The sequence below is a fragment of the Lactuca sativa genome, chromosome 8, assembly GCF_002870075.4.
Source record: "Lactuca sativa cultivar Salinas chromosome 8, Lsat_Salinas_v11, whole genome shotgun sequence".
Lineage (NCBI taxonomy): Eukaryota > Viridiplantae > Streptophyta > Magnoliopsida > Asterales > Asteraceae > Lactuca > Lactuca sativa.
The window spans coordinates 28,796,221-28,868,309 of NC_056630.2; the positions used below are offsets into that span (position 1 = coordinate 28,796,221).

The window sequence follows — 72,089 nt, forward strand, 5'->3', positions numbered from 1 at the left end:
TTCAAGACTCTCTCCCTGTATCCCTTCCGAGCCTCTTGGCTCTACACTTGCGGATTTCCCTCCGCGACCTCAGCAGACATTCCAAACCGGATGAGCTTCTATTCCACTGCCGCAAACACGCTGCTCAATAACCATACTCGAATTACTCTAATCATAACTCTGCTCTGCCGCTTTCACTTCCGTGAACTTGCACTCCCTCTCGGAGTTACACACCTCTTACCTCTCGCTCTTCCTTTACCAAGGAATCCACTCGGCCACAATGTCACTCCGACAAATGCCACGGTGCTCGCCCAACGCTACACCACCCTTTAGCGTTTCCGCTATCCATCCAACACACTTACTCTGACTCTCCTCGCAGGGACTCTCAAGCCCATGCACTACCTCAACTAAACAAGATCACTACCTGGGGCCAGACCTTCCAATGCAATCACACTGCAACATACACAATCCGCAATCTCAAACTGATCCAACAATACCAACAGAGTCTCCAGCATGACTGGACCGACTCACATAACACATATTAGCCACTCAAGGCTATAACTCTGCGGGTCCGTGCACCCAAACTCTGTGAACCCTCAGGTTCTAACTCTGGGAACCTTCCGGTTCCAACTCTATAAACATGCACAACATAAGTCACATAGAAATAATGCAGTACAACACATCACGTACATAAAACATACAAATACTCTGATCACATAACACCGGTTACCTACTCAAACTTGATCCCGGCCTGCTCCCAGGCCTCCACAATCAAATTCCCTAGGTCTGTATCCTGCCCCGCATGCCCGACATTCGCTCCTATCAGCCTATACTCTGGGCTGACAGAACACTGCTGAATCCCAGCAGCTAAGCACCCTCAAATACTCATCGAACTCCCAGAGAATTCTCCAATTCTCCCCCACTTAAAGCACTGACTAACAACCACCAGTCGCCATCAACGACCTTCTAGAACAACCCTGCACAAAGAAAACACTTACACATTGACTGCTTCCCACAAGCATAAACAACCCTCAACAAAACACCTCTCCTCACTGATCAATCCGCTCAAAAAGAATCCGATCTCCAATTATCCATTCTACGACTGCAGATGCTACCCGACATTCAACCCAAAGCCGCATCTCCACTAATAACCCTCACGAATGATAACCAACGATAGCACAAAACACCAAACTATAATCATACCAAACCCTCAGGGAACAACGGATACCAAGACGAAAACCCGAAACACGAATCCATAACCGAAACCTCAACCCACAGAACGACGAATACCTCATCGAAATCTACACAAAGATACCAGCACAAACAATACACCACAATAATCTCAAGATAACAAGACATCAAGAAAGAAACATACCCACAGCTGCCTCCGGCACTGCTCCGACCTCCTCTGCCGCAAGCTGATAAGCACGACGCTGAGCCCTTGGGGGCTCCGCTCCATCCTGACCTCCTCCTGAAATCCTCAAAGTGGCCGGTGCTGGAGCCTGCACCGGTCCTGCGGAAAGCTGTGGACAGTTGACCCTCATATGTCCAACCTGACAACAATGATAGCAAATCCTCAAATCCCGAACCGGCGCTGACCACCGACAATCCCTCGCATAGTGCCCCTCCTTTCCGCACTTGCGGCATGCACCACCGGACTTGCAAACTCCGGTGTGCCTCCTCCCACACTTCCCACAAGTGTGGCTGCTCAGATCCCCCACTCTGACATCAACGGTCTTGGACCGTTTCGGCGCCGGCTGCGACTGCACCGAAACCTGCCTCAGCTCACGCAACTGCAACTCAATCTCTAACTCACGCCGCCTGGCGGCCTCCTGCAACTCCAACAAGGTTTCGCACTTCTGCGCAGACACAAACTGTCTGATATCCCCCCTGAGCATACTCAGATATCGGGACATCTGAGCTTGCTACGAAATGAACTTAGGGCAAAACATCGCCCTCTCAGAGAACATCCCGGTGATCTCAGTCACCGACTCCGAATCCTGCTTTAGCTCAAGGAATTCCTGAGCCAATCTTTCCCTCTCATCCTGCGGAGCATAGCAAGTGCTGAACATCTCTCCGAACTGATCCCATGAAACCGCAGCCCTCTGTGCATCCGAGTATGACCCCGCGGTCACTCTCCACCAATCCTTCGCCCCGAGCCTCAACAGGTTCAGAGCACACCTCACCCTCAGATCAGCAGGGCATGAACACATGAAGAAACACCCCTCCACGTCTGATAACCACCTCATAGCAACAATCGGGTCCTGAACTCCATCGAATTTGGGAGGCTCCGTATTATCGAAGTCCCGATACTGAAAATCTCTATCAGCTCCTCCCCTTGCCGCTGCTACATCCACTGTAGCTGCCGCGGCAGCCGTCTCCGCGAGAGCCGCATAGCGCTCATCAAAATACTCCACCATGGCGGTCTTGATCGACCCAAACAGTTTTGGAAACTCAGCCCGGAATAATGTAGCAACCTCATCATGCAGGATCTCGCGAATCCTCACATCCAACTCGCACGAGCTCATCTGACCAATAACCTTGGGCGGCACAGACCCGCCCTGAACCCCTTCTCCTACTCCCGATCCTGACCCGGATCCGCTCCCAACATGCCTCGGGATCACCATACTGAAAAACACCACAAAAATCTCAGACACTTCCCACAAGCCTGGGATCCAACTCTCTCAACCCCACCCTAGAGATCATGGTTTCCCTGATACGCGTATGGGTCCTGTGCTTTCAGTAGTACGGGCCCATACTACCTTCCACACCTACCCATATTTGTATGAAGTACTACCACAACACCCTAGAGAAACATGCATAACAACGCTCAACCCTCACCACTAGAGGAACACAGAGAATCTCCCATAAGGAACCCTAGGCTACAGGCATCACAAATCAGGCAACATTATCATGAATTCCTGAAGATCCCTAGCCTATCACTAGCATGCTGCTCTATCAAAGCTCAAAAACAAATAACATGCATGGTATTTTGGGGGGTTACTTACTGGCTCCGGCTGATCGTACCTCCGCGTCCTCCCTTACTCATTTTTGAAAACCATTTTTTTTAATTACTCTTTTGAAAACTCTCCTCGATTTGAGACTAGAGTCACACGAATGTTCCTCCAATTCACTCAAACCAAGGCTCTGATACCAACTTGTAACGACCAAAATTTCAAAACAATTAAAACTTTTCAAAAACAACCCATTTTAATAACGTTGTCACAAAAAGGTTTTCAATACATTATTTAACAGAGTATTTCCCAGGTTCACTTCATAAAACACCAACGCGAGGAACGGTACGATCACGCCTTTGCCTTGCCACAGACTCCTGAGAACCTGAAAACATAAAACCACAACTGTAAGCCCGAAAGCTTAGTGAGATACCAGCCTGGCCGGTCACTAGCATAACATCACCCTACGAATCAGTCAACATACTAAATGCACACATACGCCTTTCCAGGCCATGACCTTCCGGTCCACATCGCAATGCCTTCCGGCCCACAACATATAATGCCTTCCGGCCCACAACATATAACGCCTTCCGGCCCATAACATAATGCCTTCCGGCCCATATCCCGCAATATCATAACAACAGACAACTACCCGGATTTCCATCCGATAAAAGGGTTGGCCTTGGTGCCATAAACCCTATCGATATAGTGAGGATAACTCACCTCGAAACTGCCGACTGAACAGATAACTCAAGCTGCTCCGATCACTAATACGATCTCCACCACTGGACAGTCACCAATGCACTGAACTCAAAACCATAAACAACAATTACCAAAATACCCCTGGAAACCACTGGTTAACCCTTGGTCAAAGACAAGGTCAAAGTCAACCCCTGACTGACCCTACTCGCCGAGTCAACCCTATGACTCGCCGAGTTCCCATACTCAAAACTTCACTCAATCCACGACCTTACTCGTCGAGTCACCCCGAGACTCGCCGAGTCCAACAACTCTGAGTCCAGTCGCACACAACTCACCGAGTCATCCCTTGACTCACCGATTCTCGACTCAACCAGAGAATATCGGGACTCTTTGACAAGACTCGCCGAGTCCATAACAGACTCGCCGAGCCTAAGGCTATCTTCAACCTACTCGCTGAGTTGTTCATACAACTCGCCGAGTCCCAGGCCATCTTCATCCGACTCGCCGAGTTGTTCTTCCAACTCGTCGAGTTCCAGATCATCTTCAAGCAACTCGTCGAGTACACCCATGTGACTCACCGAGTACCACCGGTCTGAATCCATTCAGAAGCATTCCAGGCCATGCAATTGATCCAAAACATAGATCTAGCCTCCTACAATCCATCCATCACGTAAAGTGGCAAACTTTACGTGAATCCAAAGAAATCTAGGCCTTATTCACTTTAGAGCTAGGGTTTGGGACATGATGGCTTCACTAAGCACTCAAACACAGGAACTTTAATGCACTCAAGGCCTGCAATATTCCAGATCTGAGGTAGCAACCTCAGATCTAACCTCCAAACTCCAAAACATACCAAGATATACTCCCCACAAACCCCAAAATGAAGAATCCATATGAGTGATAGCCCAAGAACGAGATATTACCTCAAAAGAACGCCCCAACTGCAATGAAACTCGAATCCAAGCAAAGCCCTTTGATTCAAGCCTCTTCTCCTTCAAGATTTCTTCAACAAACACCTCCCCAAACTCCAAATACACTCCAATCTTCTTCAATCACACTTTCTAGGGTTTCTGGACTTCAAGGGGAATCAAAGAGGCTGAGGAGAGGATATAATGTTCCTTATATAGGGCTCAACCCCGAGAATTAGGGTTTTCTCCACTCAGCGCCTACTCGCCGAGTCGGCTACTTAACGCGCGACCAAGTCGCGACTCTACTTGCCGAGTCACTCTTTCCCAATTAACACTTTAGCCCTTCAACTCTACTCTTGCTATTTCGGGATGTTACACCGAGTACTCCCGAGTACTCCCAAGTACTCGCTACTCCCCAGTCGGCCGAGCAGGTACCGAGTAGCGAGTTCTACAACCTTGATTGAAATCATTGAAGAATATATGTTGAGACAATCATTAATGTTGGCAAATATTTATTAGGCAAAACAACTTTTTTATGTCATGGAATGGCTAAATTTGTTTATATAACGGTAATTATATTCAACAGTGGTTGTTATTGTTTAATAAATAATATAACAAAATGGTATTGTGATAAATCAATATTGGATATATTTGTTGTGGTGGAAGAGATAACTTTACACAAGAAAGTGAAGGTGGCTACGAAGATACATCTAATGAAAATGAGAGTGAAAATGAATCAGGTCAAAGTCTTGATGATTGTGACGGTAATGAAATCTAGTTAATGTTTACAAAAATTATTATCTATATAAATATAATTTAATTGGAACTGTTTGGATCAGGTACGAGATCTGATGAAAATGAAAGTGTCAACAATAGCATTTTATATTCACCTGGTGGATCTAATAAGTTGTGGAAACCTAGTGTCGCGAAAGAATTTATGCCTGATGAGCAGGTTACATTCGAATCACTAACACATGCAATCAATATGTATAGAAAATATGCAGAACATGCTGGGTTTGATGTTCGGTTGAACACAACTACAAGGTTTCGGCATGACAAATCAATAATGAAGATAAAGTATGTTGTTTTCAATCGCGGTGGTAAAATACCAGATAGAAGCCTGGATACAATGGATACAAATAATGGTGGAAGGAAACATAGGAATTCAAACTTTATTGTAACGGATTGTAAAGCATTGATAAATTTCGAACGTTTTAGTATTGGAACAAATGAGTTTCAAATTAGAGTTTCAAGAGCTGCACAACCACCCTGTGTATACCACAGAAGAGTGCAAACATTCAAAAAAAGTTAGAAAATTAAATTATGTAGACAAGGAGTTTATTATACGCGCAACAACAACAAATGTGGGTGCAACAAAGGCGCATAAACTTCGTGCTGTGTTAAAAGGTGGATATGAGTGTGTTGGTCCCGAAGAGAGTGATTACAAAGATTGTAGGAAAAAATTGGGTAACATTATAGGCAACAAGGATGTGCAATTGGTAGTGAATAAAATGAATGAGAGGAAAACATATTATCCAGATTATTCCTTTGAGTATAAATGTGTCGATAGCGTGTTAAATGCTATGTTCTGGGCTGATGAAACAGATAAGGTATTCTACAAGGAGTTTGGAGATTTGATATCTTTTGACGCTACCTTGCGAACAAATAAGTAAGTGTTATGTTGCGTGTTATTTTGGTTGATGTGTTATTTTGGTTGATGTGTATTATGGATTAATATGTTTCAAGCAGCCAACAACAATAAGACTATATTCAAGAGAATGGGTATTTTGTGTCGACATATGTTTGCAGTTCTAAAGAATAATCACACTGAGGAGATACCAGAGCAATATATTTTGCGGAGGCGGAGAAGGGATATTATTTCTAGCCATTTGTTGGTCAGTAAGAATGGGCTTGCTGAAATGGAAGATGAAACTTTTAAATTGTTAACTGTTAGGTGCATTTCATGTACCCATTTTGTAGCTTTATTTCATAAAAGTACATTGCATATAGGCTTAAACTCATGCATTTTGCATGTTTTTCGGGATTTTTCATGAGGCAATTTCATTCAAATACTTTTGTGATATTTCAGGGACTTTTGGAGGTAGGATATTGTTGGAGGAGGTAAATAAAAGTTGCAGACAAAATTTCAGGACTTACGGAGCACCGAGGAGTAAGATATCAAAGAAATGAAGATTTTGGCTTTACAGAGATTTACACGGCCGTGTAAATGCAAGCCTTGCGTTTATGCGGGCCGTGTAAATGACAGTGTTAATTTATGCGGGCCGTGTAAACGTAAACGTGGGTTTTAAAACAGTTTTTCACCATTCTTAAAGGGGGGAACCGACTTTTTACTTAGGGGGTCGACTTTTGGAGTGGAGAAGGCGAATTTCTTGAGGATTTTGAAGTTGATTAACACTTGGGAACATTTGATTTCATTTTGTAAGAACTTTAATTTCATTTTCTAGATTTGTGATCTTGTTCTAGTCATGAGTGGCTAGAACCCTAGATTCTCCAACTTTATGTCTTGACTTCTAGTTGTGATTTCAATCATATGACTTGATGTTTTCTTTCAATTTTCTATCTAGTGAATTTGATTTTGTTTCAATTGAATGTTTGATTCTAATTGTGATTCTTATTGGCCATTTAAATTAGGGTTAGATCATTCAAGTTATCTAATTGCAAAATCCGTAATTGTTTTGTAAATTGGACTAGGTAACAAGCACTAAACTGATTTCTATTGAATGAATTTAATGTAAATCTTATTCACACATTCTTATGCACCCGAGCTTTTGTGGAGTATTGAGTGTTGTTGGGAACATTCACATAAAGTTTAATGCAATCTTTCAACCTAATTCTAAGAGCTTGTTTAGATTAGATTGGTAAGGTTAGGATTAATCAAAGAGCTTATATTGGTTAATCAATGTGGTGAATGGGAGGTGCTAGATTTTGTTAGCATTTCCATGTACCAATTTAGATAAAATTGAACAAATATCATTTCATCCTTGGAATCACATTGCTAATTTGTCTTGCATGGAGTTGGAGTCCTTACAAATCTTGAATCTACTTCATTAAATCAATCATTTACTTATTGCTTTATTCTATAGTTTAAATCATTGCTTATAAATTCCCCCCATTCTGTGACCATTTTTGTACCTTACGCAAAAATGTATAAACACTTGTCCCGTGTCTCTGTGGATCGACCCTACTTACCTTGTACTACATTATTAGTGCATAGTAGTAGTGTTTAAGGAGTCATTTGTACCCTTTATTTGTTGGTTTGACATGCCTAACAAATTGGCGCCGTTGTCGGGGACACGGTGTTACTAATTATTTATATCAAGCATTTTGTGAGCAGCTGCTTTCAAAAAAAAAAAGAAAAGAAAAGAAAAAAAAGTCAGGTAGAAGATAAATTTTCAATTGAAGGAAGTGGCGAGAAGGTTAATGTGTTGTAAAGGCCCACCTACTTAGAACAAAGCACATTCAGGGGCCAAGTCGAGCCAACAACTTAAAACAAGGGCAGCTAACCGGGAGGCAACCCGGGGTTATTTGTTTCCTTTCTTTTAAAACTTTTTGGTCTTTGGTAAATTTCAATTTTTTGTAATGTCCCAAATGGTTTTAAACTTATTTTTTATGCCTAGAAAATGAATCTCCGGCTCCAAAAATACTTCACGGATAGCTTGGGGAGGATGAAGAGGAGATTCTCACCATAATTGCAAGGCTCCAAGAAGGATTTGGTAAATTCTTTCCATATCTTTAGTCGTTCATATTTTGCTTAAAAATTCAATTGGTATGCATCTGTGACTGTTTTGGACCCATTCCCAACCCAGCTACCATCCTCCACCATCACTATGAATAGGAACAATTGATAATGGAAGAGGACTTGGACAATGGTCTTTTGGAGTTTTCATGATATCTTTCAGTGGTGAATTTCTAATGATATCAACAAACTCTTGTGTCATCCCGATGCTCCAGTTTGGAAAGGGTGAATTATGGAACGATTTAACAGAATGTTCAGCCATTTGACATGACCTGTTAATCTATTCTGCATTGTCTGACCACCATTGGGATAAAGGTCCAATGCTGCCTGCATTAGTAGAACTGCCACCTCCATATTTTATGGATGCTTCATTAAAGAAGATTCCGATCTTGGCTTTCCATTCATAGAAATCACAAATAAGAGGATGCCTTTTGATTGCTTCTACAAGTTTTGAGTCCAACAAATGATAATCCTCAACTAGCTTGTTGAACATACATTCAATGGTGGAAAGGTATTCCTGAAATTTTATTTGAATGATTAGTAATTTGTGATAAATATGAAAAAATGATGTGGAAATCTTCTAACCTCAACTGATCCATTCACCGAGTTGACATTTTCGGCATTGTCATCTTGTGGTATGTAAGGATCCTGAAGTTCACCAGAACCAATTCCACCATTTCTGATTTTATACTCCTCACGTAAGCGCATGGTTTCCACATCCCAGATATATAGCATGTATCCCACGATTGATCGTAACCGCATCACATGAAACATGCTCCAGGTATATAAGCTTTTATGTAAAAAAAGATGATTAAAGCATTAGTGATCAAGGAGTAGTCATTACTGATGTAGTATTGTAATCATTGGTGACTAAGTCAATAATAAATAAGTAGAATTAATGTAGTAAATTAGGTTTTAGGTGATGGGTTTCGGTCATAAGACATCCTATGTGCTCATACAAACCCTAATGCTTGGATCTAGGTTTCTCTATTGTACATGCTTTGTGATCCAAGACTATAAACCCTAATTCTAGCATATGGAAATCAATATTAACATATAATTAGGTTTAAGATGTTACCTTGATTGTTATGTAGTAATAACAATCCCAATTCCTCCTTGAATTGACTTTGGAAGGCTTAGAGTCACAAGTGTCACTCCTCTAATGGCTTACAAACACCAAAAGCAAGTGGAGAAGGTATAAAGAGAGAGGAGAGAGGTAGGAATTCGTCCTTAGATGCTCTAGGGATTAAGTGTATGAAATCCTAAGGCCTTAGGGGTCTTTATATAGGGTTGGGATTAGGGTTTCAGTCCTTATCCTTATCTAGTTACTTGCCCATCAAGCAACCATAAGATAAGCCTTGAAAAATTCATATCTCTTGGACGTTGGACGATTTTAAGGATATCCTTATCCTTGAATTCGTCCATCCTTTAACAAGGATAACCATTGCCCTATTTTGCAACTATCACATAATTACAATTCAGCCCCTCTAGTTTAATTAATTACACTTGATCACAAAATTAATTCTTAATTAATTATTGACCACTATTAATTAAACAAATATGATTTCTCCTTTAATATATTATTCTTATAACATATTAATAAATCATAATAACCTCTCTCTCTTTATTTATTTCTCCAATCAAGTTGCTTTGGTGAAGGCAACCCAAAAGGACCATGCACCATCGGGTCAAGTACATACCAAAATAGTTATGGACTTAGACACTAATCCAACAGTCTCCCACTTGGATAAGTCTAATAACTATTATGCGTATGACTTCAGATCCTGGTCTGCAATCATAGCTTTCCAAAGCCGCTGTCAACTCTGATCATATCAGATACGCGTGTCCTTAGATAAGGGATCATATATTCCTCCATTCTAGATATCATATGAGATATGATTTCAAATCATTATCTTTGTACTATCTCTCGATTCCCGATTTATGACGACTGACTAATTGAACAAATCAAATTAGCCCTAGCCCGGCCGAGCATTTACGTTTGTCATCATTAAACCATCGAGGGGCCCAAAGATATTGCTTTTATCCTACTTTGGATAAAAGGAACGGATAAACTTTGATATAATGCTTGCTTGCACTCACTAACCAAATCACACACAACAATATGTTTTATAACACCAAGTTACTAGTGCGTTTACACATTATCAATGTGCGACCGATTCGCAAGATACAACTCACACATCTCGGTTTCAAGAATATAAGATGTTATCGTCTCACCAATCACTCGTGATACAATTCATGGAGTGATCCAAGTAAGTGTGGGTTTGATCCAATGCTCAAATTCATATTCATAAGCACTCATGAACGTTGCAGCAAACATATGCTTATGTCTAATGCTCTTTAGGCAATCCACACACCAATTCACGACAGTCTTTATTCATACCTACTTCCAACGTATGAATGACTGTGGCCCGTTCGAATAATTCGATTATTCTTAATAAACTCAATTATTCTGGAAGTCAAAACATGCAAAGGTGAAACACAAGAATAATACTAATCCCATATGACCTCAAACCTTTGAGTATAAATAAAACACCTTTTATTTATCACCATATCTATTACTCATTATTTGTCGTTTCGGTTAATCAACGTCTTACTTGAATCACAACACTTGTCCCATGCTCCTAGCATGCACACAATGTTTACTCATGGTTCTTACTTTGTGAAATAGATCACATTGAACGCATTTCCAATCATTCTCATGTCACTGCACCAAAGTCACAAAGACTATTGCCAATGATATTATAAAGTCTTCTATCGGAGATTGTTGCAAGACATTCCTTCGAACATCCTTTTGCATAAAGGTTTCTAATCTAGTCATAGATTTTTCAATATTCAATTCCCAATATGGACACGCTTCCATATTTTCCATATGACAACTCATTCTTAATAGAATCTTATCTATTCGTAATGATGTCGATATGGTCCATCCAATATGGAAACATTTCCATATTTTCCAATACTATACTTCCAACTACTCACAAGCGACCAATCCTCGTCGAACTTTGGATTGTCCTTTGATAGTTGTTTAATCATTTTAGTCAAAACCGATTCTAGTCCTTTTTCCCTCTAAATGCGCTAGACATTTGGAAACTTTAGAATGGTCAAACATTAAGGCATTTGCAATCGATCCTATACCCGAAGCGTATGGGACACAATGCATAATGTTTTATTTGCTATGTTCTCAAAATTCGAATTGTGAAGAGGAATGCCGTAATCATAATCGAAATTTTCAGAACACACTATGTACCTTTGACTAAATTTATTAACATTTCTCAACCTAAGCCTTTAGATTTGAGATGAAGCATAATATTCTCTCCCTTAATTATAGCAAAACAACTTTATAACCCTTACTACTTTGCAAGGTATAACTCTTGTTTTCTATAATTAATATTGCCAACTTGCAATACGTGCCTTAATAATCATACGATCATAACATTTATGCTCCCACTATCATGATGATTATTATAAAACATAACACTTATGCTCCCACTAGCTTCGACATGTATTCATAAACATCTTAACTTCCAGAAAGAGAATACCTATTGAATTTCTTAAGTCCATGTTTCTAATATTTAGTGCTTTGATAATCTTTTATCAAGGCTTCTTGAACTTATACACATTTTCCTTCGATAGTTCATATGTGTGTAAACACTTAAGACTAATTGCCAAACCTCACAATTCAAATTATGGAAAGGGATACCGTGACCATAATTGAATTCGAGAATGCAATTTTACAATCTCTTCTTAAAATCTTTCTTAGTGAAAGCATTTCCTCACAATCATTTTCATGAAGGAGGAAATCTTATGACACCTAGATTTAAACGGTGTATTTGTTCCTATCCATGTGAATTTGTCAATACCAAAGTTTACGACGAATTCAAACTCATATGGATCGAACTTTATTAATCTTGATTTCTTGCCTTATGGTAGCACAACTACCCACCACGTCTTCCAAGTAGTTAAGCAGCTCACCTTTTCCTATCAATGTACCTTTCATTGATTAAGGTGCTTTGCCTTTTATGCGTTCAAAATGAGAACTCATAGGACTCACACACATAATTAACTCGATTGGATTGGCACAGAAACAAAATAATGTCAACACGATAGGTAGTAAACCTCAACTCGTGTGCTAGTGATGATCGATAAGGTTTATTTGATTTGTTCTTGAAACCTTTCAAGACCATTAAGACTCCCACTAACTCCTTGACATATAAAATTATCTTGTCAAAACATTTCTTGACAAATAAATATTCAAGAGTTAGTGTAGCTTTTATCAAGACAAAACACTTCATAACTTTGGTCCTATTTGGTCTTTGTCTTATTCAAGACATCACAACTTACCACATTTAATGAATGTTATAAACCTTCTTAATACTTTTTCACTCAATGTCACAATCTTAACTTTAAGACTTGTTTTGGAATGAAGTATGATTGACTTTTGATTTAACCATTTCTTCAATTCTTGATTCTTCTTCTTAAACATACAATTGTACTTAAAGGATCAATTGAAATATGGTTCTTAATCATTAAGACCTATCATAAAGCATAAAAGGTACTCTCCCTTCTTCTTAGAATGGAGAAACTTTTATCTTTCTGCCTACTTGATTCTTGTTATTCGTTCTACTATTGATTTAAACCTTTTTTTTTCAATCAATTCAGAATTACACTTAATCTTGCAAGTATAATCATATTTACTAAACCTTCAGTAAATCATGACGAATATCATTGTTACTCTTATGGTGGACTTGATCAATACGTAACTTTGTGTGCTCGAACTCCTTCACTTGACACTTTGTCAATGAATTAGTCTAATTTCCAAATACGAAATTTCTCATTCATCGTGCATCCACATTGCATGATTCCAAGTTTCTGTCCAATTGAAACTTGGGCGATGAGAAACTCTCCCTATTTAGTAAATTCTCAACTTTCCATAACACAATAAGAACCAAATCCATTATTGCTAATAATAGAAACATTTTAACATCAATTTTTCATACACGCCATTGTAAGGATAAATAAATAAAATTTAAAATCAAAATTTATTTTGTTGCGGAAAAACTTGTCCTCACAATGCAACTCATTGAAAAAACTTATGCTAATACATCTTTCTTAGCAATCTAATTCTAACTCTAAGTAGTAGCTCAAGAATCTAATCTTCGAGAAACGTGATCGAAATCCATTCCTTCACGGTTAGATTCTGCTCACTTCTTCCCTTAAGCTTCCTTTCTTTTCTTCGATCCTTCAAAACATCAATTGTAATCTTATCACATTATGTATTCAGAATCTAGAATGAAGCTTAAAAGAGTTAGTCAATGGATTTTACCTAAATTAGAGCCATACGTTTCGACTCTCCCATCTCTTAGGTAAATGGGGCAGCTTTGTCTCCAATGCCCTTTCTCTTGGCAATAAAAGCAAATTGACTCTTTTGGAACAGGACATGGAACTACTTCAGACATCGCCTTTCTCTTATGATCAAACTTTTCGATCATAGCATGTCTTTTGTTACCATTGTCTATATCCATAGAGGTCTCGAAGACAGATTCACCAATCAACTTTGCTTTTCTATTGCGCCAAATCATTGCAGATGCAGCAGCAATAAGCATATAGGTGAGATCTATAAGGGTCACATCGTAGTTCATCATATAGTACTCTCTTACGAACTCACTATATGAGTTGGGAAGTGACTGAAGAACCCAATCAACAACCATTTCCTCACAGACAACGGATCCCAACATTCTTAACCTATCAATGTGTGACTTCATCCCTAGGACGTGTGCACACACGGACTTTCCTTCTTTATGTTTACATGCCAAAAGGGCTTGAGTGATCTTGAACTTTTAAAGCCTTTGAACTTGTGGGTTAGGGAGAATAATTTGAGGAGGTAGAGGAAGTGAAGCATGATTTCTTGTTCCTCGATCGAATCGTGGAATATCATCTTCATGTGGAAAGCTTGTTCCACGGGATTTGGGAAGACCATAGTTGTCGAACTTTGACATCTACAAAACGGGAGAAAACGAATTCATGTTAGTTGATTAATTGAGTCCTTAGTAAATCACCCAAATGAGATACTAAGGCTAGGACCCAACACAATATTCCACAACTCGGGAGAGGGATGCTGTAACCCTAATTGCAGAACATTTGAAGGTAAGTGAATGACAATTCACTAATTTCCACCACGAAAAACGAAAAAGAAATTTAAGTTTTAAATCTATGAAAACTCCTAGATCCTTTGAGATTCATTTAACTTTCAATGGCATGTTTAAATCTCGATATGCCCCTCTCGTTTGTGACTGGGATGCCGAGGATCACAAAGCGGGTGTGAATAACCGTGCAAACTTACATGGTGCCCTCACATGTTACAGTCACCTATTCGATGTGTCGGTAAACCACACACGCTCCACCGAACTATGACAAACATTGAGTCACCCTTTGCTACCTTTGCTTAGAGCCAATTAGTGTGCCGGTAAACCACACACGCTCCACTAATGTCTTCGCAAGGGCACAAAGTGTAATTTCATGGAATTGTATCAATTCACTTTTGCCTAAGTAACTAAGATTGGGAATTTTATGAAAACATTTAGTTACTTTTATACTTTATTATACTTATAATGGAAGGTTTCGTCCTATCCTACCCGTTCGGCTAACGACCCTCCACTAGTCAAGAGTGCGGTGGGTAAGAGTGGATACCTATTCAATCGCCATTTTATAGGCAATTTCCTTAAACACTCCTTATAGACTAGCTTCGTGAATGAGGCCTACTAACGGTAAGACTGACTTTTACTCATATATAATGTTAGACTTTTAATGTTATATATAGTATAGGGTGTATTTTATACTTTCAAAATACTAGGTGGTCTAATTTAACAATTATACTTTTAATTCAATTAAATTGTAAACCTAAACTTTTATGGATTTATTAAACTTCTTTTAATTATACACCTTAATTAATTAACAAAACCATAAGGGTGTGATTTGAACTTTTTCAAAACTATACTAGAGTTTTAGAATTTAACATTCCTAATTAAACTTTTAATCAACTTTTAAATTCCAAAACTTGAGGGCAAGTTTTGAAACATTTCAACACATTAGGGTTTAGAATTTAAATATAAATCAAAATTAAACCATTTAATCAAAATTTAAATTCCAAAACTTGAGGGCAAGTTTTGAAACCTTTTTCAAAACATTAGGGTTTCAACTATTTAAATTTCAAAACAACAAAACTTCACTACAAGAAAAAGACCCTTTTACGACGCGCAAACGACGACACTCATTGATTTATGTTACGCAAAAGAGAGTGACATTAAAGAAGTGTCATCTCTTCAAAAAATTTAAGAATTTAGGTTGCGTATTATTACGTGCCCTTAAATTAGTGTCCAAAAAAAAACACAGAGGGCACCTATAATAAGATGCGTATCGTCTAAGGATGTCGCTTTATAAATTTAATTTGAACGCGCGTTCAATCCTTTAATAACCAGGGGGGAAAATGAAATCCTAAAAGATTAAAAACCTCGCCTTCCTTTTTTTCTTCTATCCCTCTTGCCCTAATTATTGACTCCTCATTTTTCTCTCAGATTTGGGTCTCCTCTTTCATTAAAAATAAGAGGTACCAAGGTAAATTTTCTGAGATTCAAAACTATATGACTCGAATTAGAGGTTGAAGATCAGAAATCGATGGTTACAAGTCAGATTTGGGATCGAAAGTCAGAGGTTCAAGGTATGATCGGAAACATCAAGAGACGGAAAGCAAAAGTGGAGGAGGCATCAGGTTCGAAGATTTTTCTCTTCTTCTTCATGTATATGCCCTAGATTTCTTTCTCTTACATTCAATCTCTAAAAATTCTTTTATTCCCTAAATCAGGTACGAAGATTATTCTCTTCTTCTCCATCTGTTTTTGGAATGATGACCTCTCATCTTAACCTAATTTGTATTTTCGACTTTTTTGTTTTTGTGTTTGCTAATGAATATTTGCTGTTGATTTGTGATTTGTTTGGTTTGTTGTGTTGATTTGTAGACGAAGCGAAGAGGCGACTGAAAGTTTCTTGATATGAGCAAATTTTTGAAAAAGGGGATTGGAATTTACAGCCTAGAAAGAAATATTTCTTCATAAGAAATTACTCCACTATTGTTGTGTTTGCCATTGGAAAGAAGTATGGGTTGATTTTTTTTCATATATGCTGACACTGTGATGGTTGTTAATGTTCATCTTGTTTTTTAGATACATTGCTGGAAATGGGTTCCACATAGTTGGTGCTCATACTGACAGTCCTTGTCTTAAATTGAAGCCTGTTTCAAAGGTAACCTTTCTTTGATTTTTACAAAAGTTATGGATCTTCTATGGGGATTGAACTGATATGATATGATATATCTTAATTAGGTATCAAAAGGTGGTTATTTGGAAGTTGGTGTTCAGACTTATGGAGGTGGCTTATGGTATACATGGTTTGATCGTGATTTAACTATTGCTAGAAGAATGATTATCAAAGAAGGAAAAGGCGATTCTGTATCTTACTCACACAAACTTGTTAGAATTGAAGAGCCTGCAATGCGAATTCCAACCCCTAGCAATTCACTTGGATCGAGGCGTTAATGATGGATTTAAAGTGAATGCACAAACTCATCTTGCTCCTGTGTTAGCAACTGCAGTTAAGGTAAGAATATCTTATCACGCTATTTAAATATAACATTAAAATTTCACCTTTTTACCACTAAGTTTTGGAGGTTTTGTCAGGCTGAACTCAATAAAAAAGCTGCTGAAAATGGCCCTGATGGGAAGCCTAATGAAAGTCTAAACAGTTCTAGTATCCAGAAGCATCATTCTCTTCTTCTGCAGGTATTTATTTATTTAAATTTGTATCAATGTTTTATATATATGTAGTGTAGTGATTGTTGGTTTTTGTTTTGGTAGATTCTTGTAGATAAGGCAGGGTGTAGACCAGATGAGATTTGTGATTTTGAGTTGCAAGCATGTGACACTCAACCAAGTATAGTTGCTGGTGCAATGCAGGAGTTTGTATTCTCTGGAAGGCTTGACAATCTTTGTATGTCTTTCTGCTCTTTGAAGGTAAGACTAACAGGGGATGTTTCTTTCTGACTTAATCTAGACATAATAGCTTAATGAGTTTCACATTTACGTTTACAAGTAATGTATGGACAAAAATACAATCTCGTAACAAATATTATGACATTCAAAAGATATGTTTTTTGGTTTAAAATCTTTTTTTGTTTTTCGGTTTAAGAAGGTTGTAATGAGCGTAGTGAAACCAGTGATAGCAATGAGCGTCGTAAAAGGCTGTTTTTCTAGTAGTGTGTATGAATTTGCAAATTTAGAAAGTTCCAGAATATGTAATCAAGTCGATAACTTTATGGATTTATCTAGTCAGATTCCTGCTAGATACTCTGCTCCGATTAATCACCTTGCTTCAGGTAATTTTTTAGACTTTATAAATCCATAAACTTAATCCTTTAACTGTTTACATTCTTTAATTTGTATTTTCAGCTTCAGCTTTAAACATAGCTGGAAAAGGGCAATTTTTGAGGCGATGTAACTACCCACCTATATCTAACTTTCATTCACCAATCATGGGTTCACGACATGGTCAACACACACTCAGCTAATCTTCCTTTGGGATGTAATAATTTTGTTGTTTCACATGGCCATGAAGATATGCAGGCTCTTCAAAAAGTGTATCTTGAAGCATTGCTTGCTCAACATGACCAACAATACAGTTCACCACTGTTTGGAAGATCTGGAAGCTTAAATCATCTATATGGGAATCCCACATATAATCATGGCATTCCATATCAAGGAAACTTACTTGAAAATTCTACACGTTCATCAGTTGGATCCAGACAGTTGTCACAACAATTTGCTCCTGCTTTTAGAAATTCAGTGGGTGGAGTTTCTGGATCTTGGAATTCGGAAGGTGATATGAGCTTAGATAAAAGATATGTTTCTTCATTGTTGGATGAGCTCAAGAACAACAAAAACAAGTCTTTTGAACTGTCTGATGTTGTTGATCATGTGATTGAGTTTAGGTATGCAAACTAAGCCTTACTCTTATTCATTCATATTCAGTTATGACTTATGCATCATTGACTATGTTCTTTTTCTTTTTTTCCCTTTTATGTTATAGTACCGATCAATATGGAAGCAGGTTTATTCAGCAGAAGCTTGAATCGGCCACAGTTGAAGAAAAGAATATAATATTTCCCGAAATTGTCCCTCATGCACGTAGTTTGATGACTGATGTGTTTTGGAAATTATGTCATACAAAAGGTACATTCATCATCCTTTCATGTCTAATTCTTTCACAGTGTTGTATACTTAAACATTTTGTACATACACTTTCAGTTCTTTGAGCATGGGACCAAAAGTCAAAGAAGGGAGTTAGCTGGTCAACTCATCGGTCATGTTTTGCCTCTTAGCCTTCAAATGTATGGTTTCAAAGTTATTCAGAAGGTAGATTTTTTTTTATTTGTCAAAAAGCACATAATCTTTCTTAAAGACCAGTCATCCCATATTGATGAATAATTCATAACATGGATTTATACTCAGGCATTGGAGGTTGTTGAAGTTGATCAACAGACAGAAATGGTGGCTGAGCTTGATGGTTCAATCATGAAATGTGTTCGTGATTAGAATGGTAATCATGTAATCCAGAAATGTATTGAATGTGTGCCTCAAGATCGTGTTCAGTTTATAGTTTCTTCTTTCTTTAGACAAGTTGTTTCTCTTTCATCACATCCTTATGGATGTCGAGTCATTCAGGTAAAACATATATTTTTTTAAAAAATAATAACTTTCATTATCTATTTTTTTCTTCTTCTTCTTATATGTGAAATGAACAGAGGGTATTGGAGCACTGTGATGATCGAAATACACAAGCTGTAATGGATGAAATCACGAACTCGGTTTGTACTCTAGCACAAGAGCAATATGGAAATTATGTTATTCAGGTACTCACTCACTCACCTTTTGAATATATATATATATATATATATATATATATATATATATATATATATATATATATGTGTGTTTTTATTTGTGATTTGAGATTGAATTAATTGATATAATATTATTGTTTGATTATAATTAGCATGTCCTACAACATGGTAAACCCCATGAGCGATCAGCTATCATCAACAAGATTTCAGGAGAAATAGTGAAGATGAGTCTGCAAAAGTTTGCTTCACATGTTGTTGTGAAATGCTTAACTTATGGAAGCCCAGATGAACGGCAACTTCTTGTAAACGAAATGCTTGGTTCCACTGATGAAAATGAGCCATTACAGGTCAGCAACTCTCTTTCTTTTTTTTTTTGTAAAAATAAAAAACACATTAATTTGTCTTTTTGGTAACTGAGTTTGTTGTAATGCAAAACAAAACTATAGGCAATGATGAAAGATCCTTTTGGAAATTACGTCGTCCAGAAGGTTCTAGAAACTTGTGATGACCAGACACGCGAACTTATCCTCTATATTCTTGATATTTTCCCACTTTTTAAATCTTTTATCAAATTCTCACTTTTGGATACAGAGCTTGATGAGAGAATGCATGACCTAAATCTTTTATCAAATTCTCACTTTTGGAGGTGGCCATAAGAAAAGGTAAGCAAAGGGTAATTTGGTATTTGTTGTTGTTATTGTGTATTACAATACTTCCATGTATATATGTATAAAGTTTGTTCTTATTCAGATTTGCCTTTTACCATTGATTTCCTTATTGAGGCATTGTACTTTGAAAATGTTAATTCTTACCTTTTGTCCATGTAGGATCCACCAGGAATAGGAAAAACACAAACAATTATTGGGCTTCTTAGTGTCATATTACATACCAACTTAGTCTCTTAACTTTGTAAGACATTGATTACTTGAGGGTATTTTTAGTAACATTGTAAGAGATTGATTACTTGAGGGTACTTATGGTATATAATGTTATATTCTTTTGTTAACATGGTCCTTAGTGCAATGAATTATCTTTATTGTTTATGGTATTTTATTTTGTATTATGAGACTTTTAATGTGTTATTTAATTTGAAAATTAGTAAATCTATCACAAAAGTATTTTATTTCTATTATGAGAAATTAAATGCAAATTTAATTTAAAAATTAAAAAATATATAATTTTTTTTAAACATTTAAATTTACGATACGCAAAAATGTGTGTCATCTTCATTTATGACATGGCCTTTCTTGACAGGGGCTTTCTTGATATGCATTGCGTGTCATTAACACGCGCGTCGTAAGGTTACGACACGCGAATGCGAGTCGTCTTCCTTTATGACAGGGCCTTCCTTGATACGCATTGCGTGTCGTAAACGCGCGTCGTAATTGTGCGTCGTAAATGAGCGTCGTCTCTCTTTATGACAGGGCCTTCCTTGACGCGTGTCGTCTCTCTTTATGACAGCGTCGTAAAAGGCTGTTTTTCTAGTAGTGCTTATGGGTTCAAATTTAAACTATAAAACCTAAAGGGAAAAATATGAAACATTTCATAACAACAATGATCAAATAACAAATAATTCAAATTAACATTTAATCACATAATTATCCATATTTGATTTATTTAATGATTTCTTGCAAAACAATTTATCAATTTATTCAAAATAATTAATCAATTATCTTATAAGGAAACAATTATCTTATTAATTGATAAATATCTTCAATTAGATCAAAAATATAGTCAAATATATCATATAATCGGATTAATATTGATCTAACATGATAAGGTAACTATCCCAATGCAAAAACAACAAGAAATCCCGAGATAAGCTCTATCTGACGAGTTGACTCGTCGAGTCAAGCCTGGACTCGTCGAGTCACCTTGGACTCGGCGAGTTCAACTATGGACTCGGCGAGTCCAGCCTCCAAAACACCAAAAAACGAATTTTTTAGATATATAATGCATCAATACAATTGAAACCAGGCTAGGCTCTGATACCACTGATGGGTTTTGGTCATAAGACATCCTATGTGCTCATACAAACCCTAATGCTTGGATCTAGGTTTCTCTATTGTACATGCTTTGTGATCCAAGACTATAAACCCTAATTCTAGCATATGGAAATAAATATTAACATATAATTAGGTTTAAGATGTTACCTTGATTGTTATGTAGTAATAACAATCCCAATTCCTCCTTGAATTGACTTTGGAAGGCTTAGAGTCACAAGTGTCACTCCTCTAATGGCTTACAAACACCAAAAGCAAGTGGAGAAGGTATAAAGAGAGAGGAGAGAGGTAGGAATTCGTCCTTAGATGCTCTAGGGATTAAGTGTACGAAATCCTAAGGCCTTAGGGGTCTTTATATAGGGTTGGGATTAGGGTTTCAGTCCTTATCCTTATCTAGTTACTTGCCCATCAAGCAACCATAAGATAAGCCTTGAAAATCCCTATCTCTTGGACCTTGAACGATTTTAAGGATATCCTTATCCTTGAATTCGTCCATCCTTTAACAAGGATAACCATTGCCCTATTTTGCAACTATCACATAATTACAATTCAGCCCCTCTAGTTTAATTAATTACACTTGATCACAAAATTAATTCTTAATTAATTATTGACCAATATTAATTAAACAAATATGATTTCTCCTTTAATATATTATTCTTATAACATATTAATAAATCATAATAACCTCTCTCTCTTTATTTATTTCTCCAATCAAGTTGCTTTGGTGAAGGCAACCCAAAAGGACCATGCACCATCGGGTCAAGTACATATCAAAATAGTTATGGACTTAGACACTAATCCAACAGTAGGATAGGTGCCATCAATAGGACAATAGGGCCAACATAGCAAGATGTATCGCTCATAAAATTCCATGGATGTTTTGTATTTTTCAAACACTCTAACACGTATGAACACCAATCTATGTCGCTTAAATCTAAATCCTCTGAAACCCTTGAAAGCATTGATACATCACATGTGCCCATGGTCTTGGATTGTCCAAGGGTGTTACAAATAAGAACCAAAAATTGAATTTAAACAATAACCCAACATCTTTTAATCTCTTAATCGTCCTTTGTACGCCTTTGGGCCTAATATCATTTTCTGAATTGAACTGTGCAGACCACAAATCAACAGTTTTGTGTTTAGTGGGTGTGAACTTTAGTGAATTGATATTGATATTTCCCAGAGGGAGACCAAACATATCATGTATCAATTGCCTTGTGATTGGTATCTCACCCCGCTCGACATTCAATACCATGCGTTCAGGGTCAAAGTTGTTAACCGCATAGTACCCAATTCGTGATGCCGACCCATCTACTTTTATATTTAAAAGGGGACCAAATCCAATGGATGATAAATAATCCTTCTGTCTATTCGTCGGACCGTGCATCGTGGAGAATAATATTTTTGGTGACGTACGAATATGTATTCGCCTTGGTTGTGTTGGAATACCCACATGAACTCCCTTCTTTGATTTTCTGTTCTCCAGTTTCTTGACTTTAACTTTTGTCTTAATTGCTTGAGGGTTGGCCACATCTGCTTTAGCTCTCTTTTCCTGATGTTGCACAATTTTGGCTGTTACAAGTGGAGGTGATTTCCTTTTATTTTGGCTGATAACTGGGTTTGGGTCTTTAAAATCTGATTTATCATGTGATGAATGCTGTTTCTCTTTAGACGTAAACAACAATTTTCTAATATCTGTGTATTTTTTTGGTGGAAAATACAATACAACAGTCAAACAACAGTAAATTAGATGAATGAATTGTACTAGCAATTTAAAAAAGACAGTGTTAATGAGCTACCTGATTTTGTATAACCATGCACAGGTGAATGGGAATTGGAATGTAGATCAAATTTCTGCTTTGAACGATTTTCATGAAGCACTTCAACAGAAACACTATCTCCGGAATGTTGACCTTGTATTGATACTGAGACATAATAAAAAATGAGGAAGAATATGCTTTTTAGTGTGATAACTAATTCAAAAAAAAAAAACTACCTTCTTTCTGAATTGGTTTGATAGTTGAAACAGGTTTGGATTTTGACCTTTGAGTCAGAACTCCAGCTTTAGCAATGGTTGGTATGGGGGTAATCTTGATAGAATCAGATGCATCTACATCGATACATATTATTATTGGGTTTGATGGATCATTCTTGTATTTCATTAGTGAGTATCTGTTATGGATACGCTCACTTTTCATGCGCCCTATTGTAGTTCATACATGATAAAAAAAATTATAAGTCTAATCTTACTGTTAACTACCCCCATAAACATAATGCAAATTGACACATATGAATAAAACAGAAATAACATACATTTATATGGAATCTATGGTGAATTAATGTAGGGCAAACAATTTAACATGTAACACATAAGCATGAAATTAGGGCAAATAAGATCATACATGATACCAAAGACATAAATCTAATCTTACTGTTAACTATACAAATTAACATAATGCAAATTGAAACATATTAATAAAACAGAAATAACATACATGTAAATGGAATCTATGGTTAATAAATATAATGCAAACACTTTAGCAGATAACACATAAGTGTGAAATAAGGGCTAATAAGACCCATGTCAATATTTACCTAATCAAACCATCTACATGCCAAACTCATCTCAAACGATGAGTTTTAGTTGAATTTAACAGCATAGTGATGCCAATACCATCATTCAAGCTTTTGCAAATCGAATTATATGATTAAAAAAAAGCTAACAATGAACATTTAGATGATAAAATAGGTCATAAGTCTTCCATAAACCGTTTGACAAAATCGAAAGTATACATTGCAAACTCATGTAAAACATTGTATAGAAAGTATACAAAATCGAGTTATATGATTAAAAAATAGGAAACGGAAAACAGTGAACGTAAAAGGAACTTACCTCTTGTGCGATTCCCGACTGCATAACCTCCTTCAAATTCGACCTCCATAAGCTTTTATATCGACGATCTTTGACGATAAAACGCAAGTAATCTTGAAGAATCCCAATGTTCCAGCTTCACATTGGTTGCATATCATCGAGTCACACAAACCACAAGATTATTGATAGGTAATGTGAAAGAAACTGATATAGAATGATCCCCTAATTTCAACTTAAAGATTCTTGCAAATCATCTGAAAATAAAAAAAACCCAAACTTGGAACTGTATTGTAACTAATGAAAGGTGAATGGAATAAGACGGATGAAGGAAATAAGTCGGATATTTACAAGACGAAGAAGGTATGTACGATTAATTGGGATATGTCTTATCAGTCTAATTAAAAGTAACAAATACCCTAATTTAATATTGCATAAATAAGAAATACCATAATTTAATATTACATAAATTAAGGAGATAAATGTATTTTAACCTTTTAAACCTTAAGGACATAATTTTGAATAATTAACAAAAATGGACTGTTCTCGCGTTCTCAAACTTTTACGTATTCTCAATATAACTTACCTATATATATATATATATATATATATATATATATATATATATATATATATATATATATATATATATATATATATATATGTGTGTGTGTGTGTGTGTGTGTGTGTTCAGGTTCATTTGAGACAATGCTAATTTTGTGAGACCATAAGACCAAATCTAAAAATAATTTTAAAATGCAAAATAAAAGAAAAAATCCAAAAATTCTTTTTTTAGTTATTATTTTCAGAACTTTACTTACCTAAAAAAATAAAATAAATAAATAAAGTTATAGTTTTTTTTTGAACCATTATTAATTAAGTAACCATGGAACCAATCCAAAATGTTGAAATTTAAAGCGATCAACGGCAAAAGAAAATGTTGTAGACTTTTACAATGGACGCACATACACCAGATTATAACAAAACTCACTTCCTTTTTTCGTTTAAATTTTTTTAGCCTATTTTTTTCGAAAAAAAAATCGAGTATACCGTTGTTCACGATTTTTCGTCCTCTTTCCAAAGAGATCCATGATGATATATAAAAAACAAATTTTTTTTCGAAAAAAATTGACTTCTTTTTCTTTGTTGAAAAGTTAAGGTCTCTTTTTTTATAGAAAAAAAATTAATAAATATATCAAAATTCATGCTTTTTTGTACTTTTTAAACATAGCTTCATATTCATGTAAAAAAACAATATTTCAGTTAGTTCAGATTCACATTGTAAACCTATTCAAATTCATATTTTGAACCTGTTCAGATTCACATTGTGAACCTTCTCAGATTTATAGCGTGCATAATAGTAAGTCGGATTTACAATGTGAATCTAAACTGATCGACCTTTTTCACATTGTGAATGTTAAAAATTAAAATATTTACAGTTTAGATTCACAGTATGAATCTACACTGATCGAGTTTTTTTTTTTTTTTTTTTTTTTTTTTTTTTTTTTTTTTTGTTTTTGTAAACCTTTTCAGATTCATAGTGCATAATAGCAAGTAAGATTCACAATGTATATCTGAACTGATCGAGCTTTTTCACATTGTGAATATTAAAAATTGAAGTATTTACAATTTAGATTCATAGTGTGGATCTACACTGATCGAGGCTTTTTTTTAGTCGGTGTTGATGTTTATTAATAGAGTACATAAAATTAATATTTTTTGGTATAATTACTTTTTTTTTATAAAAATAAACTTAAATATTGAAAAAATGAACAACATGAAGTGAGTTTTTTTCGAAAAAAAAAGTTCGTGTTTTATACATCATCATGGATCTTCATGGACAGAGTACGAAAAATCAAGAACAACGGTATATTTGTTTTTTTTTGATAAAAAAATATGGCTTAAAAAAATTTTAAACGAAAAAAATAGGTGGGTTTTTTGGTAAGGAGGTGGATTTTTTTATATAATCCGGCGTGTGTGCGTCCAATGTACTAGTGTACATCTATTTCCTTGGCCGTTGATCATTATGATTTCCGACGCTCATGATTGGTTCCTTGGTTCCTTGTTAATTACGATTCTCTATTGAATCTCACCTCTCTCTCTCTCTCTCTCTCTCTATATATATATATATATATATATATATATATATATATATATATATATATATATATATATATATATATATATATATATATATATATCTTAACTATCTTATTAAACATATTACATATTTTTTGAAATTTAAGAGGTATAATACCTATTACCTCATGTACAACTTATTATCCAATATAGCTACTCATGAATCATTCGTTTAGGGAATTAATTTGGGAATTAAACAAGAAACCCTAAGTCGTCAGCTACACCGCTTCTCCTCCTACCCAAAATACCATCGTACCAGCTGCATTTCTTTTATCTCTCGCCTTACTCTCTTTCCTCTCCGGTATCCCTATGTTACCACTTACCATAACCCTTCGTTACACACCATCCACTGGAAACACTAACCTTAAGTTACCTCCACCATCTCCCCCTATGTTGCCTCTCTTCTACCTTCTCTTATGACAAGAAACCCTAACAGTCTCCACAACCCTAACCGTCACCACCAGCGAAGAGGTGAGGACAAGGACAATGATAAGCCATCGATTTCTGATTCATCTCTCTCCTTCATTCCTTAGTTGTTATAGGCATTTACCTCGTAAGTTTTTCCAATCTTTTTTCTATTTGACTTGATTCTCACATCATCTCAACCAATCTTTTTTTTTCATCTCTCTCCTTCCTGTTTTGATTCAAATTTTTGGTTATAGGAGTTTTACTCTGATTTTTTATTATAGAAATTTTACTGGTTCACAGGATCAAATTTTGATATTTTACAACAACCTAATTTTTTTTCAGGTTACTGCCATCGAATTCACATACAATATAGGTAAACTCTCTCTCTCTCTCTCTCTCTCTCTCTCTCTCTCTCTCTCTCTCCCCCTGATTCCTCTCTTTTTATTGTTTAGAGAATTACAATAGGAGGTCCACACGGAGTGGTCTCAGTGGGGAGGCTGTAATGGGTTACGATTTTTAGTGATGGAGGATAGTGGTTGATGGTGATTAAGATGGGCTGTGACAATGGCGGTATAAGGTGGGTTTGGTGGTGGGTATCATGGCAATAACCATGGCACCACCACTCTTCCAAAACAAGTCATATGTAACACCGTAAAAATTAAAACAATTTTTCACATTTTCAAAACACAATTTTCATTTACAATTATTAATAAAATCTCATTGTATCATATCTCTGTTCCACAAAACATTTCCCAAGATCGAAATACATAAAACTCCATGCGTGTGTACGAATCATGCTGGCGCCTTCCCGCGATCCTCACTAGTACCTGAAACACATAACACAAAACACTGTAAGCACGAAGCTTAGTGAGTTCCCCGAAATACCACTCTAACACATATTACCCACTTAGGGCTATAACTCTGCTGACCCTCTCGTCAGTGCGTCTCATTGGGACCCTCTAGTCCCAACTCTCTGTGGGCCCTCTAGCCCTAACTCTATGGACCCACTGGTCCTATCTCTGAAAACTCTGAATCATGCATATCACATATCACAATAACACATAAATAGCATAAAAATACACTGGAACATAACTCAACAGTACACTAGCACATAACTCTGTTACCATTCTAGGTAAAGTATAGTGAGAAGACTCACCTCAGATGTCTCGGTAAATCTCTAACTCCGTAGAAATATGGTCTAGCCTCCGCCTAATCACATAAAGTAAAAACTCTCATAAATATAACTCTCGAGACTAGACTCAACCCTCTCGTGGCACCCTCAGAAGGGTAAAAGACCATTTTACCCCTCTCTTGACACAAAGACCCCATTGTTGACCAAACCCTCAAAGTCAACGGTCAAACTTGACCCGACTCGCCGAGTGCACTTGGGCGACTCGGCGAGTCTATGCGTGTCCACTATCCCTCTAGTCTCGCATGACGCGTCGAGTCTTTCCCCTGCTCGACGGGTTACACCTGGCATGAATCGCGGGGCCACCCCGACTCAACTCGCCGAGTCCCATTATGAACTCGGCGAGTTCCGCCTTGAGCTCCAGTCCTCTATTTCCCTCAGACTCACTGAGTCATTCCCCCAACTCGACAAGTTACTTACTGAGTGAACTATGGGAAACCCTAGCCCTACTCGTCGAGTCTGTTCTTGGGACTCGGCAAGTTCATTCCTTGCTCAAGCTCAAATGACCTCCTGAGGTCAGATCCGTTCCTCTAACCCATAGATATGGCCTCTTTAAGCAATATAAACACGTAAAGTCTGGATGTTAATGCCCATGGAAAGACCCAATGGCTCTATTTGAAGAAATGGCCTCGATATGTCACCCTAAGCTCATATTACCCAATGTCACCCCATAAAGATCAGTGAGATAAGGTCTCTAGACCTCTTTGGATCCAAATCCAAAGCCTCAACACAAGAAGGGACCAATTGCACGATCATTCACACTCTAAATGGGCTAGAAACCCTACCTATCAAGGATTAACACCCAAAACTGAAGAAGGATCGAATATATACCTCAATATGAAGTTCTTAGGCTCTGAAATCCATAAAATAGCACCCTCTCCAGCTCCCTCTTGCCTTGGTCACCTTGTTCTTGAAAAAACACCCACACAAGGATCAAAAATGGCTTCTCCTTCCTCACGAACGCTCTAGGTCGCTTAGGGTTTCACTCAGGGGTCTGGTAGCCACAATTGGTGGCTATAATCCCCTTTAAATAGGTCTCAAACCCCGGGGATTAGGGTTTCATTAAACAGCACGGACTCGCTGAGTCCACTAGTCGACTCGCCGAGTCCGGTCATTAAACCGGATAAAATTCGTGATCCTACTCGGTGAGTCTAAGCGTCAACTCGCCGAGTCCCTCCAAAATCTCCAAAATAAATGAATAATTAATGTACCTAGAAATCCGGATGTTACACCATAATTCCCAGTTCAAAGAAGAAATGAATCAGGTATGTGTTTCCTTTTAATTTTCCTCTCTTCACTATACATAAAAATTAGGTGTGTATTCATGATTTGTTTATGTGTGTGTTTGCGTTTAATAGTTTTTTTAAAAAATTCATTTGGGAAGTTTCTTTTTTGATTTGTCTGATTTGAAATCTATTGTCAATGTAGGTACATGTCTAATTTTTGTTTTTATTAGGATATAAAACCGTTGTTCTTCCAGGTGTTGCAATTTTCACTCCTAATACTCTCTTCATTTTGTTCTCGACAGAAATTTATTAGGAGGTTTAATTTTTCTTATTAATTATTTATTTATTATTTTCTATTCACAAATGTCCTTATAATCGATAGGAAAGAACAATCTCAACGGATTGTCTGTGACCAACTCTTTTTAATAATCAAAGAAACTTTTCATGCAATTCAAATGAGTCTATGCCTAATATTAGGTGAAAGCCTAAACCTGATCTTTTAAAATGTTATCTTTATATGTATATTGATTTTTGATGCTTCCAGGAACTAGAAATAGATGCAAGCACAATATGCTATTGTAACGACCCATTTTTCATGTCCAAAAATTTCATTTTTAAATCAATACTTTGCTAAAACATTTGTAAATAAACATTGTCTGATCAATTCGTTTCATAAACATATGTAGTGTCTGAAAACCAAAACATGAAATCTACCAAAAGGTCAGAGTATAAATCCCATAACAATCTCATAAATGCCGAAAACACTGCGTGTGTATGATGTGCCGCTACCGCGCCAGCTCCTTCCCCTTCGACAAAGAGGTACCTGAAACCAAAACTAAAAACCGTAAGCATGAAGCTTAGTGAGTTCCCCCATCGTGCCACATACCATACAATCACATAACATACATACTACCAGGCAATTCTGGGGTACCCGACCTGCCCCTGTCAAGCCATTCTGGGGTGCTGACTACCCGTGTCAAGCCGTTCTGGGGTGCTGACTACCCATGTCAAGCCATTCTGGGGTACTGACTACCCTTCGGTCCTAACGACCGAACCTTAGGGACTATTTCACCCCTACTACTAATACTAACACATATCATATCATAACAGATTATCAGACATATCTGGGGTGCCTGAACTACCCTTTGGTCCTAACAACCAAACTCGAGGACTAGTCCCCTCCTACTACCTTTATCACATATAACATAACAAGCTAGCATGCAAACATATCATCACATACTGTTAGACGTATCTGGGGTGTCTGACTACCCTTCGGTCCTAACAACCGAACTCTACTACTATCACATTCAACATATCATGCTAGCACATAACATATCAGGTAGTAGCAAACCTAGATGATATCACAAAGACAATCATCTATCATACGTCTCCTACTGGTGGGCCGACATTATGGCCTTAGACCCACCGCTACTGGAAGGTAACTCACCTCGAAGTAGCTGCAGATCCGTACGGGAACTGTCTGTCTGCTGCTGCTGTTGTTGTTCCAAAAGTCCTCCGGCTATAATTCCCACAAAAGACTCAGTCAAACACTGCTAACTGTCCTTAGGGTAAAATGACCATTTAACCCCTGACCAAGTCAAAAGTGAAGGTCAATAGTCAACTTCCAGTTGACCCGACTCACCGAGTTGGCTTGCTAACTCGTTGAGTCCCTATCAATTCGATTGTCCTCACTCCGTCCCTACTCGTCGAGTTAGGCATTGACTCGATGAGTTCTCTTTCTACACTGATATTCAATGGTCCTTCATCCGACTCGCCGAGTTGTATGAACAACTCGTCGAGTTCATCTTCATTTGATGAATACTCTAGTCTGTGACTCGCCGAGTTGTATGAACAACTCGTCGAGACTGTTCTTAAGGCAAGAAGATTGCCTTGGACTCACCGAGTCAGGGCATTGACTCACCGAGTCCCTCCATTAATGAGTATGGCTTTCGACTCACTGAGTCCACTTATGGCTCACTGTTCCTACTCATCATACTTGAAAAGGGGGAAAATTGGGGACTCGCGACTCGACTCGCCAAGTCAGAAGAACGACTCGCCGAGTCGCATACATGCACTCACTATATACTCGATTCTGCTTGAATCCAGTTCATTCCATTCATAGATCTAGGTTCTTAGGGCTTGATTAACACGTAAAGTTTCCAACTTTACGTGTAGGTAAACTCCAATGAGGGTTTTAGGGCTCAAAATGCACTAAAAGAGTAGATCTAAGGCTTTCATGCAATATGGCTCCATAAAGGCATTAGATCTGAGCTTCTAGAGCTCATTTATGGATAGATCCAGTGGCTATTCAATCCATTATACTACTATCAAGCTTGGAGGTGGATAAAGATGGCTTAAATGGGGTTTTGTGACATCCCCAAAATCACGGCCAGAAAAGACCGGTTTGTTTATGCTTTGTTTAAAAATCAGAGTTACATTTTAAATGAAAGTGTTGCGGAATTTGTCCCAAAACAAAAATATGATAAAGATTTATCAAAAGCATTTCCATAGAAATGTATTTCATTAAAAGACTCGGGATGTCATGTTCGTACAGATCAAAAGCATAAACAGTACAATATAAGCCTTACTACATTATTTCATATCTACAGGCCTATATCCGTAATCCCTCGTCCAAAACATCACACCTATGCTCATGCGCCACTACCTGTAATACATAAAACTGAGTGGGTCAGGCTTGGGAGCCTGGTGAGCACCAGGGGTTTTCAACCCACAATAAATAAGTTTATTAATTTCATCGATCAACAATAACCCGATTACCCGTTCCCGTTATCCTCACTTTACGTCCCTAAACACCTATCATAAGGGACCTAGCCTAAGGATCATCATCGGGACGGACACTACTACTAAGGGGATTCCTCAGCAATAAATGTCCTAAAGGCAACCATGTGGGGGATGGAGTACACCGGTGAACATATCGTTCACAAACACCTACAGGTTGCGAGCCTGCTAGTGTTCCACTGGACTATCTAGAAGAGTCCGTGGTCGTCATCCATACTCCGCTAGATGACAGAATCAACAACATCAACATCGAGGCCTCTCATCATTTTATCACACATCACCTATTGCATCTACCCATGTTTTACCCCAACATTTTCGTAGATATAAAATACATATACAGTTTAAATCATTGAAAACGTGTATAACAACGTTCATCTAGCATAGATAGCAAGTATTCAGATAATATGCACACATAGCACGTAATTTATATAAAATACTTCATATCTATGTGTAAGTTGAAAGTAACTATGCACTCACTTGTTAAGGTGATGATTCCAAAATCGGGCAGCGCTTGCTTCTAACGATTCTATTTTCCTTCGACGAAACCTAGCATTATTATCGTTAAATTTTAGTCTAATATTTACCGTGACCAACTATTAGTCTTAGTATTATTATTATTATATAAGCGTTAAACAATATTTTCCAACCACTATGTACAGACAGGGGCCAGACATAAAACACTGGAGGGCAGGACCATTTTGGCATATAGCACTTCTGAAATCCAACAACCCTATGCGGCCCTTTAAACCAGATTCCCCGTACCGCGAGTAGTTAAAAAAAATATTATAACGACACTTATATAAGTTATAATAATAGCTCAAATATTTATTATAAGTTCATAATAACAATACTAATTTTAAATATAAGCTATATTAAAATAAGGTAAGCATAACTTACTTACAAGGGGGTTTTAACTAGGAGTCGGGCTCTGCAGGGGCAGAACTTCGTCGCTGAATCTTTCTAAGAAAGATTCGTGCAGCGCTTCAGCGCTCACCTTACTATACTAAGCTGCAGAAAGAGAAGTCGAATCACGAGGAACCGAAATGCTCGGGGGATAAGGAGAGAAAGACTCTTGAATCAAGAGAATGGTGCAAGAAATATGAGAGCCCAAGGCTCTTATTTATACTAATTGAATTTTCAAAAACTACCCTCCATAATTACTTAATGACCTTTTAGTTATATAAACAACTAAACACCCCTCTATAATACTATTATAAATGGATTTAATGATATTTGTACTAAACTAATGTCGAAAGAACTCAACATTAGTCTTATAATGACCGCATCGTCGATACCTTTCTAATGATATATACATATGTATATATATGTGTACGTATACATGATTTATACTTTATTTTAATACGTAAATATGCTATTATAATTTGTAACTCGTTCATACGAACTCCGTTTTTGATGTTCTTTATATCCACGCGTAGGTGAAGACGTACTCTACAACTTTCGTTTAGACTCCGTCGGCTAATTTTGAATTTATTTTTAAAGTTATATTTTTAACAAGCCGGGACAAGATTGGTCTGTTTAAAATCTCATAACTTCTTCATACGAAGTCAGATTTGAGCGTTCTTTTTATCGATGTTCTTAGTTTAACATATTCTACGACTTTCGTTTAGATCACTAAGGCTAAATCTCGCTCTATCGTAAATTCACTATTCACGCTTCCCGGTATCGTGCCGGTTCTGTCGTGAAACTTCGACGGGTCATAACTTCTTCGTTATAACTCGGATTTCGGCGTTCCTTATATGCACGGAAACCTTGAGACATATTCTACAACTTTATGTAGAGATATTGGGATTATCTCACACTTTAGTTTTGACGCTCATTTTTATTCTTTATTAATTATACATTTATAATTAAATAATAAACACATATAATTCACATAATACTCAAATATTTCATCTTTATTACTTCAAAAAGAGTTACAAGGGTTGACCTAGACTATTACATTGACAAAAATGCTTAGCCCTGAAACCCGGGCGTTACAATTCTCTCCCCCTTAGGATGATTCCGTCCCGGAATCATGCATCAGCAAACAGATGTGGATAACGACTCATCATGTCATCCTCTGTTTCCCAAGTGAGATTCGGCCCATTCGAATGTTTCCATCGGACTAGCACCAAGTCGACCATCTTGCGTCGTAACTTCTTAGTCTTATGGTCAACAATTGCCTCAGGCTCTTCGATCAACCTTTTATTTTCATCCATCCTTAACTCTGAGATTGGAATTATGTCGGGAACATCTCCCATGAATTTCCTCAAATAACACACATGGAAGGTGTTATGAATACCATTGAGTTCTTCGGGCAATTCCAGCTTGTAAGCTTGGTTCCCTATCTTCTGAAGAACTTTGAACGGTCCAATAAACCTTGGACTCAACTTTCCTCGTTTCCCAAATCGTATATGTCCCTTCCACGGTGAGACTTTAAGCAAAACGGAATCCCCAACTTCGAAGGTTATCGGTCGTCTTTTCTTGTCGGCATAGCTCTTCTGATGATCCTGAGCTGCTAACATTCTTTCCCTAATCACCTTCAACTTCTCAGCAGTCTCATGGACTATCTCGGGGCCCATAAACTGCTTCTCTCCGGCTTCAAGCCAACAAGACGGCGTACGACACTTTTGTCCATACAAGGCTTGGTAAGGTGCCATCTTGATGCTCGAGTGAAAACTATTGTTGTAGGAGAATTCTACCAGAGGTAAGTGCTCGTCCCAATTCCCTTGGAACTCGAGGGTACATGCTCTCAGCATATCTTCCAGTGTCTGAATCGTTCTTTCGCTCTGACCATCGGTTTGCGGATGGTAAGCAGTACTCAAACATAACTTTGTACCCAACTCCTCTTGTAGACTCCTCCAAAACCTTGACGTGAAACGACTATCACGATCTGATACAATCGTAAGAGGAACACCGTGAAGTCTTACAATTTCCTTCACATAAGCATTTGCGAGCTTATTCATAGACCACTTCTCATTGGCTGTTATGAAGTGTGCACTCTTGGTGAAACGATCCACGACTACCCAAATCATGTCGTGACCGTTCTTCGTCCTGGGCAGTTTAGTCACAAAATCCATGGTGATGTCTTCCCATTTACCCATGGGTATAGGTAAAGGTTCTAAACTCCCATATGGTTTCTGATGTTGTGACTTAACCCTCGCACATGTTACGCACTCGGCCACATACTTCGCAACATCGAGCTTCATTGTCGGCCACCAGTAGTAGGGTTTTAGGTCCCTATACATTTTAGTGCTACCGGGATGAATCGAGTACATGGTCTTGTGTGCTTCTTCCATTAGAAGATCTCTTATTCTTCCCGTCTTAGGTACCCAAATTCGATCTTGGAATACCTTCAGTCCACGACTGTTTGTACCAAACACTAACGTTCTTCCCAAACGTTCTTCCTTTCGGTCATTTTTCTCTAAAGCTTCTTCTTGAGCATTCCTGATACTTTCCACAATCGTCGAGACGACTTCAATTCTTAACGCTCTTGGCCTTTTCCTTTCAAGATTGACTTTCCGACTGAGAGCATCAGCAACAATATTTGCTTTACCTGGGTGGTAAAGTATCTCACAGTCGTAGTCCTTGAGAAGTTCTAGCCAGCGTCGTTGCCTCATGTTCAACTCCTTCTGATTAAAGAGATACTGGAGACTCTTATGATCAGTGAAGAGCTTGCACTTCGTGCCGTAGAGGTAATGCCTCCATATCTTTAAGGAAAAAACTACCGCTGCCAACTCCAGATCATGAGTGGGGTAGTTCTTTTCGTGCTCTTTCAATTGTCGAGATGCGTATGCTATCACCTTTTCTCTTTGGGTCAGAACACAACCCAACCCGACTCCAGAAGCATCACTATAAACCGTGAAATCTTCGACTCCATCAGGTAGAGAAAGTATCGGTGCTTCACATAACTTCTTCTTTAGCTTCTCGAATGCCTCATCGTGTTTCTCACTCCACGTATACGTAGCTCCTTTATGAGTCAGAGCTTTTAATGGAGCAGCTATCGAAGAAAAGCCTTGGATAAATCGTCGATAATATCCGGCTAATCCTAGAAAGCTTCGAATCTCCATGGGACTTTTCGGACGTTCCCACTTCATCATAGCCTCGATTTTTGCGGGGTCAACCATTATTCCCTCCTGGTTAACAACATGACCCAAGAATTGGACTTCCCGTATCCAAAAGTCGCATTTGGAGAACTTTGCAAAAAGCTTCTCCTTCTTCAACACTTCTAATACTTCCCGTAGATGCTTGCCATGCTCCTCTTGGCTTTTCGAGTAGATGAGAATGTCGTCGATGAACACTATCACGGATTTATCGAGGAATGGTTTACAAACCCTATTCATCAAATCCATGAATGCTGCGGGAGCATTGGTTAGTCCAAATGACATAACCAAGAACTCATAGTGTCCATATCTAGTTCTGAATGCAGTCTTCTCAATATCCTGCTCTCTCACCTTCAGCTGATGATATCCTGACCTAAGATCGATCTTTGAGAAGTAGCTCGAACCTTGCAGCTGATCGAATAGGTCATCAATCCTCGGCAATGGATACTTGTTCTTCACCGTTGCCTTATTCAGCTCTCGATAGTCTATACACATTCTCATACTTCCGTCCTTCTTCTTCACGAATAACACCGGAGCTCCCCAGGGTGATGAACTAGGTCGAATAAAACCGTTGTCCAACAGCTCCTGAAGTTGCGTCATGAGCTCCTTCATCTCCGTCGGTGCTAATCGGTAAGGTGCTTTTGCTATCGGTGTCGTTCCTGGTAACAAGTCTATACGAAACTCCACTTGTCTATCAGGTGGTAATCCGGGAAGATCTTCGGGAAAGAATTCCAGATAATCACACACAACCGGTATATTCTGCACCTCTTTCTTCTCCTTCTTGGCATCGATTACGAATGCCAAGTATGATGCACATCCTTTGGACAAACATTTTCTGGCTTTCATCAAGGAGATGATTCCAGAATTTACTCTGCGTTTGTCCCCATACACCATAAATGATTCTTTTCCAGGTGGGTTTACCTTTACTATCTTCTTTCGGCATTGAATCTCAGCATCGTTGGCGCTAAGCCAATCCATACCCAAAACGATGTCGAAACCGTTTAACTCTATGGGTAATAGCTCTTCGTGGAATTCGTTTCCGTTTAGGTCAATGACGATGTTCCTAATATGATTACTAACAGGTACGAATTTGCCACTGGCAACTTCTACAATCAGGGCATTATCTAGTTTTTCTACAGGCAATGCTAATTTCCCACCAAATTTATGCGACACAAAGGAGTAGTTGGCTCCGGAATCAAATAGTATATTTGCAGGCAAACCATTTACAAGAAAGGTACCTGAAGCGACGTCTGCTGCCTCCTTTGCAGCCTCGAGCGTCATCTGGAAGGCTCTCGCCTTCGGCTTCGGTGGTATGTTGGGTCTTCCTGCCTCCTTCTTCTTCGGGCAGTCCTTCAAAATGTGCCCTTCTTCATTGCACCGATAACAGGCTTTCTGGTTGAGGGTGCATTCATTGGCGTAGTGCCCAGGCTTTCCGCACTTGTAACAAGTGACCCCTCCGTCACACTTCCCAAAGTGCTTCTTCTTGCACTTGTCACACCACTTCGCTTCTGATCCTCCTCCCCTCGAACCAGACTTCGAGAATCTACTCTTCTTGTTGGACTTCGAGGATCCATTGAACTTCCGTTTCTCACCAACCTCAGCCCTCTCCAGACCTCTTTCCTTTTGTTGGGTCTCCACGTTCTTAGCTGCTCGAACAACTGATTTCAGAGTGGTTGCCATCTTGACTGTTGGGCCAAAGTCAGCCGGCAGTCCACTTGCGAATTTCTCAATTTTGGAAAGTTCGGTTGGCACTAGGTATGGAAACAACTTCATCTTTTCCGTAAATGCAGTAGCATAGTCATCGATGCTCATTCTCCCCTTCTTCAAATTTTGGAACTCATTGTTCAGATCAATCAGGTCTATCTCTGAACAGTACTGCGCCTTCAGTTGTTCCAAGAACTCATCCCATGACATTTTCAGAGCTTCTCCCCGTGGCATTGTATCTGCCAATAGCTTTCACCAGCTCAAGACTACAGTTTTCAATTGTCTCACAGCGAAGACAGTCTTCTGCTTCTCGCTGCAGTCGCAGCTCTCAAACACCATCTCCATCTCGGAGATCCAATCCATAATCTCAACAGGCTTTGGGCTTCCTGAGAGACTTGGTGGTTTCGCACCCAAGAAATTTTTTGTACATCCGCCCATCCTTGTTGTTTCTCCCTTCTGGGCCATCCTTTTGCTCACCTTGAGTCCCTACTTGACTCACTTGGTGGCTATAGTTCCCTTCCTCAGATGGCTCGGGAACTGGCTCCGTCGGTTCAACATGTATGGTAGGTTCGTCCCTATTTTCGTGGAGCATCCGTCTCATTTCTTCCCTTTGTTCAGCTAGCATAGCCTGAATCATGGCTTGAACTCCAGCCATGGTGACTGGCTCAGGTGCAACTTCTTCAACAACAGGTATTTGCTGAACCACTGGGGGTTGGTTCCTACCTCCATTTGCATTCACGTTTCCGCTACGGGTCCTTGCCATCTTGATCTATACACCGAATAAGGTGAATTTAGATCTTTATTTAGGATAGACGTTTTAAATCGTCCTTATCACTCCGAAACGTTTACATGCTAGTTCTAATATCGTAGTCGTACGTTTAGAATCCTAAACACATAAGGTTTCCAGATCCGGTCGGCAACAGACCATAGATCCGAACAATTAACAGCATATTATGCACAAAGCATTTAGCACATAAAAGCATTTTCAGCACAATTCCTAAAATAAGCTAGTGCTCACACCTCACAATCATCGCTTAGCATTCTAAGTTTAAGTCTAGAAATCCTACAAATTCCTAGTTCGCTTAAACTAATGCTCTGATACCAACTGTGACATCCCCAAAATCACGGCCAGAAAAGACCGGTTTGTTTATGCTTTGTTTAAAAATCAGAGTTACATTTTAAATGAAAGTGTTGCGGAATTTGTCCCAAAACAAAAATATGATAAAGATTTATCAAAAGCATTTCCATAGAAATGTATTTCATTAAAAGACTCGGGATGTCATGTTCGTACAGATCAAAAGCATAAACAGTACAATATAAGCCTTACTACATTATTTCATATCTACAAGCCAATATCCGTAATCCCTCGTCCAAAACATCACACCTATGCTCATGCACCACTACCTGTAATACATAAAACTGAGTGGGTCAGGCTTGGGAGCCTGGTGAGCACATAGGGTTTTCAACCCACAATAAATAAGTTTATTAATTTCATCGATCAACAATAACCCGATTACCCGTTCCCGTTATCCTCACTTTACGTCCCTAAACACCTATCATAAGGGACCTAGCCTAAGGATCATCATCGGGACGGACACTACTGCTAAGGGGATTCCTCAGCAATAAATGTCCTAAAGGCAACCATGTGGGGGATGGAGTACACCGGTGAACATATCGTTCACAAACACCTACAGGTTGCGAGCCTGCTAGTGTTCCACTGGACTGTCTAGAAGAGTCTGTGGTCGTCATCCATACTCCGCTAGATGACAAAATCAACAACATCAACATCGAGGCCTCTCATCATTTTATCACACATCACCTATTGCATCTACCCATGTTTTACCCCAACATTTTCGTAGATATAAAATACATATACAGTTTAAATCATTGAAAACGTGTATAACAACGTTCATCTAGCATAGATAGCAAGTATTCAGATAATATGCACACATAGCACGTAATTTATATAAAATACTTCATATCTATGTGTAAGTTGAAAGTAACTATACACTCACTTGTTAAGGTGATGATTCCAAAATCGGGCAGCGCTTGCTTCTAACGATTCTATTTTCCTTCGACGAAACCTAGCATTATTATCGCTAAATTTTAGTCTAATATTTACCGTGACCAACTATTAGTCTTAGTATTATTATTATTATATAAGCGTTAAACAATATTTTCCAACCACTATGTACAGACAGGGGCCAGACATAAAACACCGGAGGGCAGGACCATTTTGGCATATAGCACTTCTGAAATCCAACAACCCTATGCGGCCCTTTAAACCAGATTCCCCGTACCGCGAGTAGTTAAAAAAAAATATTATAACGACACTTCTATAAGTTATAATAATAGCTCAAATATTTATTATAAGTTCATAATAACAATACTAATTTTAAATATAAGCTATATTAAAATAAGGTAAGCATAACTTACTTACAAGAGGGTTTTAGCTAGGAGTCGGGCTCTGCAGGGGCAGAACTTCGTCGCTGAATCTTTCTAAGAAAGATTCGTGCAGCGCTTCAGCGCTCACCTTACTATACTAAGCTACAGAAAGAGAAGTCGAATCACGAGGGACCGAAATGCTCGGGGAATAAGGAGAGAAAGACTCTTGAATCAAGAGAATGGTGCAAGAAATATGAGAGCCCAAGGCTCTTATTTATACTAATTGAATTTTCAAAAACTACCCTCCATAATTACTTAATGACCTTTTAGTTATATAAACAACTAAACACCCCTCTATAATACTATTATAAATGGATTTAATGATATTTGTACTAAACTAATATCGAAAGAACTCAACATTAGTCTTATAATGACCGCATCGTCGATACCTTTCTAATGATATATACATATGTATATATATGTGTACGTATACATGATTTATACTTTATTTTAATACGTAAATATGCTATTATAATTTGTAACTCGTTCATACGAACTCCGTTTTTGACGTTCTTTATATCCACGCGTAGGTGAAGACGTACTCTACAACTTTCGTTTAGACTCCGTCGGCTAATTTTGACTTTATTTTTAAAGTTATATTTTTAACAAGCCGGGACAGGATTGGTTTGTTTAAAATCTCATAACTTCTTCATACGAAGTCAGATTTGGGCGTTCTTTTTATCGATGTTCTTAGTTTAACATATTCTACGACTTTCGTTTAGATCACTAAGGCTAAATCTCGCTCTATCGTAAATTCACTATTCATGCTTCCCGGTACATGCTGGTTCTGTCGTGAAACTTCGACGGGTCATAACTTCTTCGTTATAACTCGGATTTCGGTGTTCCTTATATGCACGGAAACCTTGAGACATATTCTACAACTTTATGTAGAGATATTGGGATTATCTCACACTTTAATTTTGACGCTCATTTTTATTCTTTATTAATTATACATTTATAATTAAATAATAAACACATATAATTCACATAATACTCAAATATTTCATCTTTATTACTTCAAAAAGAGTTATAAGAGTTGACCTAGACTATTACATTGACAAAAATGCTTAGCCCTGAAACCCGGGCGTTACAGGTTTCTAATAGAAAATCATCATAGAAACAGAATAGATCCGAATTATACCTCAATGAACTCTGGATTAGGTCCTAGATCCTTGCTCTTCACCTTCTCATTTGGTCTTTCCTTCCTTCTCTTCTTCAAACTTCAAAGAACAAGCACACAAACACTCAAATCACAAGGAGAGGGTTAGGGTTTGGTATAGGATGCTCTGAGGGTGAAGGAGTCTAGCTTGGGGGCGCATAACATGGTTTAAATAGGGTGCAAACCCTTGAAATTAGGGTTTCTTCCAGACTGGCGGACTCGCCGAGTCCAGAATATGGATTCGCCGAGTCGCCAACTTAAACGTGCTTAAATTCCCGCCTCTACTCGGTGAGTCGGGCCTACAACTCGCCGAGTTCAAGGCTAAAAATGCAAAATACTTAGATAAATCTCACATACCAGGAACAAGGTGCTACAACTATTAAATCTCTTTATATTTTTATTTGTTGGAAGCCTATACCTTTCTGATTCAGTTTCAAAAATTCAAAGTCTTTCGAAACAGGTATGTTAATATTACCTAATGATAATTTAGTCGAAAAAGTTAACAATTGTTGTGTTTGAATTATATATGAAGTGAATGGAGATAAAGGAGGAAAAGACGAGACAAATTCAAAACCCACCAGGTTTTACTTTTAGGTAAGCAATTCTTTTTTCTTGCTTTCTTTATAGTGACATACATTTTTGGTACTTAATTTTAATTATATATTTCGGTTTTGGTCCCTAAAGGAATCGGGTTATAATTCAACCCTTTTTTGGAGTTTTTCAATGATTTTGATCCATATTTCATAAGAAATGATCATGTTGCCCTTTAATTGTTTTTTTACAAATACTTCTTATCATATAGTGTTTAGCTCATAATAACTTCAATTCCAGAACTTGAAGCTTCTCTAGGAGTAGTAGCATAGCTAGAGCACAATAACATGATGTGACAAAAGTTCGTTTTAAGGAATGTCAAGGTTTTGCATAATATGGTGTTGGAGGGTAATATTAGAAAAATATTGGTTTCTTAATTTGTATTTGATTGGGAGTGGTTTTTTTTTCTTTTGTAGTCACTTGTTGATGGATTACATGCACATAAGGATTTTGCTTATGATATCCTTATGTTGAGTGGTAAGTTCATTATTTTTTTTTTCATTTTTTCTTCTGTGCATCTCTTAATAATGCTATAATTTTACAATGTGTTAAGTTAACACGAAGGTTCTTTGTTGTATACATATATTTTCCTATTCATGAATGGGATAAACTTTAGATATATATCCAAGAAAACATGATCACAACGACTTAATAGCATATATATGCCATTTTAGAACTCTTAAACTAAGGTCTTCAATTTTAATCATCAATCCATAACTTTCTTTTCTAGACATGGGTACTTTTATTATTCTTAATACATGGAATACAAATTTATATTCATTCTTTGTATTAGGAGTATAATTGTTTTCTAGATCAGATGTATAACTTTCTATAATGTTCTGGTTGATTTTGGATTACTCACACGTAAGTTTGTTGGCTTTCCCCCTGTTGGACGATATTGCCCCTGTCTCAGTTTCATTGAATTCAACCTCTTCCATTAAGCCGACCCAACTTAACAACCCTCTAGAGCTCCCCATAATCTACCAATAGTTGAAGATCAAACCTCAAGAACAAGTAGAGGAGTTGTCTGCTTTTAATTTATTTTTATGTTTTAGCTGTTTTTTTATTGCTTGTATGTTTCCAAACACTTCTACTTTTTGCAGAGCAACTTAGAGCAGTAGGCTGCAAAATTTTATGCATAAATTCGGTATGTCAAAGGAGTTGGAGTAAAAAAAGAGCAGACATTTATTAATTTTTTTGTTGGAAAATGCTACGTTCAGATAACAGAGAATCAAAGTTAGAGGGTTTTGATTTGTGAATTCAATGCAACTCATTTCTTTATTTGCTCTTTGTTTTCTGATTATAAAGATGAGGATTATGTTTGTTTTTTATTTTGATTTTATTATTATTATTTTGTTTATTCTCACAATAATGTCGATTATTAATGTTTTAAAGATTTAAATTAATGGTTAATGTTAGTTTTTGATGACATTTTTTGTTTTTTTTATTCTAAGGAGTAATTTCAATTAAACATTTGAAGTTCCTTTACAATTGAGTTCATTGGGTTTGATAAAAATTGTTTAAATATTATTTTCAAAATCATAATTACATATACCATTTAATACTATTGTTTTCCAAATAACAAAGAACATGAGATACATTTAAATTGAGTATTAATTCTTTAATAATTAAAATATTGAATGACAACACTGGAGATCGGAGAACATAAACTTAATTAACACATATATTCACACATATGGTAGCAATTTACTACATGGAAATTAAAATTTAACAATAAAATTAAATTGCAACGTATGTTTAATTTAAAAACAATACAATATTATAATTTTAAAAACAATACGACTTAATATTCAGAATTAAAAACTAATGTCATTTTTAAAAAGATAGACAAAATATTAAAATATTTAAAATCATCAATTTTGACCGAATTTATGTTTGTTTTGTTACAAAGCTAACTTATATTTGATTATATAATTTATTTTTAGAAAACGCTAAATCTTAAACTCTAAGCCCAAAACCCTAACCTTCAAATGCGAATTACATAATCTATACTCTAAAAGAAACTATTTTGCCGATACACATGTTTTTTGTAATTAACATGTTTCTAAAACATACTATTCATCTAAAGAGGACTCCTTGCTAAACTAAAACTAACGCCCACCAAAGATAAACTAATTTTCAAAATGAATTATTATCCGACTAAAAGTATTCACATCCTAATCATAAATCATAAACCCTAAACCCTCAATAATAAACAATAAATGAAACTATTTTCCAAAATGTCATACAATTATTTACATACATTTATGATATATTTAAATGGTGAATGTTATTTATAAAGCATTTTGTTTTCTTTAGAATCGAATATGTTATCATAAAATAGAAATGATCTATTTTTTACCTAATGGATCCAACATTGGAAAACATATATCCAATATATACAAAAGCGACAAATACAATAATAAATATATTGTTCGTAAAAGAAAAATTAATCATTAAATTAAAACTAATCGCCTATAGAAACTTATTTTTGAAAAAAATAATTCATCACCTGTCGCTTGGCACGGGTAAACGGCTAATATATATATATATATATATATATATATATATATATATATATATATATATATATATATATATATATATATATATATGTTCAAGTTCATTTGAGACCATTCTAATTTTGTGAGACCGTGAAACCAAATCTAAAAATAATTTCAAAATGCAAAATAAATGGAAAAATAAAAAAAAAATTTAAATATTATTTTTGGAACTTAAATTAACTAAAAAAAATAAAAAATAAAAATAAAAATAAATTCCGTTTTTTTTGAAAAGTACGTGAAATATTCTAATAGAAAATTACACTGACATATTCTAAAAAATAATTTTAAAATGCAGAATAAATGGAAAAATCTAAAAATTCCTTTTTTTAAATATTATTTTCGGAACTTGAATTAACTAAAAAAAATAAAAATAAAATAAAAATAAATTCCATTTTTTTTAAAATACGTGAAATATTTTAATAGAATATTACACTGTACATATTCTAAAAAATAATTTTAAAATGCAAAATAAATGGAAAAATCCTAAAATTCTTTTTTTAAATATTATTTTCGGAACTTGAATTAACTAAAAAAAATTTTAAAAAAAATAAAAAAAATGCGTCTCACAGTCTCACAAAATTAGGCCGTCTCACATCAACCTATATATATATATATATATATATATATATATATATATATATATATATATATATATATATATATATATATATATATATATATATATATATATATATATATATATATATATATATATATATATATATATATATATATATATATATATATAAGGTTATTCATCAATATAAAAAGAGTAATTAGTGAACATAAGTCTCTTTGAGGTTTATTTTAATTTTATTTATGGAAAATGATTTGTCGTTAAGTTTAGATACGATACGAAGTAGCTAGACAATGAAAACCAAGTTTTATCCGACCACTTGTCTCACTGGTATGCAGTTATGTACAAGAAATTTCATTATTATAACACATAAATTTCATTCCGTTGTTTTATATGTCTTAACTTTAACTAATAACAGACAAAAATTTAAAAATTTAAAAAATACTATTTTAGTTAAAACGAAACAATTTAATCTTATGGTCATGAAGATTAAACCTAAACTGAAACTTTACACGAGAAGTTTTAGGTAAATTACATTTTTTTTTGTCCTTGAAATTTATTGATCTTCACAAATATTGTTTCTAGAAAACCATTTTTTTCCCTTTCTATAGAATATTTTGAACAAGATGTCAAGCAGACTAGAGTGGTGTTCTTCTCCCAATATAATATCTAGCATTCGCAAAATACAAATAGATTTTGAAGAAAAAAAAAAGCAAAAAACTTCAAAAATAACCCACATCGTTTGTTGTTTTCTTTGGATGAAGTCCAAAATAATTTGAACTTACAAACATATTCCTTTTGACAAGGTTTTCTTATGGATTTCTTTTTGTTTAACTATGTTAGCTTTAAGATGTAAACTTATTTTCAATTTACTATTTTATCCTTATTTTATGTTTTTAACTCATTGTATTATCTTTTTAAACTCATACCCACCTTTTCCATCCTTTGCTAAAACTTTAAAAACCTTTGTCATATCCTCCTCTGATCAAATCTATGTCATCATCCTTTGCTGCAGTGGTGGTGTTATAAACTCGTTGGTCCTTCAACTCTTGTTCAAGCTCCACAATGACTAGATAGTGACACACTAAACACCCTAATCAAATCCTTAACCTTCATGACCACCGACACCGGTGATGAGTCTAGAATGGAAACCTACGTGGTTCACAATTTAAATGAAATTGATATATAAAAATATAATAATAATAAAATACTAATAGCAGGTTATGTCATACAAGCAAATAAAAAAAAAAATTCTTACAATTATAACGAAGTCTAATATCTTGAAATATTTCACAATTGCATCATCACTAATACTATCTAAACTATTTTTCTATATATCACACTAAACGATTAATCTAAAAATTAATCATTCTCTTTTCAATATGTGACACAAATATCACTTAGAAGTTCTATTGTGTTATTTCTTAATGAGTAATTAAGTATTTAGGCTATTAAGAAATAAAAATTGAATTTAAAAGTCTTGATTTATGTTAATTTCTATATCAAACAAATTAAGATAGGCCACTAGTAAAAATTTAGATAGGTCACAAATATATTATACATATTACCTATAATAAATAAAAAGATAGGTGGATTAAGTGACCCACCTAGATAGTATGTATACTCGCCAATGATCGACACACACCCACCTTAACCCCTCGTCTAAATTAAAAAATCGACAACCCCTTCCTACCGTTACCGGCAAGCCATTTTCTACGGACACTTTGGATATTTTATTAGAACAATCCCAAAATAACATATACCAAACCTTATGATATGGTTGCTTTTAATATTTCATCCTTTTAATCTCCCAATCAAAACAATCCAAATTGTTAAATACGACTATGCATAATGACATATAAACGAATTTTTATCTCCAGTGGAGGAGGGTTGGATCTTTATCGTTTGCCAGAAACATAGATTGGGGCAAAGACGTGTTAGAAACTTGGGTAGAGTTTATAGTGGAGATCTGGATACCCTTCGATCGTATAAACACTTTCTGAACTGATATTTCTATCCTACGTCCGGGTTACAAGAAATTCAGCCTACAATAATCCCAAGGGGACACTTGCGTATCTAGGTATAGAAAACGTAAGCCAAATTGCTAGACTTCTGAGTTCGTATGAAGAAAAATGAGAGCCAAAAAAATCCCCTTCAAAGAGGAGAGTCGTTTATATATAAAACAAGCTATAGGGTTTCGTTTTTAGGGTTAGGCATCATCAGTTTCTATGGAAACAAATCAAGGAAATACGGAATTAATGTGGAAATCAATGGTTTCCAAAACTGAAGATTTTATCGTTGGAAACAAATCAAAGGAATCTATAATTAATGAGGAAATCAATAGTTTTCAAAACTGAAGATCTTAGTCAGTTTTACCATAATCACCCTCCAAAAATTCCATTTTTCCACTATGTATCCTTTAATAAAATCCGAAGACCTGTTTGAGCGCTGCCTATAACCCCGCGGGGGCGCTGCCCCTTTGGAAACCCCGAACCCAGGGGCGCTGGCCCCAAACCCCCAACTTGTCGTCGAATCGGTTTCTAATTCGATCTTATACATGCATGCACTCCGTACACACCCAAACATATATTATAGTACAAATTACAAAGCCCCTTAGCTCACATGTAAGTTCCAATTACACAAAATGTCCCGGTGACACTAAAATCACCAACAATCCTCCCCCATTTTAGTGTAACCCTTGAACAAACATAACATTATCAAAACAAAACCAAACTAGTACATAAATAAAAATGTCGCAATGATTGAATTTCCACTTAGTATCATACTCTTACAAATACTCGAGAATTAGGTGTTGAAACATGACAAGTGAACCTCTAGCAATCACAAGTAATAAAGACCCGAAGTCAGCTGAGTCCGAGATTTGTGATGTTCGAGATAGAGATGAAGTACGAGATGGAGATCATGTTGGGTTTGAGCATTCTAACACTCATATGGTGTACATGCAAACCTAAATACCTTGGATCTATGTTTTCTCCATTATACATGCAAATATCAATTTCCAAGGTATTTATCCTAACTAGCATATTATGAAGTACAAGTAATATAAAATCTAGTAGAATTACATACCTCTTTGTTGGTGATTGATTCCATGTAGCTTGAGAGCCTAGTGCCCCAAGTGTGACACCTCAAATGGTTCACACAACATCAAATGCTTTTGGAATAACTTAGAGAGAAATTAGAACACTTTAAAAATCGGTTTGCCCTCACTTGTTTCACTAGTGGCCGATTTCTTCAATAATAAGATCATTATATAGTTAGTTACAATTAGGGTAAACCCTAATTGTTATAGCTTTCCATTTCCTTGGATCCATGGGTTCAAATACACCATGGAGCATCCTATGGGTTTTAACCTAACTTGGTAATCCATGGAGCATTAGCCCACTATATAAGTATGGATGATTTACACAATCAACCCATATATTTTAATTAGTCTTCTTTTGATCACTTAATTAATTTTAGATTAATTCTTGATCAATACTAATTAAATAATCTTATTAATATATTAGAACTTATAATATATTAATAAACCTTAAGTGTTATTTCTCTCATTTTAGTTTATCCAAATGCATGATGCCATGTAACCCAAATGGACCATGCCGGGTCGGGTCAAGTCTTACTAATTATAGTTATGGACTTAGACATTAATCCAACAGATCATTCCGATATGATGGGCAGTTCTAAGATTAGCTGTCTGTTCAAACATTTAATGTTTCTTGTCTTAATACTAGCGTAACGTTTCATAGGACTTTTTCTTTATGTATCTTTTAGATAATCAGGGTGTCAGTGACTTATTATTATCTAGTCCTACGAATGTTTCCCAGTTTGTACGATGTTCCACCTTAGTCTATTTAAGGAGTGATTTGAATGACAAAAATACGTATGTTGTTACTCCACAGATAGCAAAAATTCTCTTTATTTAACTTTCACTTTTCTCTCAAGTCAAGATATTTCACAACATGCTTCTTGTTCATTAAATGTCTTTGCATTGATTATACTACTAGTTTACTTCATTTAATATTGAGTACCTTGTTGAATCTTTTCTTCAAGTCTTGACTGTTATTACCAGACTTGACTGGAACCATTAATTAAGAGCAGACATTGATCTTAAAGATTAACTCAAGGTTTCAGTTTTTAAACTGTATCCTTGCACATTGATTCTTGTACTCACATCAGGGTGTTCTAAGAATTAAACCCACCAACCCATTTGAATACCAGAAAGTAAAATACATACTAGTTTATTGAAGTTTCTAGTGTGATATCCCCAAAATCACGGCCAGAAAAGACCGATTTTGTTTATGCTTTATAAAAATCAGAGTACTACATTTTATAAAAATGTTGCGGAATTTGTTCCCAGAAAAACATGGTAAATACGTTATTAAAACATTTTCGAAGAAACGTATTCATTTCATTTTAAAACGTTTGGGATGTCATCGTTAATATAGAAACATAAGCATAAACAGAACTTACAATTATTTACACTAGTGATCTACATCTCTTTAAATCTCTCAGTGTAATGTCACTTCATATCAACACCTGTGATATAAATAAACTGAGTGGGTCAGGTTGGGAAACCTGGTGAGCACATAGGGTTTTCAACCCACAATAATATAGTTATTATTTTTAAACATCAAGCAATCAACCCAATTACCCATTCCCGTTATCCTCACATTACGTCCCTAAAACATCTAACACAAGGGACTTAGTCAAAGGACTATCATTGGGATGGAGTGTACCTGGTGAGCACACAGTTCACACAGTTCGAATAAACACACAGTTCAAATAAACACACAGTTCGAATAAACACCTACAGGTTACGAGCCTGCTAGCGTTCCACTGGACTGTCTAGAATAGTCCGTGGTCGTCATCTATACTCCGCTAGATGACTAGATCATCAAGAACAGCTATAACGAGGCCTCTCATTATTTTATTTTGTCACACAGCAACTATTACATCTACCCATGTTTTACCCAACACATCTTGTAGATATAAAATACATATACAGTTTAAATCATTGAAAACATGTATAAAACGTTCATCCGGCATAGATAGCAAGTATTCAGATAATATGCGCACATAGCACGTAATTTATATATGATACTTCATATCTATGTGTAAGCTGAAAGTAACTATGCACTCACTTGATTAGGTGGTGACTCAGCACTCGGACAACGCTTCGATACTCTCAAAACGATATTTCTTCGATAAAACCTAGCATCGATACCACTAGGGTTTAGTTTAACGATAACCGCGACAAATTAATTAGTCCGAGTATTATTAAGCGTTAATAGTACTCGATATAACTCATAATAATAGCCCAAATAATTATTTTAAGGACCTAATAACATTCCTATAATTATTTGAAAGCTATATAAAAAATTGCGTAAGCGTAGCACACTTACAGCGAATTTTATCAAAAACCGGAATTTAATTCGAGCAGCGTTTCGAAACCGAAAAACTCCTTTTTCTCGGGACTCCAGGAGCCTCGGGGCTTCCTTAGGGTGCTAGGGGTTTAACTATGGCTTAGGGGATTTATAGCACTTAGAGAGAGAAAGCTTGTAGAGAGAGAAGTGATTTTGGTGTGAAAAATGAAGAAATCTCGGCCTCCTTTTATAGCCCTGCGAGGCCTCGGTACGCTGGGCGTACCTCGGACCTACGCGGGGCGTAACCATCGGATAAGCGCGCCAGATCGACTCCAGCTGTTAGCCACTTCGGACCGGATAAGAACCGAGGGTACGCGGGGCGTTCCGGATCTCGTACGCGGGGCGTAGGGCGAGGCTTCGTGGCATGATCCGAAGCGAGTTCTGAGACCTTCATCGGACGGCCCACAACGTGCCACGTCATCAGTCTCGCACCATGTTTCGCATTTTCATACTTCAACTTTAAAAATTCGTAACTTTCTCATACGAACTCCGTTTTTGACGTTCTTTATATCCATGCGAAGGTGGGAACGTACTCTACAACTTTCGTTTAGACTTCGTCGGCTAATTTTGGCTCGATTTTAAACTTTATATTATGAACGGGCCGGGACACGATTGGTCCGTTAAATCCTTATAACTTCTTCATCTGACATCCGTTTTCGCGCATCTTTTTCTCGTTATGCTACTCTCAACGAGATCTTCGATTCTCGTTTAGTTCGAGTTGGCTAAAAACCGCTCGATCTAATATTCGAATTTCGGGCTGTATACTGCTAACTTGAAACTTCAAAAAATCATAACTTCTTCATACGAAGTCAGATTTGGGTGTTCTTTTTATCGATGTTCTTAGTTTAACATATTCTACAACTTTCATTTAGATTGCTAAGGCTGAATCTCACTCTATCGTAAATTCACTATTTACGCTTCCTGGTGCCGTGCCGGTTTTGCCGTAAAACTTCGACGGGTCATAACTTCTTCGTTATAACTCGGATTTCGGCGTTCTTTATATGTAAGGAAACCTCGTGACATATACTAAAACTTGGTTAAGATTATTTATTCTAAATAATCTTTTGTCAAAAAGTCATTTTCGACCCCTATTGCCGCTAAATTGACTAACCCGGATTTGCGGGCGTTACAATTATCTCCCCCTTAGGATGATTACGTCCCGGAATCATCAACGAAACAGGGTCGTATAATGACTCCATACGTCATCTCTTCATCCTAGGTAATAATTATAACTTCTACATTCCTTCAAGACTATCTCTCAGACTTATTGACTGTATGCAGTACTCGATCGTGCACCTGCTCTCTACCTCAGGCTAGACTCCCAATTATGACCTTCAAGTCACAATATCGATCCTTACTGGATACGAACTTGAGATGATTTCTTTTATTACTACGATGGATCGACGTGTCATATTCTAATGACCTATCATCGTATCTTGCAACACTTAGACTTAGGTCTCTTAGAGTTAAATTCTAAAACAGACTATGCCTTCCTTCATGTTCTAATGTGATATAATCACACTTTAACATTAGGCATTTCTAGCTACCAACTTCTTTAACAACTAGCACGATATTTCTATTGATCGCTTTGATTTCAATCGTTTGGTTTAAGTCGGACGCTACATCAAACTTGGTTCTCTGAACCACGTAACCTACTCATCGTAGTCGGACTCAATGGGATATGACCACTAGGGTCAAGATAACAACAGTCTTCTTAGTCATTACCGAAACAATGGTAACGACATACTTGAATAAAATGAAATCAATTACTGGCTTCTTGGTAACCTTGTGACTTTCCCTGATCCAAGTGTGAGTCCTGTGCTTCCGGTAGTATAGGCCTCTACTACCATTCACACTTACTCATACTCGTCCCAAGTATTGTCTCGTAGTCTCCAAGTCACCATACAAGAAAATCACATAAAAACTTAACACATAAAATATCAAAACGAAGGTTTTATATTATTCCTTGAAACGATTAAATGGGTGTTCAAGTTCACCCTAGATTATGCCTCTAATAGGCTACACCATATGACACTATCTACATGGCTTCTTCATAACTTGATTTCCACGTATCCATCCTCACTCCTGATTCCTTGCATCGTCAGCTACTTCGTTTAGGATCATATGGAATGCCCTTGCCTTTGGTTTCGGCGGAATGTTTGGTTTTGTAGCCCCTTCTCTCTTTGGGCAGTCTTGCTTGAAGTGTCCTTCTTCACCACACTTAAAGCAGACTTCTCTCTTAGTTGTGCATTTGCTGGCGTAATGAGCAGTCTTTCCGCATTTAAAGCAGGTCATCTCTTTAGAGCATTTCCCGATGTGCTTCTTTCTGCACTTGTCACACCATCGCATTCCTTCTTCAAACTTCGAGAATTTTCTCTTCTCGCTGGATCTTGAAGATCCTTCAAACTTTCTCTTCTCGTCAACCTCCATCTTGCTGGCGGCTCTTCCTTTGATCATATCCTCAACAGACTTGGCAGCCCAGATAGCTGCCTCCAGAGTAGGTGCTTGACGCACTGGCACCGCGTACTCCCATGGAAGTCCTATTGTGTACTTGTCGATTTTCGTTAGCTCATCCGAAACAAGACGCAAGGCAAACTCCATCTTTTCTGTGAAGTTGTTCATGTATCCATCGATTGACATGTTTCCCTTCTTCAGGGTTAGAAACTGGTTTTCTAACTCGAGCAGGTTTTGAGCTGAGCAGTACTTTCGTTTGAATTGCACCAGAAATTCTGCCCATGTCAGTTGCAGGGGCTTGTTGGGGCTCAGAGTCTTCCCCAAGGTGTTTCACCAACGTACAGCGCCTCCTCGAAACTGACGCACTGCAAATGTGGTATGTAGCTTCCCTCTACAACCGCATGTCATGAAAGCTAACTCCATCTCCGAGATCCAATCCATGACCCTGATTGGATCTTCCTTTCCCGTGAAAGTTGATGGCTTGCAAGTCAGAAAGTCCTTGTACTTGCATCCATTTCTCTCAACTTCGTCATCGTGGTTGTTTTGTCGAACTATTGGTGGGTTGACTTGACCAACAGTCCCACTGTAGTTCTCCTCCTCAGTCTGCCCTTCATTCAACTCGGGCCGTTCGATCTGAATAGTCGCTTCCTCTCGATTTTGCTGGAGCAAACGTCTGGTTTCCTCCATTTGACGATCCAACATCGCCTGGATCATTGCTTGCACTCCGACCATCATTATTGGCTCAGCAGCGGCTACCACAACCGGTATTTTCTCAATCACTGGGGGTTGGTTTCGGTTCCCATTTGCATTCACGTTTCCACTACGGGTTCTTGCCATCTTGATCTATACACCAAATAGGGTGAATCTAGATCTTTACTTAGGATTGACGGTTAAATCATCCTTATCACTCCGAAACGTTTATATGCTAGTTCTAATATCATAGTCGTACGTTTAGAATCCTAAACACATAAGGTTTCCAGATCCGGTCGGCAACAGACCATAGATTCGAACAATTAACAACATATCATGCACAAAGCATTTAGCACATAAAAGCATTTTAGGCACAATTCCTAAAATAAGCTAGTGCTCACACCTCGCAATCATCGCTTAGCATTCTAAGTTTAAGTCTAGAAATAAATCCATATTCCTAGTTCGCTTAAACTAATGCTCTGATACCAACTGTGACATCCCCAAAATCACGGCCAAAAAAGACCAATTTTGTTTATGCTTTATAAAAATCAGAGTACTTCATTTTATAAAAATGTTACGGAATTTGTTCCCAGAAAAACATGGTAAATACGTTATTAAAACATTTTCGAAGAAACGTATTCATTTCATTTTAAAACGTTTGGGATGTCATCGTTAATACAGAAACATAAGCATAAACAGAACTTACAATTATTTACACTAGTGATCTACATCTCTTTAAATCTCTCAGTGTAATGTCACTTCATATCAACACCTGTGATATAAATAAACTGAGTGGGTCAGGTTGGGAAACCTGGTGAGCACATAGGGTTTTCAACCCACAATAATATAGCTATTATTTTTAAACATCAAGCAATCAACCCAATTACCCATTCCCGTTATCCTCACATTACGTCCCTAAAACATCTAACACAAGGGACTTAGTCAAAGGACTATCATTGGGATGGAGTGTACCTGGTGAGCACACAGTTTACACAGTTCGAATGAACACACAGTTCGAATAAACACACAGTTCAAATAAACACACAGTTCGAATAAACACCTACAGGTTACGAGCCTGCTAGTGTTCCACTGGACTGTCTAGAATAGTCCGTGGTCGTCATCTATACTCCGCTAGATGACTAGATCATCAAGAACAGCTATAACGAGGCCTCTCATTATTTTATTTTGTCACACAGCAACTATTACATCTACCCATGTTTTACCCAACACATCTTGTAGATATAAAATACATATACAGTTTAAATCATTGAAAACATGTATAAAACGTTCATCCGACATAGATAGCAAGTATTCAGATAATATGCACATATTTGATACTTCATATCTATGTGTAAGCTGAAAGTAACTATGCACTCACTTGATTAGGTGGTGACTCAGCACTCGGACAGCGCTTCGATACTCTCAAAACGATATTCCTTCGATAAAACCTAGCATCGATACCACTAGGGTTTAGTTTAACGATAACCGCGACAAATTAATTAGTCCGAGTATTATTAAGCGTTAATAATACTCGATATAACTCATAATAATAGACCAAATAATTATTTTAAGGACCTAATAACATTCCTATAATTATTTGAAAGCTATATAAAAAATTGCGTAAGCGTAGCACACTTACAGCGAATTTTATCGAAAACCGGAATTTAATTCGAGCAGCGTTTCGAAACCGAAAAACTCCTTTTTCTCGGGACTCCGGGAGCCTCGGGGCTTCCTTAGGGTGCTAGGGGTTTAACTATGGCTTAGGGGATTTATAGCACTTAGAGAGAGAAAGCTTGTAGAGAGAGAAGTGATTTTGGTGTGAAAAATGAAGAAATCTCGGCCTCCTTTTATAGCCCTGCGAGGCCTCGGTATGCTGGGCGTACCTCGGACCTACGCGGGGCGTAACCATCGGATAAGCGCGCCAGATCGACTCCAGCTGTTAGCCACTTCGGACCGGATAAGAACCGAGGGTACGCGAGGCATTCCGGATCTCGTACGCGGGACGTAGGGCGAGGCTTCGTGGCATGATCCGAAGCGAGTTCTGAGACCTTCATCGGACGGCCCACAACGTGCCACGTCATCAGTCTCGCACCATGTTTCGCATTTTCATACTTCAACTTTAAAAATTCGTAACTTTCTCATACGAACTCCGTTTTTGACGTTCTTTATATCCACGCGAAGGTGGGAACGTACTCTACAACTTTCGTTTAGACTTCATCGGCTAATTTTGGCTCGATTTTAAACTTTATATTATGAACGGGCCGGGACACGATTGGTTCGTTAAATCCTTATAACTTCTTCATCTGACATCCGTTTTCGCCCATCTTTTTCTCGTTACGCTACTCTCAACGAGATCTTCGATTCTCGTTTAGTTCGAGTTGGCTAAAAACTGCTCGATCTAATATTCGAATTTCGGGCTGTATACTGCTAACTCGAAACTTCAAAAAATTATAACTTCTTCATACGAAGTCAGATTTGGGTGTTCTTTTTATCGATGTTCTTAGTTTAACATATTCTACGACTTTCATTTAGATCGCTAAGGCTGAATCTCACTCTATCGTAAATTCACTATTTACGCTTCTTGGTGCTGTGCCGGTTTTGCCGTAAAACTTCGACGGGTCATAACTTCTTCGTTATAACTTGGATTTCGGCGTTCTTTATATGTACGGAAACCTAGTGACATATACTACAACTTGGTTAAGATTATTTATTCTAAATAATATTTTGTCGAAAAGTCGTTTTCGACCCCTATTGCTGCTAAATTGACTAGACTGGATTTGCGGGCATTACATCTAGCAAAATACAACTTGACACTGTTATTAAGCTTCGTGTCCTAATCCTCTCATGATCATAACAAGGTCAACTCCATAACCTCTTGAAATATGACTACATTTCATAGTCACATAGGTAACGCATTCCTATGTATCTTCATATACATTTAATCAAGGGAATTATTAAGAAGTTAAACTTTAACTTGGTCAACTGCAAAACCGAACACATTACCTAGGATGTATACTTTTGGATTAGGTGTCTAAGCCCATAATTACTGGTATAAACTTGAATTGATAGTAGCACAATCCTTTTAGGTTGCCCTCAAACCTAGCAATTGGACAAGATGACTTTTAGAGAGAGAGAGATTAATTTATTATGTGAATAATAAATTAAATAAATGGTATATTAATGTATTATGAAAATAATATATTAATTAGAAATCATATTATTTAATTAATAATTAATCAGAAACTAAAATTGAATTAATTTTAGGATTAATTAGATTAATTAAAAGTGCATGGACTATTTGGTTATTTATTGAAAGTTAAAGAAGGAAGGCCCAAGGATCTCATTGGATGAGGTGGACGAAAACCACTTGGGCAAGCCCAAGAGTTTTCTCCAAGCCCCTTGGATAAGGGGAATGGGCTACTTGGTCACCAAGCAAGGGAATTTAGGGTTTCCTACTTAAACCCTAGCTTTGGCACCAAGCTACTTTAGCTATATAAAGGCCATAGCCCTTCACAATTTCGTCCATGCCATTCTTCTAAGAGCCTTGGACGAAAGATTGGCTATTTTCTCCTCTCTCTATAGTTTTCCTCTTGCTAGTTTGTGTGTGATTCCATTAGAGGCATAACAATTGTGGTGCTTTCTTCCAAAGGATCAACAAGAAGGTTTCTAAAATCATGGCCTAACTATTTATGTTTAATGTATCTATATTGAATTCTATCAAACTTGATTGCTATATTTTGCGATATTTTACTATGTATTTGTATGCAACTTGAAACATGAGGCCTTATTGTCTTAATTCCCTTACACTTTACTCCAACCATTAACTCTTTGAGCCAATGGTCATTATGAATAGCACTATTAGGAATTGACAACTCCTCACTCGCCCGATTGCTTGAGTGCATTTTACCATGTTCATACATGGGATGATAAGCATAGATCTTGATATGGCATCAATCTTAGGCCTGGTTGTGAACTCATTGTTGATTGTTACACGCATACAAATATTATTACATACATACAGACTTATTTACTCATTATAGCAATGAAGCTTGTTTACTCATTTAGCAACGGATCTTGTATACTCATTTTAGCGACTAAACTTGTTTACTTATTTTAGCAACAAAACTTATATACTTATTTTAGCAATGAAACTTGTTTACTCGTTTTAGCAACGAACTTTATTTCCCATGAGAATATTACCTTTGCATCTCATTTTGGCAACGTAGTTTATTTCTCATGATGACAACGGACTTTGTTTATACAAACTTATTTATGGAAAATTCTAGCAAAATTTTGATTACGATTCATGAAACCAATATTATTTTTAACCTGTGAACTCACCAACTATTTTTATAGTTGATGTTCGTTTTACATGATTATTCAGTAATCACCTAGTAAGAGGTATGTAGAGACACAAGACTTTTAGGAGTATTTGCATGTGTTGTTCTATTTTAATACGTTGTAATTACTTTTAAAAGTTTTTCAAACTTATTGTAAATCGTAAAGCTTTTAATACTATGGTTGGTGTTGTCTTTTAACTTTTGCTATGAGACCCTTTGTATTGTCGCGTCCCGTGTTTCCTCTTTAGCGGGGTGTGACACAAAACCATGCTATAAAGAGGGTACAAGGAAGCAACCTACAAAATGATCGTTGATCGGGTATCATTTTCACCCACCGCTCTCCTGTGTGGTGGAGGTCGTTAGTCGAACGGGTTTGATTAGACATAGCTTCATTAAAAGTACAATGATATAAAGTACTAGAACCTTCTTATAAAATCTCACACTACTTACTTTAGGAAAATATGAAAAGTATGCTAATCCATGAAAATTCACATCATGCTTTATATGTTGTTAATGGAGCATGTGTGGTTAACCGACACACTAATAGGGCTATAAAGAGAAATGATAGAGCATTTCGAAAGTTATCATTGTTGATGGAGTATGTATGGTTAAACGACACATCAATTTGAGATGATAAAAGACCTCGAGGTTGCCAAACGGGTTTGCATGGTTATTTACATCTCATTTGTGATCCTCGACATCCCAGTCACAAAAGTGAGTGTATAATCTAAGATAAACATGTCTTTTATAAGATTCAATTAATCTCAAAAGATCCAGGAGTTTCATAAGATTAAAATTGGTAAAAGCCTTACCTACCTAAAATAGATTTGAATTTGACTACGACATCCCTCTTCAAAGTTCGAATAAAAAATATGGATCCTATCCTTCTTTTTAATTTATGGTTTAATAATTAAAGATTAAAATCAACTAACTTGAATTCTCTCTTCTCCTAATTGTAGATGTCAAATCAAGACGATAGTGGTCATCATTTTTTCTCTTGGAAATGGTTTCCCTCTTCCTTATAAAGATGATATTCCATATTTTGATCAAGGTGAAAATGTTTTCTCATCCTTAGGAAATGGTGGAACTAGACATCATGCTTCTTCAACTAGTCCTCCTCCTCCTAATCCTACTGTAACTCTTCCAACGTCATGTTTCCCTCGAGTTGAAAGATATGAGATTACTCAATCATGATTGGCATGTAAACATCAAGATGGAAACTATGTGTGTGCGCATGTTCTAAAAATGAAACCATACATTGACAACTTGGATAAGATGGGTGTTGTTTTTTGTTAGGGTGTAAAGTCATGCTTGGATGTTTTTGTGCTTTACCCTTATTGATGTGTAAATGAGTTGTCTTTCCTATAAATAGGAAGTGAGTGGCACTCATATTTAGGAATCATTTTTTGGAGTGTTAGACTAGAGAGAGAAATTTGTACAAACTCATTTGTATATCCTTTCTAGATCTAATATGAGCTTACACAGATTTATTTACTCCTTGTGCTCTTGAGTTTACATGATGAATCACTAGATCTTTTTCTAATTCTGCACATGCCATCATAATCAACACCACTACAGTTGGTATCAGAGCGGGTGTTCTTGATTGGATCAAGAATTGATCCTTGATGGCTTTCTTGATTTGGTGATTCATTTTTAGATCTTTGATCTTCATGATTTAGAGAGTTTTTGGATTCTAGAAATCGAATTCATCTTTGATTCTATTCATAATTCGATTTTCTTCACTAGAATTCAAGTGATTTTTACTTTCTCTCTCTAGAAAACTCATTCAAAATCACTTTCTCTCTCTATAAATCTTCAAGTTTTTTTTATCATGGTGCGTTTGGAGTATGATTCTTGGGTTGTAATCGTTGAAGGTGTGAAATACAAGGTCAACGAATTTCAATTCTATGGATTTGTGTTAAGTGGGTTGATTTGACAAGAAACTTTGATTTCTTATGGATGTTTGAAGGATGATCATGGAAGATTGATATTTCAACCACTTTTGAAGATTGATTGTTTGTATGATCTTTTCATATTCAAGTTAGTTGCAAGTGATAATCGAAAAGAAGGAGAAGAGAGAGATTTGTATAATAAGAGATATATTTCTCTTGTTGAAAACCCAAGTGATCTTCATGATCTTAAGTTTGTTGAAGATGTTCTTGTTGATGATCATCATGTTCTTGATGCTCTTGATGTTCAAGAAAAAGGAATTCAAGTTGATTCTCAAGCTGAAAAAGTTTTTTGCTCGATTGGAGTTCAAACCGATGATATTTTGTGTTCTTGTGATTTGTTTGAAGGAAAGATTCCTTATCGGAAGCCGGAGATCCAAGAAATTCACAAGTATCAAACTCCAAAAGATTTGATTCAAAGTCACAAAGTTGATGTTGTGAAAAGTGGGTTTGTTCATGAGATCAAGTCTTTAAGATGCAAATAGATGAGAAAGAAAAAGAAGAAGAAGATCAAACGCAAAAACAAGCGGGTTTACTCACAAAAATTGTCAAATGTTGTGAAGCCGAAATCCGTGAAGTAAACTTGGGTTCCAAAGCAACAATCTCCAAAGATTGAATTGAATTTGAAGTCAAAACCCAAAAGTGTTGGTAGTTCTTTTGAAGATGTTCTTGGATCGTTGAAGAACACGAAGAACGAGTTGTACATCTTGCATAATGGGTGGTACAATGTTCAAAATGGACATTTTCTCGTTCCAACAAGAAAACCAAGATCTTCTAAATTCGATTCGTTCATTGAAAATGGATCTTGATTCGTCAAAAAACTATCTTAAATTCTCAAATGGATTCCAAATCGTCTATGATTTCGATTCATATTTTTCGTTTTTCATTTTTGATCGATTTGTCTCATTGGATCTAATTCGTTTCAAACCCATAGTTGATCTAATTATTTTTGTTTAGATCAAAATTCCAAAAATCAAAATCATATTTCCAATTTTTATTTCTTTTCAAAATTACTGTTCATCCAAAGCGTTGATGATACTTGATTCAACCCAAAAGTCATTTTGAGATCCATTTTTCGAATTATACTGTTCATAGAGCCCAATTGTGTGACAAAACATGATCAGTTAGGGATGAGCGTAGGCGGGTACCCGCCTCATTTGGCGAGAACCGGAACCGGAACCGGAACCGGCGGTTCCTAGAAAGTTAGAACCGGAACCGGAACCGGTCTAGGCAGTTCTTCAATTTTTGGAACCAGTCCCGGAACCGGCGGTTCCGGTTCCGGGAGCGGGTAACCCGGTTACATCAACGTTATTAAAAATTTTCAATAAAACCACAATTTATTTCGGTCGGAATCAAATAAATTCGGAACAAAAACGGAAAAAATCGGACCAATATTTTCTAAATCGGTCAAAATAGCGCACGCATATATATATATATATATATATATATATATATATATATATATATATATATATATATATATATATATATATATATATATATATATATATATATAAACCGGTTCCGGCGGGTACCCAGCGGGTAGCGGTTCCGTAACTTTAGGAACCGGAACCGGAACCGCTTAAGGCGGTTCCAGTTTCGGAACCGGCAGTTCCAAGGCGGTTCCGGTTCCGAAAGCGGGTACCCGGTTCTGATGCTCATCCCTATGATCAGTTAGTGTTCATGTAATTTCGACGCCTATATTTTTCACTTGAATCCGATAATATGGAGTCCACATATTTTTTTCGTGATCTGATTTCTTTAAGATTGGAGCCCAAGATGGATTAAATCAGTTTGATACTTTCATTGTGTCCGTTCTTCATCTTGCTCATAACCGAGTTGTACACTCTCATCGTGGTCATCAATCTTGAGTTTGATTCGATTATTTTTGTTCGTCAAAATATTCTTGTTTCCAATTTGAGTTCAGATGATATTCAAATCGACTGGTGTTGTTCGATTTTGTTTTGATTCACAATTGATTTTGCTTGCTGATTGATTGAAGTTGAAAGTCAAAATCGGAATTTGAAAATCGAATGTGTTTGACTAGGGGTCGATGTTCATTCTATTTTGACACTGGAATCAATTTTTGATTTGTTTGGACTTAACGATCTGAAATTTGGGTTCGATTGTTTGTTGTCAACGATCGTTGAAAGCAAGGGACGAACAGATTTTGGTTGTTGGTTGGTTAATGTTGAAATTGGTTCAGTTAGTGATTTGAAGATGATGTTGGAATAGTGTGATTGGGTTCGCTTTTGGTTACTTGATGTTTCGAAGACTGGGAAAGAGGCAGATTTTGAAAGGTTGTATGTTGATGAAAAAGAGAATGGATTTATCTCACAGTTTGTAGCCGAGTCTCTGGTTTTGGTCAGATGAGTATTTCGAATGGTTGGAGTTGATTATTGTTGGTCGATGGTTGGAAGTTCGTTTTTGGAAGTCGAACATATGCTGCAATTGAAGTCAAAACTGAAAGCATGTGGTTAGTAATCGAAATTAGATGTTCGTTCGGTGGGTTTTGATGTTGAAGAATCGAAATGAGTTTATTCATATTGACAATTTCTAGCCGATTTTAATGGATGATTTCGCTTTGGGGTTGAGTTTATTATGTAATGGATGTTAACGAATGGATGTTAACGAAGCAGTATAGTTGTTTTGATGAGTGAATGTCGATTCAACTTTGGTGATAGTTTGAATCAAGTTTGGATATAGCTTGAGTAACTGATAACGAAGGGGTCGTGATAACGAAATGGGTTTTGAGGTTCATTCACGAGGTATTGATTGAAGAACGAAGCCATTGATTTTACAGTTAAAGATTTTGAGTCGATGGCCTCAATTAACACATTCTTTGAGACTGGCTTTTCTTTGGATTTGAAAAAGCCAAGAGTTACTATATGATTAAGCCTTCTGACATGCTTCGTTTTCGTTATTTCGTTGATAAGAAAAAGTTTCCTTAAAATGGTGCTGTGGATTTCGTGATTGAAACTAACGAATGGGATGGAAGAAAAATTTCTTTGTCTCTGTAACGAATTGAAGAAGATATAAAAGTTTCGTTAAACGGTGTTGCTGATTTTGACTGATATAACTAAACAAAAGTGAAGAAGAAGATACAAAAGTTTCGAATTTAGTCCTCAAAAGTTCGATAGTTTGACAGTTTGTACACACTTCGAAATATGGGGTAGTTTTCTACAGCATTGAAGAAATAAGGCAGAATTTTCGAAATTAATGCATGCACTTTCGAAAGTTTGACAGTTTTTACCCACATTCGAAATTTGGAGTAATTTCGACAGTTTAGAAGAATGGAAACAGAATTTTCGAAATGAGTCCCTGAAGTTTCAAAAAGTTGGCAGCAAATACCCAACTTCGAAATTGGGCTAATTTTCTGAGAAATTGAAGAATGTTCATTTCTGGTCCCTATAGTTTGTGCGAATTTACATTTTATGCCCAGTTTTGCAAATGGGATAGAGTTTCGCATATTTGGCTGTTTTAGGCGCATAAGGTCCCTGTAAAATGCTGTTATTGACGGTTTTTACCCGGATTTTGGAAAATCTTGCAACTTTCACCCAAAAAGTCAAAAAATTTCATAAATAGGAAATTTTTTGAGGCTTTTTCATGATTGTTTTTCCGTGCAAGTTTTTCGAGAGTTTTGTTTTTGGTACACATCAAGGGGGAGTATTGTATCGTTCATTCCTCAGGCGCTTCTAACCTTTAATGAGTTTTATAATCATTTTTTATTATAAAAAGGGGGAGAATGATGGGTATTCGAAGTTGGTTTTTCGGGTATTCATTGCGGATTTTGAAGACCGGTGATAACTCGAGGGGGAGTCTGGTCTTGATCGCGCGAGCTCGTTGAATATTGAAGTCGGGCATCCAATCCTAACTTTGAGGGGGAGAATGTTAGAGTGCAAAGTCACGCTTGGATGTTTTTGTGCTTTACCCTTATTGATGTGTAAATGAGTTGTCTTTCCTATAAATAGGAAGTGAGTGACACTCATATTTAGGAATCATTTTTTGGAGTGTTAGACTAGAGAGAGAAATTTGTACAAACCTATTTGTATATCCTTTCTAGATCTAATATGAGCTAATACAAATTTATTTACTTCTTGTGTTCTTGAGCTTACATGATGAATCACTAGATCTTTTCTAATTTCCCACATGCCATCATAATCATCACCACTATATTTTCCCAAGGGAGCGATCCATTGATTTGGTTATTCTCTCCCTTCTAAAGTAATATGATCAATTTATTGAGAACTTTTATATGAGGAATATCAACGTGACCCTAATTGATCTGAACCAAATGTTGATGGTTGCTAAAGCATAAATGCTTAAGAGAGCATTTGAAGCAGAGGTGCTTAAAGGGTCTAATTCTAAGGTTTCCATAGATATTGAGAATGGTAAAAATGGTAGTCCAGAAAAGATTTCTCTTCCTAATGGAAAGAGGGCATCTAAGAGCAAATTGTTTGATCGTATGGTAAAGAGAAAGACTATTTTTATGATCATTCCATGTGTTGACCCCAATGAGTCTATTTGTTTCTACTACCAATTGAAGGGACATTAGAGACAAAGTTTTCCAAAATACCTGAAAGATTTTAGAGATAGTAAATTCAAGTCGTGTGACTCTACTTCAAGTACATCCATTATCTAACTCCATTATTTTATAAGTTCCTATTCATAGAATCTTAATACATGATGTGATGATCACATTTTGATGGTATTAAAGGAGCTAAGAGAAAGAATGAAGCTTCAACAAGGTGAGCTAGATCTGATCGTGAGAAATGAACTCTGGTCACATGGTTCGATGATTAGAATTTGGAGCTACTACTTAGAGTTAGGATAATTTAATAGATTGCTATTATTCTTGGGAGATGTCTAGAAACATAGTTTTTTATTTTATGCATTGTAAGGACAAGTTCCAACTTTTTGTTTATTTTCTATAAAAGTGAAATTTTGGTTTATCTAACTGCCTTATTTTATATTTCCTTACAATGGCATTTATGAAAATACTGGTTATGTTTCTAATATTAGCAATATTAATTGTGGATTTGATTCTTATGATATCATTTGTGGTATTGTCATATTTAACCAAGTAAAAAGAATTATCATCACCAAGTTTTAAATTGGATAGAAACTTGGATTCATGCAATTCGAATTGTGTGATGCATGAGAATCTTGGTCATTGGAAAATTAAGACTAATTCATTGACCACATGCTTGTGTAAGGCAAGTGAAGGACTGGTGGGTCTAGTACATGTTGATATGGACTATTCATATCCACCACAAAGGACGATAACTCTATTCATCATGATTTACTAATGCTTTAGTAAATATGGTTTTGTTTATGAGTTTAAACATAATTATAATAATTTGAGAAGATTCAAAGAGTAGCAAAGCAAAAAGAAGAATCTATTAGGCAGAAAGATAAAAGATTCTCCAATCTGAAAAAGAAAGGAGAATGTTTTAGTATCATGTTTTATAATCATCTTAGTAATTGTGAAATTGTATCACAATTGACTCCTCCAAGAATATCTTAGTGCGACTGAATGGTTAAGAAGAGGAATCAAAAATCGTTGGAAATGGTTCGATCATAGATGAGTCATACTTTGTTCCAATCAAGTTTTAGAGTCATACTCTAGTAACTACAAATCATATTTTGAAACTCATTTCATACTAAGAATGTTGATAACACCTCATAACATGTGGAGTAATAATGTTTTTCTTACTCTAGCACATTTAGAATTGGAGTTTTGATGTTTTTCACTAATCAAGAAACAATAGATAAACTGAGAATAATTCTATGAAGTGTTTTCTTGTCGGGCATCAACACAAACTTTTGAATATTTGTTTTAGCTCATTAAGGAATGTTCCTTGAGAGGAAACTCATATGTCAAGAAGTCAGTGGAGTCGTATTGATCTTGAGAGTTTTAGGAGTCATCCAACAACAAAAGTTTTCACTAGCACGCGACCTAAGGTTGATAGCATATCATGTTTGGCTGACACATTTTTATTTCTGTGCACTTCTAGTTGAGTTGGAAATGCTTATGAGTTTTATGTTTTTCATTTAACTACAAAAGCAAAGTGCATCGTTATGTGAAAGTGCAATGATCAATATAGGTGACTTGCTAACAACATGGAAGCACTTGTAGGCCCTTGAGCTACCACGGGGTAAGAAATTTAGAATAGTGAAGTTCAGTCCATGAAGGAAAGCTAAATTTGAATTTGGTTTTGTCCTAAACCTTATCCTATGATTGTAAGTTGGACATTATAGATTAACATGGATGGAAACGTATGCACCATAAAATCTAGGTGGCAAAGTTTTTGCTCTAATTCATGAGAATGATTGTGAGGAAATACTTTTGCTAATAGATTATAAGATCCTATAAAGATCAATATGGATATTGGTTGTGTTAATTGCATTCTCAAATTCACGATATGATTACAACATCCCTTTTCATATTTCGAATTATGAGGAATAACATGGAATGTTTTGAACTTTCGAGAGATATATCTATAAGTCTTGATGGGTTCAAACACACACATATTCTATCCAATTAAGGTGTATAAGCTTATGAGGTCTAGTTGGAGACTTATCGAAGAATCGCTTAATAGAAATCTATACTTCTGTAAGAGAGTCAAGAGTATTGATTTCTTGAAGTCGAGTTGATTTATAGGTACATGTCGAAGCTAGTGGGAGCATAATTGTTATGCTAGTATTGCATGTTGACAATACTGTTCGTGAGGAACAAAGTTTTTAATTTGCAAATTGCAAAGTTTGGGGATTGTTTTGCTATAGTAGACTTAAGGAAGAGGGAACTCATACTTCGTCTCGATTTAAAGGTTTAGATCATATAGTTTAACAGAACTTAGTCATAGACGTATATGAATGTCGTGTTAAATGGTTCAACATAGGAAATTCAATATATGGAAATATTATAGCAATAGATTGAACATATATCAAATCCTTATGTGAGACATAATGAATTTAGTCTCATATGCTTCAGATATAGGATCGATTATATATGTTGTAATATTCACTTATCTAATTTTCAAATGCTTAAAGCATTATGAGGAAATATGATTAGATTTTTATGTGACTAAAGTTTTTAAATACCTTTCAAGAACATTCAAAGGTTATACCAAATACTAATTATTTGTGGACAGTTAGAAGTATTATATTAATTTAGACGGACCATAGTAACATGATTTCGCATTGAGATGGTTCTTGATCAAAATTGATGGACATATGGAAATGTTTACATAATGGGAGATACTTGTAAAATCTACATGTGAGTTGAGAACTTTAATACAAGAAAGGTGTTCAGGGATTGTATCTTGAATTTGTACCTTCATTACCATGAAATTGCTTCTAGTGACAAAGTTCTAATAGGATATTTTGTAATATCAAAGACTCAGTCTTTGAGATTTTGTAATCTTGATATCATTGGAGATTAATGTATGTAAATTTGGAATTTCATCACATCTTAGATAGTGATAAGAATTTGGAATTGTTAAATGAGAATTATTGGAATAATGTCCAGTTGATCTGTTTAGAAAGGAAGAATCATAAAGAGGCATAGTATGGATGTTCATAACATGGAATAATTGATGTTTAATTCAAGTGATTAGTTGATTACTCGCAATATTATACAATGAATAAAATCGTAATTATTATGGTGATTAAATAATAGAGATTATTTATATCAATAGATTTGAAACCATAGTTAATTATTTTATTATTGAATTTCACTTTGTATGTTTTACTTCCTAGATGATTTGATTATTCAGAATTCCACAGTGGCTCATAATTCTGGAAGTAAGTAATGAATTAATATTGTCATGAATTGAATTTTATATTTTCTATGAGGATTAGACATTGCAATAAGATTTCTACGGTGTTCATGAGTACTTAGAAAAATGGGGATTTTGAGTATTGGATAAACCAACGCTTAAAGAATTACTTCATGGATTCTATCATGAGTAATTGTGAGATGATAATAACTTTTATTCTTAAAACAAAGATATATGAGTTTTAATTTACAAATCGGTTTGCATTGGTATTGAGAAAATGCATCAGTGATGTGATGTCATTAAACGTAGTGTCATTCATCATTTTTGGTAAGTAAAAGATAAAAGCATATAAGTCGAAGTTTATTCGTTCCTTACACCCTAATAAAAGAAGTGGTATCTTTGGGACCCTCGATGATTTGTTTTTGACATCTGAAGTGCTAGGTTAAGTCCGGACTAAATTGATGAGTTCAATTAGTAGTCTGAATTCAGTCATCATAAATTAGGGAATCGATAAACAGAATCTTGGACTATGAAATTGGTTATGATCCATATCTCATGTCCATACGATAACTTGTAGAACGAAGGAATATTTGATCACTTATCTTAGGGCCAATGTCTGATTATATCAGAGTTCACCAGTGACTTTGGAAAGCACTCTTTGTTGTTTGGTTATACTTGCAATTGTAGTTGTAGACTTATCCAAGTGGGAGACTGTTGAATTAAGGTGTCTAAGCTCATAAATAAATTGGTATAAACTTGAAAATAGAAGCAAATTCCTTTTTGGGTTGCCCTCATAACCAAAAATAACTATAAATGATATTAGGAGAGAGAGAGAGAGAGAGAGAGAGAGAGAGAGAGAAATGACTTGTTAATATATTATGTGATTAATATATTAATTGGAAATAGATAATTGATATGTTAATTTGCTATGTGATTAATAAATTAACATGAGATCAATAGTTAAATAATTGATTCGTTAATTTATATGGCTAATAATTTAATAGGAAATCATTTTGAATTAATTAATTATTAATCTGAATTAATTTGGGATTAATTAGAATTATTTAAATATGCAAGGGGTTACTTGTAATTGTTCGATAGTTAAACAAAAGAAGCAATTCTAGAACCCTCCATGGAATGGACGGTTCTGGAGGCTCTTCTAGGGTTTCTATAAGCCACGGGGATGAAGATAATAAGGAAAAGATTTGAATTGAGATTAAATCTGTTATTTAATTAATTCAAATCTTGAATTTCTTGCAAGTTACCTAAACTATAAATAGGATCCATTGGCTTTTGGTTCATTACATTCCTAAGAAGCATATGAATGAAATTTTGACCTCTCTCTTCTCTATCCTTATCATTCTAAGGTTTAGGGTTTTAGGTATAAACCATAGAGCCACTAAACTTTTGGTGTTTGCTTTCCAAGATTTTCAAGAAGCATATCGGTGTGATTATTTGCTACAATAATCAAGAGGTATGTAAACCCTAACTCTATGTAAATTTTAACTATTATAGAGTTACCTTAGGATTATTGATGTTCATAGTTTATTGCTATCAATAGAGAAACCATAGATCCAAATAGGTTGCGTGTGAACTTAAGAGTTATGTATTTTTCCGCCTCATGCATAGATCTATAACCTATAAAACCCATCAAAATCATACTAAAATTTCATATATTAAATATAATTCTTCAGGAAAGTTACCAAGAAAACCAACTTAGCCTAGTGGTAAAGGCATTAGTTTTCTACGGAGAATACCCTTGTTTGATTCATATTGCACACTACTTCTTTTCTTATTTCAATCTTTCAGTGTTATTACATACAATTTCCCAACACTAAAATCACAAAATCTCATCCAACTCAATGGTTCAAGGCGTTGCTGGGAAATCGGGAGACCCGAGTTCGAAACCCCTTAGCCCCTTTTCATTAGTGCATTGTGTTTTTCTGCAAGAACATTCAGCTAGGCTACCGACCATAGAAGGTAAAATCAGGGTAAAGGGCAAAATTGAACAATGTTCTCGGTAATTGAGGCCTTAATGCACACAAAATCTATAACACCTATGTTCCAGATTGGTTAAGCTTACTTGTATCAAGGACCGAAGATGGAGTTTTTTGAGGAAACTCTGTGCCACGGCGTAGCCAAGGAAGGCCACGACGTGGCAATAAGTATTTTGATCGCGTGATTTTTGGACCAACACGACGTGGCCAAGGAAGGCTACTGTGTGGTGGTTGGCTAAAGTCAATTTTGGTCGTTGACTCTGAACATTGACTTTTGGCATTGGTTGACTTTTGGTCAATCTCTATTTTAGAAGGTAGACTTAGGGTTTGCCTTGTGTGGATTGCTAGGAGGTGTTTAATACCCATCTTTTGGCGGTGAGGGTTGTTGGCTATGATCAGTACGACGTTGCACGAGGTTTTAGTCAGCATCTCAATTAAGGTAAATATCCTCACTATACATGTGGGTCGAAGGCACCAATGCTGGCCCACTAGGACATTTTATGTAGTAAGACCGTGTGGTGGCACATGACAATTACATGAAAGACCTGGATATGGATCCTAGAAATAATATTCAAGACTAGGGTCTGGACCTTGGCAGTTATATGTAGTATGTTGGTTGTCTTTGTGGTACTTACATGGAAGACCAGGAGGTGGCTCCTGGCACTTGTCTGTAAGACCCATGGTTTTGGCCCTCGGCCTAGCAAGGAAAGACCATGATACAACTCATAGCATAATGGCAAGACTATGGTTGGTACATAGAAAACTCTATTGTATGTATGATATGTGGTATTTTAGGGAACTCACTAAGCTTTGTTCTTAGGGGCTTTGTTCTTAGGGTTTTATGTTCATGGTATCAAATACTTCCGGTACAAAAAGGAAGGGCCCGACGTGACTGAATGGCATCCCCCGATGTTTCCGCACTAGATTTTTATGACTTTTATTATGATGTTTAAATTATATAATTATGTTGGTCATGGGACAAATTGTTTGTATTATTTATGGTTTTAAAAATGAAAATTTTACTATGAATTTTTGGTACGTTACAAGTTGGTATCAAAGCCTTGGTTTGAAGGATCCGGGCATACTCTCCAGTGTGTCTGGACTCAAAGTGAAAATTGGTAACATTTTTGAAATAAAATAAATCTTCTAAAAAGATTTAATTTTATAAAGAAAATGGGGTGTGATGCGTGCAATCATCCTAGCTCAAGTAGGTGATTCCTAGAACACCCATACATGTGTGTTATGTTATATGTTATGAGAATTGCATGTCATATTATGGCTAAGGATCTGATCAGGATTTCATGCTTGGAGAGATGTCTTTATATGTTTGATTGTTTGAGCTTTTAGAATTGCATGTTAGTATGGATTTCAGATGATTGGATAGAATAGCCTAATTAGGTGGTGCGCTGGTTAGATTTTCTGATGCCTGATGCTGCTTGCTTTGTGATATATGGGACTCACATTAATGTGAGATAATTATTTCATGAATATGTTATGTTACATGCTGCAAAGGTTAAATAATCTCAGAGTAACGTATTTGACCCTATTATGCAACTCTTATCTGAGTCTAACCATTGTAAGGTTAAATCTTTTAGTTGAAGGATTATATAGGCTTCGTTGCATGTAATGATATTCATGAAGTAGCTAGCTAACATTAGTACGGGACCTTCAACTGTTGATGGATGGGTGGGTGAGGAACCTAGGAAAGCCTAGGAAGTGTTTTAGTTGGTTTGGATGCGTTGTTTAGTGAGTACTTGGAGTACCAGTTTGAGAAGGTGACTTAGAGGATTCATACTGCTGAAAGCATATGATCCATACTCGAATTGAGGGGAGCCACGGAGAATCTAGGAAGCTTGTGGGATGAGGATTCTCTGGGTATACTCTGATCATTTGTATGATTACTTTTCATAATGGTAATGAGTACATGTAGAGGAGGTTCAGGTTCTAGATCAGGCTCAAGTGTTGGTGCTGAGCCGATTTATGAGCAGATGTGGGAGTTTATCTCGTCATAGATCACCCACAATATTTTGGAGTAGAATCCTATGATATGTGGTTCGGTCAAGGAGGGGATTATGAAGATTTTAGATGAGCATCTGGGCACGTTCCGCACTAACATTTTGTCTATTGTGGTGGCTCGTACTATTTCCTTCCCCGAGTACCGTGTCTGTAGAGATCTAGAGTTCTTTGGGGAGAAGGAACCCATTGCTAGTAGGAGGTGGTTAGCGGACATGGTAAATGCTTTCTGGACGAGCTTTTTTCCCGAGGGGTCGAATGTCAGATTTGCTTCTTGTCTTCGGAAAGAAAGAGCTCGAGATTGGTGGGAGGAGGTGGATTTAGCTTTCGGAGGCGATGCCATCGATACAATGATTATGGATGAGTTTGTGATCTA

The 72,089-nt window shown here is 36.4% G+C and overlaps 1 protein-coding gene, 1 long non-coding RNA gene and 2 pseudogenes across 2 annotated transcripts in view; all 4 read left to right on the top strand.

Annotated features, from left to right (window-relative positions):
• Window positions 1-6,216, top strand: part of LOC111911163 (protein FAR-RED IMPAIRED RESPONSE 1-like) — a 10,299-nt gene extending 4,083 nt beyond the window's left edge. Inside the window, exons 3-5 of the mRNA XM_023906953.1 lie at window positions 5,210-5,307; window positions 5,383-5,814; window positions 5,873-6,216. Of these exons, the coding sequence (XP_023762721.1) occupies window positions 5,210-5,307; window positions 5,383-5,814; window positions 5,873-6,216 (874 nt within the window). The remainder of the gene's footprint in view (window positions 1-5,209; window positions 5,308-5,382; window positions 5,815-5,872) is intronic.
• Window positions 6,217-15,992: 9,776 nt separating this feature from the next.
• Window positions 15,993-17,830, top strand: LOC111911162 (probable aspartyl aminopeptidase; annotated as a pseudogene).
• An 84-nt stretch (window positions 17,831-17,914) lies between these two features.
• Window positions 17,915-27,806, top strand: LOC111911161 (pumilio homolog 4-like; annotated as a pseudogene).
• Window positions 27,807-41,726: 13,920 nt separating this feature from the next.
• Window positions 41,727-43,079, top strand: LOC111911105 (uncharacterized). Its single transcript, XR_002856772.3, has 3 exons — window positions 41,727-41,910; window positions 42,148-42,230; window positions 42,324-43,079. It is a non-coding gene; the product is annotated as an uncharacterized LOC111911105 (long non-coding RNA).
• Window positions 43,080-72,089: the final 29,010 nt, after the last annotated feature.